This window comes from Hyperoodon ampullatus (genome assembly GCF_949752795.1).
Source record: "Hyperoodon ampullatus genome assembly, chromosome: 3".
Lineage (NCBI taxonomy): Eukaryota > Metazoa > Chordata > Mammalia > Artiodactyla > Ziphiidae > Hyperoodon > Hyperoodon ampullatus.
The window spans coordinates 171,668,905-171,740,251 of NC_136916.1; the positions used below are offsets into that span (position 1 = coordinate 171,668,905).

The 71,347-nt window shown below is 50.1% G+C and overlaps 1 protein-coding gene across 3 annotated transcripts; it reads left to right on the forward strand.

Moving 5' to 3' along the window:
* Positions 1-11,887: 11,887 nt before the first annotated feature.
* Positions 11,888-52,408, forward strand: LOC307050346 (uncharacterized protein C14orf132; the record flags this gene model as incomplete). 3 transcript variants are annotated; one of them, XR_013810789.1, is made up of 3 exons in its annotated part: positions 11,888-12,079; positions 12,768-12,931; positions 13,381-13,616. XR_013810789.1 is itself a non-coding variant. In XM_079700314.1 (2 exons), exons 1-2 carry the CDS (start codon positions 12,053-12,055, stop codon positions 52,406-52,408), a joined length of 252 nt encoding a protein of 83 aa, XP_079556440.1. In that variant the 5' UTR covers positions 11,888-12,052. The 3 variants fall into 3 exon arrangements, 1 of the variants encoding a protein (XP_079556440.1); XR_013810790.1 differs by lacking the exon at positions 12,768-12,931; XM_079700314.1 differs by lacking the exons at positions 12,768-12,931; positions 13,381-13,616 and adding an exon at positions 52,184-52,408.
* Positions 52,409-71,347: the final 18,939 nt, after the last annotated feature.

The following is a 71,347-nucleotide window of genomic DNA, read 5'->3' on the forward strand; positions in this document are numbered from 1 at the left end:
AGCTTCCCTCATTGCTCCATGCCATTCACCATTCGACTGACCCTTCATTTTAGGTTCTGCCACAACACCCCATTTCTGCTGCTAATTTCAATATTGAGTCAGATATTTTGGCTTCAGGAGATAGAACTCCAATTTATTTCCCCCAGTGACTGAACAGTCCAGAGGTAGATGTGCCTACAGGCACCATTGGATCCAGGTGCTCATATGATGGTATTGGGTACTTTCTTTCTTTGTCTCTAGGCTCTGCTTCCCTGTGGGTTAACTTTGGTAGGAAGATGGCTACTAGCAACTCCAGATTTACGTTCTACCAGTTTAGCAACTTCACAGACTGACAGCTTCCCTTTCCAGTTAAAATTCCAGGGCTAACTCTCACTGAACCAACCTGGGATTACATGTCCTTTCCCGAATCAAATTCCTTGGTAGTGGGAGGTAGGAACAGACCCAGCTGAGCCACATGGACAGAGAGCTGAGACTGGGGTTTGTCCAAGGAAAATTGGGGCACTGTCACTGGAAGAAAGAGAAGGAATGCTGGCAAGGCACAAAGAACGCACATGCACTGTAAGTTTCCAGAATTAAATGGCAGCTATTCCTGGAGAGTACAAAGAAAAAGGGAATGAACAATTCTGGAATACCTACTGTGTGTCTTTTATCTGCTTAGTTTTTCAACATAATTTTTTTTTTTTTTTTTTTTTGCAGTATGCAGGCCTCTCACTGTTGTGGCCTCTCCCGTTGCGGAGCACAGGCTCCGGACGTGCAGGCTCAGCAGCCATGGCTCACGGGCCCAGCTGCTCTGCCGCATGTGGGATCCTCCCGGACCGGGGCACGAACCCGTGTCCCCTGCATCGGCAGGCGGACTCTCAACCACTGCGCCACCAGGGAAGCCCTCAACATAAATTTTTGAACACCTATTATGATAAATAATAACAGCTAATTCTTATATAGCATCTATTGTTTACTAGGGTTCACAATTCATTTAAACCTCACAGCTCTGCAAGGTAAGTACTGTAATTATATCCCCATTTTACAAGAAACTGAAGCAGAGAGCAAATTATTTAGTTAGTTGTAGAGCTGGGCATCTGTATTAGTTTCCTAGGTCTACTGTCACGATGAACCCCAAACTGGGTGGCTTAACACAACAGAAATGTATTGTTAGTTCTAGCTGCTAGAAGTCTGAAATCAAGGTGTCAGGAGGGCCCTGCTCCCTTGAGACTCTGGAGGGAATCCTTCCTTGTTTCTTCCTGGCTTCTGGTGTGGTCGGTAATCCTTGGCTTTCCTTGGCTTGAAGCTGCATCCCTTCCATCTTTGCCGCCATTATCACATGACCATTCTCTTCCCATGTGTTTTTCTTTTGTCTCTTCGCTTCTTCTTATAAGGACACCAATCTTATTGGACTAGGGCCCATTGACTTTATTTTAATTTAATTACATCTGTGAGACTCTACTTTCAAGTAAGGTCACATCACTGGTATTGGGGGTTAGGACCTCAACGTATCTTTGGAAGGGACACCATTCAACCCACAACAACATCCAAGCCAGGCCTGGCTCCAGAATCCCTGCTTGCCTCTAGCCTCAAGTCTAGGACACAGCTCCTGGGGTCACAGCAGCGGGAAAGCCGAGTGTGTACCTCCCAGGGGCATTTGCACTCTAAGGAGACATTGTGTAGCAAGCAATGAAGGTGCTGATGAGGGTGGTCACGGAAACTGACACTACTCTGTCCGGGGCAGGTTCCCAGAGGGTGGGGGGGTTGGGGATGACTGCCTGGGGCCGTGAGGGATGAGGAGAATGCAAGCAGGAGGGCTGGGATGGGAGGGGAGGGGTGTGTTCCAGGCAGAAGGAAATCATGGGCAGAGGCTCATGGGAGAGGGAATGGGGCTTGCTTGGATCTGTCCAAAGAGTTCAGCATGGCCGGGGCAGAGAGGTCAAGGAGGGAAGTTGGAAGAGGAAGTTGAAGAGGCCGGTGGGAGCAGACTGGGAGGGTGGGTGGGTCACGCTGAGGAACCCACACCCTGTCCTGGACATCACCAGGAGCCGTGCAAGGACGAGCACGGGGTTCCAATGGACGGGCTGATTTTAACTGAATCCTCACTGTCCTGTGAAGTCGGTCACATGAAGCCCATTTTACACAACATAGAAATTGAGACTCCCAGAGATCAAGTGGGCTAGTTAGAGGCGGAGGCAGAATGTGGCCAAGCTCTGAGGATCCTCTTACTCCTGGGACTTGGGATATGAGGTGGTGACAGTGGACAGATCACCAGAGTGCTGAGCTCAAGTCCTGCCCTTCTGCTCATTAGCTCAGGACTTTAGGGAAGTTGCTTCTCTCTGCACAGTGACTCTGACATGCAGACACTTCCTCCTGGCAGGGCTGCTATCAGCCGTGACCGAAAGGACCTGGGAAATCCACATGCAGGAAAACAGGAGCAGCCTGGCAACCACAAGATGACTCTCTTCATCGTTATTCTGGTTGTTGTTGTTCCCGGCAGATGCGTGAATGTGGCTGCCTTGGGCAGGCAGAGCTGCAGGAAGAAGCCTCTTCCTGCCCACAGCCCTGCTGCCCTCCCCAGCAGACCCACACATCCCCAACCCTTTCCTCCCAACGCAATCAGAGCTTTAATTAAAATGAGTTCATCAGGGCTTCCCTGGTGGCGCAGTGGTTGAGAGTCCGCCTGCCGATGCAGGGGACGCGGGTTCGTGCCCTGGTCCGGGAAGATCCCACATGCCACGGAGCGGCTGGGCCCGTGAGCCACGGCCGCTGAGCCTGCGCATCCGGAGCCTGTGCTCCGCAACGGGAGAGGCCACAGCAGTGAGAGGCCCGCGTACCGCAAAAAAAAAAAAAAAAAAAAATGAGTTCATCAGACTCTGGAGGCGCACCCAACAAAGGAAGCAAAAACGACAATTACCTCCTGGGGACGGTGCCTGGAGCTTTGGAAGTTTCCTACAGAGAGAAGCAAGTGTGAGTGGCGTGGAAGAATTCACGTGGGTGTTTGGGGAGAGGGAGACACCTTCCTCTCTGTATGGGAGACACAGGCAGATGTGTGTGGATTTCTGGGGGCGGGGCACGTGGGATTTCTGAGGCTGAGTCATCCACACCCCAGCTCCCTGTCAAAGTCCCTGGTCTGGGCCTGTGATGCCAGGGTGGAGCAGGCTGTTATCTTCTCCAATCATGAAATGCCTCTCTGTTTTTCTACTTGGGAAACAGGAGAATTATTTTAAATTGTCCCCGGGCTGGAGCACCTTGTCTGTCCCCCTTTCTGCTCACCTGCCCTAAACCAGCCCATCCCTGAAGGCCACAAAGCTGGTCCAGACCCCTCCGGCCCTCCTGTATCCCACCCCCTGCATCACAGATGAGCTTTTTTGCTCTGACTTGTCTCTGCCAGTGCTCTTCCATAGAAATAGAATGCAAGCCACATACAACTTAAAATTTAAAAAGCCACAATGCAAGCAACTTAAAATTTTCTAGTAGCACATGAAAAAAATCCAAAAGAAACAGATATAATTGATTTTAATAATATAGCCAATATAGCCACTATATTGTCATTTCAACATGTAATCAATGTCAAAAATCATTAGTCTTTTTATACTAAGTCCCCCCCAAATCCTGTATTTTATTCTTAAATCTCAATTCAGACTGGCCATATTTCAAATGCTCAATAGCCACAAGTGGTCCCTGGTTACTGTATTAGATAGTGCAGGTCTGTATTGTGTTGACATTGGGTGATGGCTTTGTCTCCATTTATCAACTTGGAACATTTCCCTCCCGTGGAACTATGGCCCAGTGAGGCTGTATTCACCCCTCCAGGGAGCCCTGCACAGGCCTGGCTCTTGCGAGGAACTTAGTAATCGTTTTGGAGTGAATGAATGATTGTAGGAGGGGGTCTCTCTGCCTTTGTATTAAGAAGGGATTCTAGGGGAATTCCTTGGCGGTCCAGTGGTTAGGACTCGACGAGGCCAAGCCTCGACGCCCCGGGTTCAATCTCCTGTCTGAGAACTAAGATCCCGCAAGGTGCGAAGCATGGCCAAAAAAAAAAAAATCTACAAGTGATGTTAGGAGATGTGGCTCTCTAGCTCTCCCTGGGCGTGGCAGTGGCCCAGGAATCCGGCTCCAGGTTTTCCTTCCCATGCTGTAGGAGCTCCACACCAACGAGGAAACAGAGGAGGGCTGGGCAGCTGAGCTTCTAGTATCTGGCGATCCCTCATTTTAAACATCAGACCTGATGTGTGTGCACAGGCAAAGGAGAGCAGGTAAGGGGCCAGAGGGAGACGTTTTACTTCCTGCATCCTCCTACTTGATTTCATCCCTTCATTTACTGAAGCATAAAATGCTTATTAACTCATTAGTTTGTTCATTCGGGAAACATTCCCAAAGCACTTTATTTAAGCCAGGCATTTGCTAGGTGCTGGTGTGTTTCATGGATAAGTAAGAAACCATCCTTCCTCTCGCTCTGTGATCCCCTGGAAGACCTGTTCTAGCAGAACATGTGTTTAACTAGAATAAACATAAGCAAACGAGCAATCTCTGTATCCAACTAACACCCTCCCCCTCCCCATGGACTTCAATTTTCCTTCTCTCCTTCCATGGACATCGCACCTACTATGTGCAGGTTCAGTGCTAGGCACCCTTTCCATCATCTCACTCAATCCTCCACTTTTAGAGAAGAAAAAACTCTGGCTCAGAGAGGTTAAGTAGCTTGCCTAATGTCACCCAGCTAGCAAGTGGAATAGCCAAGATGCAAAGCCGATTCTTCAGCCTCCCCTCACAGGGAGCTTTGGACCCCTTGTCATTGCTGTTGAAGCTCGACACACCTCTCTCCACCCTTTCCAGACATGCAGTGCCCAGCACACAGGAGATGCTCAGGAAACACGTACTGAATGGATGGATGGAATACTTGTTGAATTAAAGAACTAATGAGTGGATGAATTCTTCCTCACTTTATAGTGATTTGGTTTTGCATTGGTCTAATATATAGGTTCCTTACGGGCAGGAACCATAGTGCAGAAGACATGTGGATTCTGTAATCAGAAGGATCTGGGTTCAAATCCTGGATCAGCACCTATTTGCTGACGGGTCAAAAGAAACGTCTCGCTGTGAGAATTGACAGGAGAGGGAGTATTGGGGCCTGACTTCAAAGGAGTTTCCTGGGCATTTTGCTGTCCCCACTGCTGCTTTCCATTTTCTCTGCCTGCTAAAAGGAGGGGTGGGTCTTGGGCCATCTCCACCCCTGTGATGTGCTGTAAATAATATATCAAGTGGCTTAGTGAGAAGCTCATGAATTCTTTTTTTTTTTTTTTTTAGCAGTACGCGGGCCTCTCACTGTTGTGGCCTCTCCCGTTGCAGAGCACAGGCTCTGGACGCGCAGGCTCAGCGGCCATGGCTCACTCTGAGTGAGCCCAGCCACTCTGTGGCATGTGGGATCTTCCCGGACCGGGACATGAACCCATGTACCCTGCATCGGCAGACAGACTCTCAACCACTGCGCCACCAGGGAAGCCCACTCATGAATTCTTAAACCATTTTTAAAGCACTCCCAGGAAGAGAGGGCATCTGCTCCACGGTCTCAGTGGCCCCCTGCCCTCTCCATCTGGGTCCCAGATGAGGTGAAATGACAGGGTCTACAGGGTCTACATAGCCTATAGGCCGAGAGCCTTTTAGGGAATGGAATTTTCCCCTTCACAGGATCCCAAGTTCTCTGCGCATGTGAATTATGCATCCGATACTTAGCAGAACAGCAGTCTGGAGACTGTCCCTGGAACCCAAATCCTCTACGTTTGCAGTGCAAAGACGCATTCCCTTGCCCTGTCCCCATGCCAAGCTGCCAGGACCGAGAACATGCAGGTGGCTTGAGGCCCAGGACACTCAGAGCGCATGGCAGATTGCCTCTCCCAACAAGTAAATGCATTCAAAAAGGGAGAGATGCTACAGAAAAATAAAATAAGCTGTTTTTATTTTTATTTTTTTTTATTTTTTTATTATTTTTTTTTTTTTGCGGTACGCGGGCCTCTCACTGTCGTGGCCTCTCCCGTTGCGGAGCACAGGCTCCGGATGCGCAGGCTCAGCGGCCATGGCTCACGGGCCCAGCCGCTCCGCGGCATATGGGATCCTCCCAGACCGGGGCACGAACCCGTATCCCCTGCATCGGCAGGCGGACTCTCAACCACTGCGCCACCAGGGAGGCCCAGCTGTTTTTATTTTAAGGACGGATTACTTAAGGTCGGAATGGCTTCCTAGAGGAGGTGGTTTTTGAAGTGAAACCTGAACCATCAAAAGAAAGATCTGGAGTAAAAGAGTTCCAAGCTGAAGGTATAGCAAAGTCTATGTCCCTGCAGGGAAATGTACTGGGTGTGGTGCTGAGACAGAAAAAAAAAAAAAAAAAAAAAAGCCTGTGTGGCCAGAGCATACTGAACGAGCGGGCTGGTGAGCTGAGAGTGGGGTGTAAGGGAGAGAGGACTGAAGGACGACTCCTGGGTCTACTGGGAGGCCCTTGGGAGAATTAGCAATTCCTTTGGACATACACGACTTTTAACTCACGTACCGGATTCCACAAGAGGAGCATGGCTGGATTTTAACCCCACCTGACTCCCTGCCAGGCACTCCTGTGCAGTGTGCAACATGCAGAACTGTACATGGAGGACCTGGGTAGAGCCACTATCTGCTTGTGATGCAGCAGGGTGGAAATCATAGCTCAGTGCTGGCTAGGTTAAATTCGAGATGCCATTAGCCACCCAGGAGAAGTTGCTGAATAGACAGTTGGACAGGCCTGTCTGGAGCTCAGGACAGAAGTCTGGGTGTCCTCACTAGATCATTACATGCCTGGATGCGGTCGCCCAGGGAGAGCTATAGAGTGATATTTCTAACATGCAGATCTGCCTGTGAAGTACTTAGTCAGCGGGTGAGGCCAACAAGGTGCCTAGGAATGAAAATTTAAGGAGGCACTCTCAAGGTCACACAAGTGCAAAGCTGGCACCTGAGAGTACATGCCATCTTAACTTTTGTGTCTTCTTAAATCTAGTCCTGGTCTAGGGTAATTCAATGGAGAAAGGATAGTCAGTGGTGCTGGCACAATTGAAAATTCATTTGGGAAAGAAAAAAAAAGAGCCTCAACCTTTATTTCGCACCATATATAAAAACAAAAACAGATCACAGACCTAAACACAGACGCTATAACTATAAAACTTTGGGGGAAAGAAAAACAGAGAAAATCTTCATGACCTTGAGATAGGCAAAGATTTCTTAAATAGGACACAAAAATCACGAACCATAAAAGAAAAGAAAGATCAAGTAGATTTTATCAAAACTAGGAACTTTCCTTTGAAAAACATCATTAAGAAAATTTAACAAACCACAGACTGAGAGAAAATATGTGCAGTACATATAAGGAACACATAAGGAACTCTTACAACTCAGTAATAAAAAGACAATTGATCCAATTCTGTGTGTGTGTGTGTGTGTGTGTGTGTGTGGTACGCGGGCCTCTCACTGCTGTGGCCTCTCCCATTGCGGAGCGCAGGCTCCAGACGCGCAGGCTCAGCAGCCATGGCTCACGGGCGCAGCCGCTCCACGGCATGTGGGATCTTCCTGAACCGGGGCGCGAACCCATATCCCCTGCATCGGCAGGCGGACTCTCAACCACTGCGCCACCAGGGAAGCCCGATCCAATTCTTTTTAAATGGAGAAAGATTGGGATAGGCCCTTCACAAAAGAAAATATACCAATGGCCAATAATGAGCAAGTAAAAGAGAGGTTCAGAATCAACATTCATCAGGGAAGTGCAAATTTAAACCGTAATAAAATACCACTTTATAGCCGCTTGAACGGCTTAAATTAAAACCAATGAAAATACCAAGGACTGGTGAGAATATGAAGCAACTGGAATTCTCAAACACTGTTGTTGGGAATGTAAAATGTACAAACACTTTATAAAACAGTCTGGCAGTTTATTATAAACATACAACTAAGCAGTTCCACTCTTAGGTTTTTACCCAAGAAAATGAAAACAAAATGTCTATACAGAGACTTGCACACAAATGTTCACAGGTGCTTTATTCATAACAGCCCAAAACTTAGAGACAGACAAGTGCCCATCCACTGGAGAATGGACAAACAAACTGGGGTACATCCAGACATCAATGCTTTTCAGCAATAAAAATGGAACTACAGATACATGCACCAATATGGATGATTCTCAAAAATGCCATGCTAAAGGAAGCTGGACAAAGAAAAAAGTACAATCTGTATGATTCCATCTATAGAAAAATCTAGAAAAGACAAATGTAATCTGTAGTCATGGAAACATGATCAATGTTTGCCTGAGGCTGGGGGCTGGGGGTTGACTGCAAAGTGATAAAAGAGAACTTTTATGGGTGAGTGGAATGTTCTATACTTTGATTATAGTTTTGGTTACACAGGTGTCCATGTGTATCAAGACTCATCAACTTATGTAAAATGGGTACATTTATGTAAATTATGCATCAATAGAGTGACTTAAAAATACCTCAGTTCAGGCTTTAGCTGACAACCAGTCCTCTGGTCCTCCTTGTCACTCTGGGTGTGGTAATGTAAGAATGTTTTCTTTCTTCGGGACGTGATGACTAAATAGTTCTGTCCACCTGCAGGACATGGTGGGTGTTAAAAACTGGATTCAGGGGACTTCCCTGGTGGTTCAGCAGTTAAGACTCTGCTCCCAATGCAGGGGGCCCGGGTTCGATCCCTGGTCAGGGAACTAGATCCTGAATGCCAAAACTAAGAGCCCACGTGCCGCAACTAAAGATTCCACACGCTGCAATGAAGATCTCGCACGCAGCAATGCAGCAACGAAGATCCTGTGTGCCACAACTAAGACCCAGCACAGCCAAAATAAATAAAGTCATATACTTATTTAAAAAAAATGGACTCAAGATTGGTGGGTCGGGATTTCCCTGGTGGTGAAGTGGTTAAGAATCTGCCTGCCAATGCAGGGGACGTGGGTGCGATCTCTGGTCCGGGAAGATCCCACATGCCGCGGAGCAACTAAGCCCATGACCCACAACTACTGAGCCTGTGAGCCACAACTACTGAGTCTGTGCACGGCAACTACTGAGCTTGTGTGCTACAACTACTGAAGCCCTCACGCCTACAGCCCGTTCTCCACAACAAGAGAAGCCACCGTAATGTGAAGCCCGCACACCGCAACAAAGAGTGGCCCCCACTCAACACAACTAGAGAAAGCCTGCATGCAGCAAGGAAGACTCAACACAGCCAAAGGGAAAAAAAAAAAGATTGGCGGGGGTCCATGCCTGCCCCTTTATTTAGAGATGAGGGAACTGGTGCTCAGAGAGCAGAAGAGACTCATCCAAGGACACACGGTGTTACATAGGTTTTGACTACAAGGTGTCGCTTGGGGACGTTTGGGTTTAAAACATAAAAACAAAACAAGCCATCAGACAGTTTGCATTGGTCCCGTCTCTCTTTTTCTTCAGAGCCGAGTTCTGGGAGAGGTCTGGATTCCCCTGAGGAAGGCCAGGTCTACAGGCTGGTAACTGCACAAACCTTGTCTGCAGAGCATCTTCTTCTCTGCTCTTCTGCAGAGAAGAGCCACCCGATCCGAGAACACCGTCATCATGAAGCAGTGGGGGTACAGGACCGTGGGCCCTGCTTTTCAGCTGACACCACCTCGTGCTGGTCTCTCCACCTTCATCATTGCCCTCCCTGCCTCCCAGGGTCCACGTGGGAACATGAAAACATGCATGCCTGCCCCCAGCACTCTTACTGAACCTAGTCGTCTGGTCACTGCGATAAGGCAAAGCAAGGATGTAATGAAAAAACAGATCAGAAAGGAATAAATAAAATGGTCCCTCTTTGCAGATGACATGATTTCCCACATAGAAAATCCCAAGGAATCTACCAAAAAATTCCAAGAACTAATAAGTTCTAGGTCATAGAATGCAAGACAAACATACAAAATCAATGATATTTTTATATATTAGTAATGAACACATGGACATCAAAATTAAAAGTGTAATACCTAAAAATTTATAGTCACTAAAAAAAAAAAAAAAGGAAAGGAAAAGAAAGAAATGTTTAGGTGAGCATTTAACAAACATGTCCAGGCCTTGTATGCTGTAAACTACACAACACTGATTTAAAAAAAAAATCAAAAAAGATCTAAATAAATGGAGGAACATATTGTCTTCAGTATGTCTCTGAACATACTGGATTGGAAGACTCAACATAGTAAAGATGGAATTTCTCCCCAGTTTGATACAGAATGATGTTTAACCAGCTATCTGGGCATCCTGTGGCCCAGTCAACTTGACAGATAAAATTAACCACCATGGTAACTAAGTCAGAATAGCATTACTGTAGAAACAGAGGAACAATCAATGGACTAGAACAGACAACCCATCAACAGGCCCACACCTAGATTGAAACTTGACAGATTTGGTGTTGCTAATCAACACCAAACAAAAAGGGCTGGACTGGTCAATAAAAGGGATGGGATAATGGATTATTAATATGGAAAAGATGACATTTCTTCCTTAACCCGTACCAAAAAAATAATCAGTAAGAAAAGGGTTGAAATATGAAAAAATAAAATAAAAATTAAAAACTACAGGAGACTATCTCTATGGTCTCGAGTTGAGAAAGGATTTCTTCAACAATGGCTAAGTGTATAGTTAAATATTAATAAACTTTGACTCAATTAAAATGAACTTCTGTTCTGGCGTCTCTTCTTAAAAGGGCATTAATCCCCTTACCAGAGCTCCACCCTCATGACCTAGTGACCTAATTACTTCTCCAAGGTCCCACCTCCAAATACTATCAGACTGGTTTCAACATATGAATTTTGAGGGGACACAAACATTGTCAGTAAGGCACCGGTCCCATTTGCTGAGGTCAGTGCTCCCGCCACAGCGGGGTTCGGGGACGCCTGCGCGCTGCATGGCCTTCTCCCCGTCAGCTGTGCAGGCTGCTGGACCAGCAGCGGCAGCGAGGTTTCGAGCACAGGCAGCAGTAGGGACATATATGGATCTGTCCTTCATGGCCGCACAGGTAACGCACAACCCAGTCCCTACCAGTGAGCTCTTCAAGATGGACAAAGCTCCCACCTGCTCTCCTGGGGGCCAGTCACCAGGTCTCCGGTGTCACACACACACATGCACACATGGGAATAGGCTCCTTCCGGCATCTCTGCCATTGTCCTCACTTTAGCTATTGAAGCCTTAAGTTTGGGATCCTTGTTGGAGGTAGGGAAAGATTAAAACAGGGCCATAAGGCACCAGTTGTGCAAGTTGTGCACTGCGCAATTCTAGAAGGCACCATTCACAGTTTAGTCTCTGTTATTAGCCATGTTAGAGCTCACATTTATTGAAAACACTATGTACCAGATTCATGATCTCATTAAATTCTCTGGTTCTGTTTTCTTCATTTTACAGATGACAAAACCCAGGCTCAGAGAGCCACTACCTTGCCCAAGCCGCAAGAGCAGAGCTAGGATTTAAACCTTCTTCTGCCCAGTTCCAGGGCCCCGAGGACACCGGACTCTGGGCGCAGTGTCGGCGCAAAAAGCCTGTTAACCCTGACCCTGGCAGGCCAGCCCCACAAAAGCACCGCTGGCCCCCTAGGGAACTGGGCTCAACAGCACGGGGCAGGGCGCCACCAGCACTGGACTTGGGTTCTGGGATGGTTCTTGCACCCACCAGATAAGCGATCTCGTGTCTCAGCTCCTCCCTCCAGCACGCGAAGGGAAGCGACTGTGAGCCGTCCCGGGTTCCACCGAGCCCCGCCCTCGGGGGTGGGGCAGGGAGTGGTCACGTGAAGGGGCGCCTTGCCCCCTCCCCACCCCGAGCCCCGCCCCGCCCCGCCCCCAGGCTCCAAGCCCTCCATCCCGTGAGCGCAGAGGGAGCTGAGGGCGCCGCGCGGGCTCGGGAACTGCCGCCCCCTCTGGGTTGCCGAGGTCGGCGTTGCCGCTGCGGGGTTTCCGGGAGGCCTGCTCGCTGCGTGGCCTTCTCTCGCCAGCTGTGCGGGCGGCTGGACCAGCAGCAGCAGGGAGGACTCGAGCGCCAGCGGCAGCAGCGACACCATGGATCTGTCCTTTATGGCCGCACAGGTAATGGGGCTCCTTCCACGCGCGCCCCGGGCCGCCAAGTTTGGGCAGGTTCGGGGCCACGGTCTCGCCCTCCCCGCCGGGGCTGAGCGCACCGGGAGGGTTCAGGCCGGGTGGTGGCGGCCGCCGGCGATCCGAGCGCGGGTCCTTTGTCCGGAGCTGGCATCCCCACTGGGTGCGCGCGTCTGTGGCGGCGAGCATGGCTCCCGGGGGCGGGGCAGGCTGTGCGCCCAGTGTTCCCCGGATCGACCTGTGCGAGGGGCCTCGGCAGGGGTCCCCTCCCTGCCCATCCCCCACCTGCGGTCCTCCCTCCGTTGCCCCGCAGCCCTCCAAGGCGGGGCAGCCCGGATCCGTGCGTACCCGGGTGGGCAGGCAACCTCGCTCTTCCCCATTCTGTATCTTCCCGAGGCGCCGGGTAATCTGTCACTTGCTGCTGACCTCGGACGCCTCCCACCTCACTTTTCTCCCGTTTGGTGGAGACCACAGACTCTGTAGCCCGAGGAAGGCGGCGAGACCCGCTCTGTGACCAGCCAAGAGCCAGAGCACAGCAGTCGTTTTCTCCTTTTTCTGCTTTGTGCTGAGTCTGTAGCCATCAGTGCCCGGCGCGACCATAACTCTTCTCTCGACACAAAACAGGTTCCCAGTGGCAGACAAAACAGATGACCTCTCATCGCTTGCATTTTTTCTCCAGGGGAATCCCTGAAGCTCTGAGCGTGGAGTGATCTTTATGTTTGGTGCCTTAACTCTGGAGCCAGAACAAAGGCAAACGCCTGCTTTCCGGAGCTGGAGCTGTCTGTGGCCTTTTGGAGTTACAGTCTAGCTCCAGGGAAGGGCCACCGCATTTGGGCTAGGAGAGTAAGTCCCCACGTACCAAATTCAGACCTTGCACCTTCTATCGAGTTGGTTATGTTGGGAGCCCAGTGGTAGGAAGGCCCCCCAGGTTCCCTCTGTCCCCTGGGCATGTGGCAGGGGCTCCACTGGCTGCTGTTTACTTTTCCAGGGAATGGCGTTTCAGGGGACACTTTCCTTTTCCCCCAAACTTCACCATGGTGGAAATCTGTCTAAAAAGTAACAGCAAAATCTAGGCTGTAGGGACAGCGAGCTCCCAACGCAAGCACGAATGGGTGCAGAATCCCCAAGTTGGCTCAAGGGAACCCAGATTCCAGGTCTTGGCAGTCTCTTAACAGGTTTTCCGTAATGCTAATTGCTCCCATGAGCCATGCTGGTCTTTTGTTTTGCCTAATTTTCTGTCTCCTGTTCCTAAACCCATGTTTATAAAAACTGTCATATGGACATCATTTTAGATAGTGCTGACTGTAACTGCGTGATGACAGAGGAGGCTTCACCGGATTTATTTCTAGAGGGGAGAAGAGCTCACATGATATCTACCTCTGCCTCGCAGCTCTGGATCCCACCCAACAGCTGGCATTTCCATGGTTACAAGATAAATTGATTACTGCTAATCCTGGGGCTGGCTGGAGCATCAGGAGTTGCTATGGTAACTTGACAAAATAAATATAGGGCTTTTCAGTACCTATAGGCAGAGCCTGTGCAGAGATGGAGTTCTGTTTTTTTGTTTGTTTGTTTGTTTACAATTCAAGTTTAATGTGGTCAATTTATTACTGTGGACAAATGTTTGGGCATTGATTACACACTCAGTCCTGGGTTAGCTGCAGGGACAGAAACGTGAAGTGCCACCAAATGGGGAGAGAGGCTGACGTTTTGCTGAGCATCTGCTGTGTGCCAGACGCGGGCCCTTACACACTTGATTACAGTAAACACTTACATGTCTGTGACATTGGCACTGTTATCCCCATATTACAGATCAGGATACCAAACTTCAGCGAAATGAAATAATTTGCCCAGGACACACCATTAGCAAGGAGGAAAATGGGTTTCAAATCTGGGTCTGAGGATCTGCAAAGCTGCTGGGTTTCCACCTTATTGCTTCCCCCTAAGAAAGACACAAAATCAGGGACAGGAAGGACATATTTAAAGATGACTCGTCTCTCCTCCTCCCCCCAGGAAGTGCTCTCCTCGAGGTGCGTTGTGATCTAGTGGATTTCATTCTCGGGTTGCTCTGTCCGTCTTATCCCCACAAGGGCGGGAACTTTTACTGCTTTGTCTGTAGCACTTAGCAGTGCTTGGCTCAGTGAGTGCGCAGCATATGCTGTGGGTGTACAGTGCCTGCTGCACGTGACCAAGTCGATGTCCCCACCCGTCAGCAGACGGCAGTTTGATAGAGACATGTGAAGGCCTCCATCCACGTGTTCAGCTAATGTTGAGCGCCTGCCTAGTGCCAAGCTCTGTGTCAGGCACTGGGGCAGGGATGCTGGGGGACAAAGTTGAACGGGATGTAGATTTTCTTTCTGGATGCTTGGAGACTAGTGGAGAAATGATGGACCAAGCCATTCCTAGAAAGGGCGACCACAATGCCTGGTATAAAGTAGGCCCTCCACAAGCATCTGTTAGATGATTGGATGAGCGTAAGACAAGATGTATGTGCAGGAAAAGCCATTAACAGGAAAAGGTAGTGAGTTTGAGGTGTCACATGCCCCCACCCCAAACACCTGTTCATCTGTACTTGAGGCTGGGGGTTCTGATGGATGGGAACTAGAGGCAGATTTCCCCTAGCGGGCCTGGGAATAAGGGCATTCTAAGCAGAGAGGTATGGAACTTCCCTGGCGGTCCAGTGGTTGGGGCTTGGCGCTTTCACTGCCATGGCCCCGGGTTCAGTTCCTGGTCGGAGAGCTAAGATCTCGAAAGCCACGCGGAGCGGCCAAAAAAAATTTTAAAAAATCAGAGAGGCATGGAGGTAGGAAAGCCCAGAATATATTCACAGAATCCTTCAGGAAACTGGAGGGTAGGGAGCACAGGAGAACTGGGAGACAGAGGCCAGGGCCAGGTTGTAGAAGGTACTAACTGCCCAGTATGAGAAGTTCACATATAATCAGTAGACAGTGGGAGCCATTGTAGGTGACTGAGCAGGAATAGTTTATAATTGAAGCAGTGCCCTGGGAAAACCCCAGCCCCCCGCAGAGGCCAGAAGCCAGAGGGATGGATGGAGTCGGAAGTGCACACCTGTTTGATTCACTGATGGAGTAAAAGAAACCATATTCTTGTGGCTCCAAAACCCAAGTCTCTTCCGCTTCACCAAGCTGTGAAATATGATTCCTCTTCATGGCTTAAAAAGACCTGGAGGATATATGCCATTTTAGATAGATTTCTCTCTCAAAAACTAAGCATCAAAAAGACACTCTTGGGCTTCCCTGGTGACGCAGTGGTTGAGAGTCCGCCTGCCGATGCAGGGGACGCGGGTTCGTGCCCCGGTCCGGGAAGATCCCACATGCTGCGGAGCGGCTGGGCCCGTGAGCCACGGCCGCTGAGCCCGCGCGTCCGGAGCCTGTGCTCCGCAACGTGAGAGGCCGCAACAGTGAGAGGCCCGCGTACCGCAAAAAAAAAAAAAAGACACTCTTCTTGGATGTACAGAGTAGACATCAGTTATCCAAAAAATCCTCTTATGCAGATGTGCCCTCCCTGGTGCAGGGACACCGTGCTGTGGGTTTGGGCTTGGAAGAGGCTGTGGCTGCTGAAGATGTAAAGACTCAGCTCGACCCTGAGCCCTGGAGGCACTCAGCCTCTCTTTCCCCCACCCTGAAAACACCCCAGCCCCACTCTACACAGTCCCTGAGTCCCTGGAGATTCTGGAGGGTTGAATAGTAAACAGGGGCACGCACTTCCCTATCGCCAGAGCCGGCCAGGAGGGCAAGGCTACCCAGACCCCCTAGGAGCTGGAGGGGAGGGGAGAATCACAGATCTTGAAGACTGATACTCAAATCCCTTTGTTGTCGGTGGGGTAGCCTGTCTCCAAAGACGGCCCCATCCATTCCTTCCCTACCTACTGGAGGTACATGTTGGCCCCCCATGAGGGAGTTTAAGATCTGATTCCCCTCCCCTTAATGTGAGCTGGCCTTAGTGATTTTTCTGACCAAGATAATGCAGTGTGAGTGACATTCTGAGATTAGCTTGACATTCTGAGATTGGTTTGTAAGAAGCCTGCAGCTTCCACTTGGGACTTTTGGAGCTCTTGCTCTGGGGAAACCCAGCATCCTGCGTGAAATTCAGAGACCCTGAGACCTCGGGAAGGGAATGAACATTTAAGAGACCTACTGTGTGCTGGGCCAGCGCATGGAATGAACTAGAGGGACAAGGAGCCCTGTTTCCATGTTTCTAGGTTGTAACTCCCTGTAGAACAAGCATACCTATGGCATAAGAGCTCGCGCTTATTTTTGTCTTGCGTTGTCCTTACAGTGACTAGTTTAAACCCAGTAGTTCCCAAATGTTGCCGCCACTAGAATCACCTGGGACCTTTTAAGGGTCTTGCTGCCTAGGTCCTGCCCCAGACACTGCCATCTGAGTCTGGAGCTGGGAGCCAGCATCAGTGTTTTCTTTTCATCCCCTAATTGATTCCAGTGTGCGATCAAGGTTGAGACCCGGACCCTAAACCCACACTGTGGGGCTGTTCCCCTCCCCCCTCTTTGGATGGAGCAGGTTCTTAGTCCCTTTTAGGTCATAAAAAGTCATGTCGTCCCTGGAAGTCACTCCAATATCAATTCAGCAAATTAAAATATTCAGGCCCAAAATAATGTAACCTGGGAGCTTGCTCCAAAATTGAGGTTCTTGTTTGGGATTAGCAGATGCAAACTATATAATATATATATATATATATATATATATATATATATATATATATGTAATTTGGAATATATATAATATATAATATGGAATGGATAAACAACGAGGTCCTACTACATAATGCAGGGAACTATATTCAATATCTTGTGATAAGCCATAATGGAAAAGAATGTGAAAAAATATACGTGTGTGTGTGTGTGTGTATAACTGAATCACTTTGCTGTACACCAGAAACTAATGCAACATCGTAAATCAACTATATACATCAATAAAATAAATTTTAAAAAGAAGAAAGAAGATTGAGGTTCTCCCTTCCTCCCGACCACACCTGGCACAGGTGGGAAAACTAGAGTTGGAATGGGTGCCTATATTACTGTCATGCTACAGACAGGGAGGAAATGGAGAGCCCAGGTGGTTCGGCTGGCAGGCTGGGGAGCCATGAGTGGGGCTGACACAGGAGCATCCTTCACATCATCATACCACCTCCCAGAGCAGTCCAAGTGCTGGGGGACAGTGGGAGGACCCGGGACCCTTCCATGGATCAGCTTCAGGGAATCGTTGAGCCCCCGAGGTACACAAAGTAGCATGTTTATGTACATTTTGAAACAAGTTTTTAAAGAAATCTCTATTCATTTCCTACGGCTGCTGTAACAAATTACCAAAAACAGTGACTTAAAACAGCAGAAATGTAATCTCTCCCAGTTCTGGAGGCTCCAAGTCCAAAGTCGACAGGGCTGTGGTCTCTCTGAAGGCTCTGGGGAGGACAAGCCTGTGACTCTCTTAGCCTCATGGGTGTGGTCTGCAATCATTGGTGTTCCTAGCTTGTCTTTTCTTCTTATCCTATCAGGACACCAGTCATATTGGATTAGGGCCCACCCTATTGACCTCATCTTCTTTTGATGACATCTGCAGAGACCTTATTTTCAAATAAGGTCACATGCACAGGTACTGGGAATTAGAACTTCAGTATATCTTTTGGGGAGACACAGCTCAACCTATAATAGGGTCTGAAGATCCCTGAAGAATAAGGATCTTGGTTTTTGTGTTGGTGGCCACTGGTCTTTGAGAGTCAGTGGAGAGATCACTTCTCTAAACCTCAGTTTCATCATCTGTGAAATGGGGACAAATGGCCTACCTCGTGGAGCTGTTCATCTAGTCATTCAACAATCATTTCCTGTGTGCTAGGCCCTCCCTACGTGGAGCGCTGGGGGGCAGAGGATCACAGGCCCTGCCGTGTGATATATGACAGGGTGGAGGTAAACATAGGTGCCCTGGTACGGCAGAAGAGGCACCTCGCCCAGCTCTGGAGGCCGGGGAAGGCTTCCGGAGGTTTGAATTGAGCTGAGTTTGAAGGATGCATAGCTGTTATATAGACAAAGGAGGACACTCCAGGCGGGGGAATGACATGAAATGGCTTGAAATGGAAGGGGCTTGAATAGTGTCTCATTGGGAATGAAGGTTGCAAGTGACCATCTGGTTGGGCCCAGGGGCAGGTGGGAGGGAGCGGAGGTGAAGCTGGAGGGACCAGGGCCAGGCAGGTGGCCTTATGGAGTGGAGCAGGGTGGGGTGGGGGGCTGCGGTGACCCGGAGAGAGGGCTGTGGCCTGGAGGGGGCACAGACAGCGGCTCTGAGCTCCAGCAGCTTGCCCATGCTGTGCAAACTCACAGGCCCAGGGCTGCGGGTGCTTGTGGGTTTTTAAGAAAACTGAAAATTCTGATGCTTATAAGCAGTCTGGGTTTTCAAGTGTTGGCAACTAATTAAAAATTTTTAACTAACCGACCGACCATGACGTGGGCTGTTCTAATAATTGCTTATTGCTTACCATTTCAGTTACTCTGTGGTAGCAATAATTTATTTTGTGGGACCAGAATTTAGGAAGAAGTGGGCTAGGCAGTTTGTTTCTGCCCTGATGGCATCAGCTGGGGCCTCGGGGCTGGAGTCTCACAGCTTCACACGCGTGTCTGACACCTCTATGCAGCCTGACCCTTCTCTCCACTTGGTTTTTCATCCTCCAAATGTTTCTTTAGGCAAGTGGGGCTTCCTCCCAGCATGGTGGTATCAGGGTCATCAAACTTCTTGTGTAGCACTGCCTTCCCTCTCGAAGCAGCATTCCTAGGTGGACGCTGCGAAGCTTCTTATGAACCAGACTGGGAAGTCCCAGAATGTCACTAACTCCACATTCGTTTGGTCAAGAAAATCCGAAGGCCAGCCCAGATTTAAGGACAAGGGAACCAGATTCTACCTCTTGATGCAGGAAGCAGCATGCATGTCCAAGGGGGAGGGAAGGATGAATGGCAAACATCTTTGGAGACAGGCTACACCGTGTCCAAACAGAATAGGTATGTGGACTGGATTCATCCTGGGACTGCCATTGTGATAAGCATCTCTAGACTAGACAGATGTGTGTAGAGCTTGACAAAACCTTATAAAAAATTTCCAAGCCCAGGAGAGAAGTAAATCATTACTAAGGAGCTACACCATAACTTTACTAGACTGAACCCTATGAAGTTGCTGATGTTTGACCATTTTGACCTACAAAATGAAAATTTCATATAGTTCAGCCTAATAGGTACTAACTAGAAAGACGGTAGATTCCTTGAGTTATGGAGGGAAGAAGAGCTGTGGGACACGGGATGGAGTGAGGAGACGTGGGAAGGGGGATCCCTACCTGCTGGGGGGAGATCTGAGGAGGCTTCGTGGTTTGAGGATCAGGGCCCTCCCCTGACTTTCCCCCCTCAGCCCAGCTCTTAGAACCTTGGCCTTGCTGGTGGGAGGACACAGTCACACCTGGAACATTATGTCCCACTGAGTGGGTCTTTCTGGAAGATAAGATGCATGGTCTAATCATAGCTGAGATGCTGATAACATCCACTGCTAGTCCCCCTTCCCCCACCCTCCCTCCCCCTGGGCCTTGGGAGTCTCACAGTTAATTTGCATTTTAATCATTTTTCATGGAGGGGGAAAAACCACAAAAGACTTCTGGTCAGGTTGAAGAGGCGATTCTGTTATCTCTTGAAATGGTCGTAGCTATTCTCAAGGGCCAGTGGGAGCATTCCCAAAGATTTGCAAGAAACCAGCAGCAGATTTCCCTCCCCAGAGGAACACAGCATTTCCCAGAGAAATAGAATTCTAGGGAGTCTGGCAATCTGCTACTTAGAGAATGTTTTCCCCAGCCAGCAACTGCTCCTTTTTCTTTAAGCAAAATTATTAAAATACAAATTGTCTATTATCTCATATGTTTTCAACCAAAGGGCTTGTCTTGAACTTTGAATTCCGATTTTAAAGATGTAAATATTTTATCATTCTAATTAGACCTGCCTCGGGAGAGCATATAGTGCTGCATTTTTGCAGGGGTGTAATGAGAAGTTAAGAAGTAAAAATCTGTAGTACATTTCGTAGACCAAATTTCTAGATAGTGTTTTAAGGGTCAAGACATTCCATCTGACTTGAAGCAATTATGTCTCACAGAGCTAAGAGAACCAGGTCATCTGGAAGTGGATTACAAATCTCCAATTGAACACTTGAGTGTTTGTGGAGCACCTGCTGTGAACTCAGCCCAACTTTGGGGATCCAAACCCCAGCTTCTCTACTCTGAGATGGTGGAAACCTATCTCTGTTTACTCCCTCCCGGTTCTGTCCCCTCAAGATGTCCTTGTACCTTCCCATCATAGCTGCCTTTTATCAAATGTTTAGGAGGTACCAGGCAGGCCCTGGTTTGAATAATACATAAAATCTCACTTCTAAATCCTATGACACCCCCATGGAATAGGCAATTTTAAGATCCATTTTATAGATGAAAAAACTGAGGCTTAGAGAGGCAAAGTCACTTGCCCCAGGGCACACAGGCTGGGATTCAAACCCAGATCTCTGTGCCTCTTCAGCTTATTTTTTAAATCCAATTTTACAATCTCTGCCTTCTGACTAGAGTGTTTAAACCATTTACGTTTAATGTGTTTTTTTAATAGTTGGGTTTAAATCTACTATCTCGCTGTTTGTTTCCTATTGGTCCCACCTGTTCTTTGTTCCCCCTTTCTTCTTTTTCTGCCTTCTTTTGGATTCATTGAGAATTTTTTATTATCTCATGTTGTCTCCTCTCTTGGCTTATTGGCTATAACAGTTTTGTTATTTTAGTGGTTGCTTCAGGATTTATAGTGTATATCTTTAGCTTAGCACAGCCTATCTACAAGTGATATTATGCGACTTCACATTCAGTGTAAGAACCTTATAACAATACACTTCTATTTCTCCCCTCTAAACTTTTTTGCTGTTATTGTTGCACATTTCACTTCTATGTGTGTTTTAAACCTCACATTGTATTGTTATCATTTTTGTTAAAAGTTAATTACCTTTGAAAGAGATTTAAATAGTAAGGGAAAAACTTAAATATTTTCCCATATGGGTACTATTTCCAGCGCTCTTTATTCCTTTGTGTAGGTCCATATTTCTATGTGTTATCATTTTCTTTCTGTCTAAAGGACTTTAACATTTCTAGTAGTTCAAAAGTGCTGGTGATGAATTCTTTCAGTTTTTGTATGTCTGAGGAAAAAAAGTCTTTTTTTTTGGCTTTCATTTTTGAATGTTTATTTTTTACTTGGCATAGAATTCTAGATTGACTATTTTTCAATACTTTAAAGATATTATTCAACCATCTTCCTGCTTCCCTTGTTTCCACTGAGAAATCTGCTGCTGTCCTTATCTTGTTCCTTCGAACATAATGTGTGTTTTTTTTCCTTTGGCTGTGTTTACAGTTTTTTCCTTATTGATTTTTGAGCACTTTGATTATAATGTACCTTAGTGTAGTTTTCTTCCTGCTTCTTGTCCTTAGGGTTTGGGAGCTTCCTGTATCTGTGGGTTTATACTTTTCATCACATTTGGAAAATTCTCTGCCATTCTTTCTCCCCCCTCCAGTTTTATTGAGATATAGTTGACATATAACATTGTATAAGTATAAGGTGTACAACACAACGATTTCATACATATATATACTGCAAAAAAGATTACCACAATAAGTTTAGTTGACATCTGTCACCTCACATAGTTACAATTCTTTTTTTCTTGGGATGAGAACTTTTAAGACGTACTCTCATAGCAACTTTCATATATACAATACAGTATTTAGCTATGATCACCATGCTGTACATTATACCCCCAGAACTTATTTATCTTATAACTGGAGGTTATAAGATTGACTACTTTCACCCAGTTCCCCACCTCCTGCCTCTGGAAAACACCAATCTGGTCTGTTCCTATGAGTTTATTTTTTTTAGATTCCACGTATAAGTGAGAGTATCTTTCTCTGACTTATTTCACCTAGCATTACGCCCTCAAGGTCCATTCAGTATGTCTCAAATGACAAGATTTCCTTCTTTTTCATGTCAATCTTATAACCTCATCTACATGTATGTAGATATTAATATACCACATTTTCCTTAAGTATTCATCTGTTAATAGACACTTGGTTTGTTTCAGTGTCCTGGTGATTGTACTGTGTGTGTGGATGTCTCTTCAGGACAGTGATTTCATTTCCTTCAGATACATACCCAGAAGTGGAATTGCTGGATCATATGGTAGTTCTGTTTTTAATTATTTAATTTAATTTTTGAACCCCCATACTGTTTTCTATATTGGCTGCACCAGTTTACATTCCCATCAATAATGTATAAGGGATCCTTTTTCTCCACATCTTCTCCAACACTTGTTATCTCTGTCTTTTTGATAGTAGGCATTCTAACAGGCATGAGGTGATATCTCACTGTGGTTCTGATTTGTATTTTTTCCTGATGACTTGTGATGTTGAGCACCTTTTCATGTACCTGTTGGCCATTTGAATATCTTCTTTGGAAAAATGCCTATTCAGGTCCTCTGCCCATTTTTAATTAGATTATTTTTTATTGTTGAGTTCTATGAGTTTTCCATTATTTCTTTACAGATTCTCTCTTCCCCTGTCTCTCTCCACTCCTTTGGAGATTCTAGCACGTATATCAGGCTGCCTGACGTTGTCTCACAGCTTCCTGATGCTTGTTCATTTTTTTTGAGGCTTTTTTTTTCTGTTTGTGTTTCATTTTGGATAGTTATTATTGACATATCTTCAAGCTCAGCAATATTTTTTTGAATATCTAATCTCTGCTAATCCCATCCAATGTATTTTCAACCTCAGACATTGTAGTTTTCATATCTAGACGTTTAATGTGGGTCTTTCTTAAACTTTCAGTCCTCTTCTTAACATGTTCAGTGTTTCTCTAGCTTTTTAATATATGGAATACAGTTATAACAACTGTTCAGAAGTCCTCATATACTAATTCTAAATGTGCGTCAGCTCTGGGCTGGTTTTGATTCATTGCTTTTTCTCCTCATTGTGAATCATATTTTCCTGCTGCTTTGCATGCCTGATAATTTTTGATTGGATGCCAGACATTGTGAATTTTACCTTGTTGGATGTGAGATATTTCTGTGTTCTTATAAATAGTCTCAAGCCCTGTTCTGAGATGCAGTTATGTTACTTGGAAACAGTTTGATCCTTTTGGGTCTTGTTTTTAAGATCTGTTAGCCAGGACCAGAGCCATCTTTAGTCTAAGAGTAATATTTTCCCACTACCGAGGCAAGGCTGCTCTGAGTATTCTACCCAGGGCCCTGTGAATTATGAGATTTTTCAAAATGGCTGGTGGAAACTGGTACTATTTCTGGCCTGTATGGATGCCAGGTACTATTCCCTGTCATCCTTTAGGGTGATTCTTTGCTGCCTTGGGCGTTTTCCTCACCCACGTGTGCTCACCAGTCCTCTGCTAACTATTTGAGCGGTCCTTCTGCAGGTTTCTGTTTAGCTCTCTCCTCTGCATCCTCTCCCTCATGGTCTCCAGCTGCCTTGGTCTCCCCAGACTCTCAGTCCCATCTCCTCAACCCCAGAGTCCACTGGGCTCTATCTGGGTTCCCCTTTCCTGCTCCATAGCCTGGAAACTCTTCCCAGGCAGTAAACAGAGTCAATTCCTTGTTTCCCATCTCTCAAAGGTCACTGTCCCTCACTGCCTGATGTCCAATGTCTTGAAAACCATTTCCCTATGTTTTGTCCATTCTTTTATTGGTTCCATTGGGAGGGTAGATCCAGTCCTTGTTACTCCATCTTGGCTGGAAGCAGAATTTTCTTAACCCTGTGTTTTTAAGAAGTATGCTTCCACCTCTACTCGTTTCCTCCCGTTGTGGGAAGAGGACTATAACGTTAAGTCTGAACCTGGCCCACTGCCTCTCCCTCCCCTCTGGAACCTTGATCTGGCATTTCTCTGCCTCTTCTGAGTGTCATAAAATGTGGGTAATGCATGGAAGCTCACAGCTGAGTCTCTGATACCAGACTTAGAAAGCCAGACAGTGCACGGACTGCCCAAATTCCTTTTTGCGCTGCCATTGTCACTTGAGTTCCTTCAGAGAGTCTTGTGACAGGATGCTCCATGGGACATCGTGAGAGCCAGGGAGTGATCCGGGTGTCAGGTTTGGCAGCCAGACGTTGGGCAGCCTATTGAGCAGGGCTGGTTTCCTTGGGCCTCCATCCCAGGCACCTGGACTCGGGGGAGTCTCATTCCCCAGGAGGATGAAGGTGAGGGGGTGGGGAGCAGGTTGCTCCAGCCTCAGGCCCACCCAGGGCGGCAGCCAACAGCTGGGACCCCGTTTGTCCTTTCCAGACCCCATTACAGCCCCTCATCCAGCGCCTCAGCACGGAGCTCTGGGGGCTGATTAGAGATGTAGTAAGACTTGGCTTCCAGCGGCTTTGAGGGGACCTGAGGGAGGTGACGAATGCGCTCCCCGGGCCCCCTGCACCCTCGCCTCTCTCGGCTGAGCCGTGGCTGTGCTGCCTGCCTCTCCTGCCCGCTCTCTGACATCCCGCCAGCCTTTCTTCACTCCCACTGGAGATCCCACCCAGGCCCCGCTGTGTATCCCAGTAACCAAATCAGTCAGGCAGGGAGGGCCATGGAGTCCGCATGCCATGGGACGGCCCCTGTGCTGTGTTGGGGGATGTCAAGGGACCAGAAAGAAGCTATCACCAGCCTTCGTCATCTTTGTCACCCTCACCAACATCACGTGAGCACAAATTACATACAGAATATCAACCTCAAGCACACAGGTGAGGCAGGAGGCATCCTCGGGTGGAAGAAGAAGGGGGCGGATGGTGTAGGCGAACCCGAGCACCTGCCGAGGGGCAGGCTCTGTGCTGCACGACCTCCCCTGGGAGGGCAGTGCTCTCGCACGCCCATTTTAGAGAGGAGGATATCGAGGCTCGGAGACCCTGAGGGTCTGGCCCGAGGTCACCCAGGCAGGAAGGGGTAAGACAGGCTGGGTCTGAGCCCAGGGCCCGGACACCAATGCTGAGTAACAGCTGACAGATTGCAGAGCGTTGAAGTGGGAATGGAGGGGGGCCTGAGCCCCAAGCAGGCGTGATTCTGTGTCACGAACCTCCGCAGCCCAGCCCTCTGTTAGCCTGCGTCTTCCTCCCTGGGCCTGTGTGGGCAGAGTGGATTGTGGCTGAAGCAAGTTGTTCCAAAGCTCAGACAGGCTGTTGCCCGAGGCAAAGGCAGAGCCCACAGGAGGTTGCAAGAACCGGGGAGGGGTCTGGGGGAGCGGAAGCTTGCTCCCTCTGGAAGTGATTGGCCCTCCCTCCTCCTCCGAGCCCCTGTCGCTCCGTCCTGCTCTCTCTCAGAGCACCCCTGTGTCTGAGGTTCCCGGAAGGCAAAGGTTCATGTCTCATTTATGCCGGCATTGCTGCTGCCCAGTCCAGGGCCAGAGCTGGTAAACAATTAAAAAAGGAATCAAAGAGAGCAGGGAATCAGTAAAAGCATGGGAAAAGCTGGATAGAAAACCATGGGCTACGTCAGCTTGAAGGCCCTTCCTCCTTGGCCTGTATCGTAGCTTCCCCGAAGGCACCAGTTACACCGAGTCCTGCCAGCGCACCCCGCATCCTGTCCCTCAAACTCGCAGGCCCCAGCGCCCTCCCTTGCCCTCTGCAAGGTATCTGCCACATGTGGGACCCAGGACTAGGGCTTTCCATTCAGCACAAGACAGCCTGTCTTAGCCCTTCCTGCCTGGGTAACTTTGGGCCAGACCCTCAGGCTCTCTGAGCCTCACTTTCCTCCTCTGAAAAATGGGTGTGTAACAGCACCGCCCTCACAGGGGGGTCGTGCAGCACAGGGCCTGCCCCTCAGCAGGTGCTCAGGTTCGTCTACACCCTCTGCCTCCTTCTTCTACCACCTAAGGGTGGCTTCTGCCTCACCTGTGTGCATGTGAATTCTGACTCATGTGTTTGCATTGCTCTCGAACCCTGGCCACATCACCTGGGCAGATCTACCCTAAAATGCCAGAATCCCTCTCCAGCATTCCTGTGAAGGTTGAGTCACTCTCTATATCTTTACCGATGGGGAGCTCACACCACCTCGCAAGGCAGTGACTTCCACTAGAGGCAGGTAGCCTTGGGCTCAGACATGGCCCTGCCGCTGTGCATCCGGGGAAACCACTCCATCTCTCCAAGCCTCGGCGTTCGTACCTGTGCAATGGGATGATGGTCGTTGTGGTAACTTACGATAAGTCAGGATTTTGAGGCTTAAATGTGGTAACGTGGCACCTTGTAAGGGGTCAATAAATGGGAATTACTCATTCTGGGCTTCCTGTCTTGAGTCAAAAATCATCTTCCCTTTAACTCTGCCCATTGGTCCTCGGAAGCGAGTCTAATCCTGCTGGCATGTGGTAGCCTGTTCTGTAATTGCCTGGGGCAATTACAATCTCAGGTGCAGAGAGCACCTGAGATGGGGAAGCCGGATGCCCAAGTCCCAGGCCTGGCTCTCCCCCTCATGACTTGGAGCAAGATACTTAACTTTTTAGAGCCTCAGTTTCTCTGTCTGTTAAAATGGGAATAGTAACACCTAGCTCACAGCATGGGCAGGAGAATAAAATGAAACGATGGATGTAAAAGTACACACTGTACAGGACTGCACAAATGCCAGTAACAATATTACGTTTGAACCATCATTCTGCATCTTCCTGCATCATCCCTTTTTTTTGGATTGAATGTGGCCATTTCCTTCAACTATTTTTCCAAATGACTCTTCTCTCTGGAACCAGGCCAGGCTCTGGTCTGTCAGTCTTCTTATAAATCGGTTTTCTCAGAACAAGACATGATGCTCCAGAAGAACCTATCACCTCCTTGGATCTAGCCCTGATATACCCATTAATATGGCCGCTGGGAGCTGAATCTTGCCCTGGTAATGCCGTACCTTTGCCTCATGCTAATGCGAGGTCCCTCTTTCCTGAGTGCTGCTGTTCAACCAGTTCTCCCTTCCAGGACTGGGGCAGCTGATTCTTGTGAACCTTAGCACAGATATGTCAAGAACGGTGTGAAAGTTTACCTGCTTGCAAGCTAGCCTGCCATGACGTAAAAGATGCTGACCAAAGACCCTAGATGCTGACCAAAAGACCCTATGCCTTTTCGTTTCGGTAGCCTGAGACTCCTGAATGCAGTGTGGGGTTAAAGACAGGAGCTTGCTGCCTGGTGAGGAAAGTGGCCATTCTAGCTGCTCCCTGGAGGGAGCTGATTAGGAGAAGCAAAACAAAGAAGGCTGTGGGGTGTGACAGAGGGCTTTATTGCTCACAGCACGGTCAGCAGCATGAACTTCGTGTTCACATCAGTGCCCCTGACCCCGCAGGTCCCACGGGGACCAGGAAGAGCAGCCCAGGTGGATTCTGTGAGTGCAGTGGGTTTGTGTAACGGTGAGGAACCCCGCAGTTAGGAAACTCCGCTCCTTCAAAGGGAGCTGCTAGCAAACCTGCCCAGCCTTTGTCTCAGAGGGAGATATTATCTCAGAGGGAGATAATCATCCTGGTTGGGAAATAAATGGGCCGTCTGCCCCAGAGGGGATGCTGTCTCTTTCTTAGGAGACACAGTTTGCTGTACAAACATCACTGTTGTACAAAGATAGTCTGGAACAAGCGCTGTTATGCCTTTACTCAGAAGGCGTGCAGAACACAAAGACCCATGAAGGATTGTCTCCCAACAATATGTTTATACTTATCTTTCGAAACTGCACAGATCTGGGCTTGCATCTCCCTTGGCCATTCCAGAGCTGTGCCACCTTGGGCAAACTCCTAGCCTCTCTGATCCTCAGTTTCTACAGTCTGCCAAAGGCATAATTCCTACTTTCCCAAAGTGCTATAAGGAGTTCTTTGTAGTAGTGTCCTTGAAGCCCCCTCACTGTGTCTGGTATAGAGCAGACCACAGAGAAGGCAGCAGAACCGCAGTCACCGTGATCTGGAGCGCATCCTTCCGATACCTGATTCTCTCCCGTCTGTCTTCATCCCTCCCTGACCTGGTCCTCGTGGCTCCTGTCAGATGGAGTAGACTTGCCGTCCTGGCCCCGAGCCCACCAGCCAGTGGCGAGGACCTGGGAAGCGGGTGTCGGGAAGCCCAGAGCCGAGAGAGCGGAGCCTGGTTCATCAGGGCTCCGGGACCCGGAGGAGTTAGTTTCTGAGCCTCAGCTTCCTCATCTGTAACACAGAACCCACCTCCTAGGTTTTAAGGAAGAATGAAAGGAGATGCTAAACAGGGACTGTTTGGAACGCATGTGACAGATGCTCAGCAAAGCCATTATGATGCCTTTTATGCCTTTTCGTTTCGGTAGCCTGAGACTCCTGAATGCAGTGTGGGGTTAAAGACAGGAGCTTGCTGCCTGGTGAGGAAAGTGGCCATTCTAGCTGCTCCCTGGAGGGAGCTGATTAGGAAAAGCAAAACAAAGAAGGCTGTGGGGGTGTGAGCTTGTTTTGCAAGCTTCTTGCAGATCGCTTAGCATGCTGGCGGCACTCGGTAGCGGTTTATGGGCATTCGGATGGCAGGACCCTCTGTTCTGCCTCCTGCAGGGAACACAGATCGAACTGCCCAGGCCTCCTTCTTTGGGGTCCAGAGATGAGGAGCTTGGAACTCTGCAGATCTTCTTTCTGGCCTTGGCAATGGCTGTTTACTTATTATTTGACCTTGGAGGGGGGGCGGTGACTAAAATACCCTCTCCGGGCTTCATTTAAGGAACTCAGTGTAGCTTGATGGTTAAATGTGTGAGATGCAGAGTCAGACAGACCTGGCTTTGAATCCTGAGTTGGAAACCAGCTGGAAGACTCCAGCATGTCATACAGCTTCCTAAGCCTCCGTTTCCTCATCTCTCAAGTGGGATAATGACCTTTCCCGCCTCGAAGAGCTGTTGGGAGGATCAGACAAGGCCATGCGTGTGCAGAGCCTGCCCAGGAGATGGCGCCGACTGTGATGCTGCATTATTTTCTGTTTCTTGGTCTACAAAATGGAGTGGGAGGGTGGGAGCACAGAATCTCTTACTGCTTGGAGCAATGGAAGACTCCTGGAATCAAGGTCAAAGAATCCTGGTCCAAATTCTCTTTAGCCTCTTCCTGGTTGTCTGTGACCTGAACAAGTCGCTTTACGTCTCTGCACCGCATCATCCATGGGTCCAGCTCATCACGTCTCCTTTCACCATGTATGGTGAAAACACGGGTCACCATGCCTGGTCTGGGACCCTGGTCAGTACTCAGGGCCCCTCTCAGCTCTGAGCTTGTCAATCTGCAAGGCTGCCAGCTTCAGAGAGCACCCTGTGTATTCAGGGTGTACCGAGCAGGAAGGTAACACACGCGGGACAACGGCGGGGCAGGGGGGCCGGAGGAGCACACAGGGCTGTTAAAGTGGGCTACAGGCAGGCGCCAATGGCTGGAGCTGCCCGTTGCTCTGACCCTACCGAACGATTAGTCCTTGGGATGTTTTTGGGATGTTTTAGTCTCAGGCTACCGAAATGAAAAGGCATAAAAGGCATCATAATGGCTTTGCTGAGCATCTGTCACATGCGTTCCAAACAGTCCCTGTTTAGCATCTCCTTTCATTCTTCCTTAAACCCTAGGAGGTGGGTTCTGTGTTACAGATGAGGAAGCTGAGGCTCAGAAACTAACTCCTCCGGGTCCCGGAGCCCCGATGAACCAGGCTCTGCTCTCTCTGCTCTGGACTTCCCGACACCCGCTTCCCAGGTCCTCGCCACTGGAGTGGCTTAGGCTGATGGTCCCTGCAGCTCGTGGCACCCCAGTGGCAAGCAGGGTGGACCATCCCATGGGCAGATGGGGAGGAGCGGCATCTTCTGCAAAAGGAAAATCTGCTCAGCCTTCTGGCAAATGATGTTCCTGGGCTCTCAGGGAGTGAAGTCTATTTTTATACTTCTGGTCAGGAAAATTAATTGGCACTCATGGGTGTTCTGGCGGGAGGAGCATGCGGCTCCATTTCCCGGATCCATTGCAGAGAAGAGGCTCCTTCTGTCTCTCAGTTCACGTCACGTGGATTGGAGGAATGGACCTTCCAGGAGCTGGCGGTCCCTTGGGTCACTGTGACAGTGCCGACCACGATAACTCCCACCATTTGCTGGGTGCCAGGCTCTCTTCTGAGTGCTTTACCTGGATCAACACAGCCAAGCCTCACCACCACACTCTGAAGTAGAAATTCCAATTCTGCCCATTTTTCAGATGAAGCAACTGAGGCTCGAAGAGATGAAATAAGTAGCACGGTTGGGTTTTGAACCGGCCACCAGGCACCCACGGGCTCTTTCTCATGGCTTCCCCTCTGAACTCAGTGGCTCTGCAGTTGGGCTGCTTGGTTTTTCGACCTGAACTCAGGCTGAGCGGGGAATCGGAGAGTGGCAATAATTGGCTACCCTTACATTTCCACCGTGATTTGCAACACAGAGCTTTGAGTCCAGCGAGTCTGAGAGGGGAGCAGGGGTTACCACCTTCGTTTTCAAAGCAGAGACCAAGGTGCAGAGGGGAGAGATGGGCACTGTCTAGCCACGCGGGATGCCACCTCCATGCCAGGCTGGATCCCGGCCATTCCGAAGGGGGCAGACAGGGATAGAAAGGGAGGCAAGTGGGATGTGCAGGGAGCTGCTCCGTGGGAGCTGAGGAAACGGCTGGTGAGTGGCTCAGGGAGGTTCCTGAGCCGCATCTTCTGCAGAGAAGAGCCCTGCGGTGAAGGGGCAGCGGGGGCTGGTGGGAGAGAGCTGCACTGCTGGACAGAATGCAGGACACGTGCTGGATCCTTTGGCTTCGGGGCTCACTGGGGATGAGCCCCCCAGACCACAGCATGAGCCGACCGTGCCACTCAGGGCTTCCTGCCAATCCTTGTTTTCATTCCTTAAGCCACTTAATTCATTCAACAGTGGTCCCCTGGGCCCGGCTCTGTGCTGGGTATTGGAAGAAGAGGTGACAAGGACAGTCCCTGCCACCCAGGCGCCAGCCATCCGGAGGGATCGCAGAGGGGCCAAGAGAGCCGACGATACTCGGGGAGAAGGGTGGGGCTGGGCCACAGAGGGGGCGCCTCCAGCAGCGTGCAGGGGCAGGCTTTGTAGGAGGCCTTCCTGGAGGAGGTGTCCCCTCAAGCCTGCCATCACAGGGCTTCCTCTCCTGCTGCTCTGCTTCTGCACACTTGACCCCTCCTCATAGGTCGTGGCAGCTCTGGTGTGGCCAGGGCTCTGGAGGGAACAGGCTGGCAGGTCCCTGAGTTCTGTATTCTGGATTCCAGCCAGTCCAGGTTCTGTCTGGCTTGGGGCACCCAAATTTTGACATTGGGGCCCTGTGGGCCCCTCAGGAAGGAAGGCAGGCCGGGGCAGAAGTGAAGTCTGGGTTGTCTCTCCCATCTTCTCCCAGTGAGTGAGGCTCAGAAACCCTGCCTGTACCCCACTCCTCATTTCCCCCCTGTAATACACAAGGCCCACTGTCAGAGGCCAGCTTTGAGCTCAGGGGGCCCCATGCATGCCAGGTTCACTCTGGACTTGGCCTGGCTCCTCCCTGAGACCCCTGTGTGGATGCTTGGTCTCCGGGTGTCTGCCCTGGGGCTTTGGCCACCTGGGAACGTTGGTTCTTCATTCAGGCAGGAGACGCTACAAGGGAAAGCGAGTCGGGCTCAGACCGCCAGTCACACACTTGCATCCTGCCGCCCTTAGGAGGGCCTTGGCCTGAGGTGCTGGGGTCTGCGTCTGCACAGAGCGAGTGCAAGTCCTGCGTGCGACAGCATTGGTGGGGGTACAGGAATGAACCCGGGGCAAGGTCTGCACCCTGGGTTGGAGCTGGCCTCTAGAAGAGGTGCCCTCTTAGGCCACCTGCTCTTTGCTACCTTCCTTTCACCAGCTTTAGCAACTGTCCCATCCTCACAATCCCCTAGAAAGCCTCCTAGTTCGGGGAAACAAGCTGCTCACCTGTGACCCCTGCCCCAGCTGTGATTCTGCCTTTGGAGGAAGACATACCTGCCTTCACACTCCGTCATCCAGGCTGGTGCATGACTTGAGCCAGCCACCTGACGCTCTACAGCTGTTTCCTTGCCTGCAAAACCGAGAGAATGACCTTGGTCTGGAAGATTGGGCGAAGATGAGGAAGATCAGGCGTGCAGTGCCTGGCACAGGCCTGGCACTGAGCCTTATCTAGATGCAAGGAAGGGAGGCCCAGGGAGGGGAAAGGCTGAGTGCCATCACTGGTTCAAGGACACAAGCCCATGGCATTGGGGTTGCCTGTCGCCCACACTTGGGTGTGCTGACTGCCCTGTGCTCCCTCTGACCAGCCTGGCACCAGCTGGCGAAGGCTCCTCACTCAGGCCAGCCCCTTCTCCTAGGACTTTGTCTCAAATATGATCAGTTCCCATTTTTTGAGCTCCTTCTGCAGGTCGAAGGTGGTGCTGGGTGGTAGGGTAAGAATCGCATTGCATTTAAAAGCTCATCTGTTAGCCACGTTGTTTTACTTGCAAAACAATTGTGTGCAAGGAAGCAAAAAGCCTTGAGCTGTGATCCTGGTTTTTAAGAAAATTAGCGCCAGCACTATTGAGCTGATTCACATCAGTTTAGAGAATTGGCCATCATCAGGCTGCTTACAGCCAGGGTGGTGGAGAAAATCCTTCTGAAGCAAACAGTTCATAACCTCGGGTGGCCAAAGAGTTTTCTGCAGCAGATATTCTAACAAATGCTAACACACATTCATAGACTCAAGGTTATACGTCAGCAGCCCTTAGAATTGTTAAAACAAAGTAGTTGTTATTATAACAGCAAAGCTGGTGGCTTTTCTTGGCAAATAGAAAGAAGCTTGACCTTTTGAGGACAAGATGCAGAACTGGTACAGCTTTAACTTAAATGTTATGGTAACTTATGTAAATATTCAATAACCTTTTATCTGTTTAAACGATGATAAAAAGCCCAAGTGTGTCTCAAATTTCACACAGACATACTGTGGATTTTATTTTATTGTTTGTTTCTGGGTTTATTATTTTAATCAAAGGATAACTTACAGACAATACAGAGCACAAATCTTAAGCGCCCAGCCCAACAAATCTACATATTGTGCAGATAGTTTACATAACAAGCCTGGCTGCTATCCTGAAAAAGCCCTGTTTACAAGGTTGGCCTTTGGCTGGGGTCCCCTCTATCCTGACTGATAAGGATGGTTCTCTGTGCCTACACTGTTCATGCAAACAGTCCAGTTTATGTGGAGCACCTGCTTTCCTTCTGGGAGCCTGGGTTCGGGTATGTGCTGGGCAGGGGGTACCTACTGACCAGCCCCCAGTAAAAACCCTGAGTGCTGAGTAACCTGAGTTGGCTACATCTTAGACGTTGCATCACAACCTATTGCTGGGGAATTAAGTGCATCCTGTGTGACTCCACAGGGAGGGATCTTGGAAGCTTGTCCTTGGTGTCCTGTGGCCTCTTCACCCCACATGCCTTTTCCCTTTGCTGGTTTGGCTTTGTGTCCTGTGCTGTGGGAACCATGAGTCCTCCCAGAGAATCTCCGAACCTGGGGTGGCCTTGGGGACCCGAACATACATATGTAGACACCCCGATAACTACCACCCAGATCAAGAAGTGGAACATTTCCTTATGTCCTCCCCCAGCCAGTGTCCTCCAGGACTTGATCCTTGTCACCCACTGCTCTGAGCATCCCCCCATCCCTACCAGTAGTTCTTGGGGCACATCTTTTGTCCCCTGGAAATAGCTGTGCCCTGTCCCGTTATCCACTGGGAGAATGTTTCTTAAGGACATCATTTCTGCCTGCCTCTCCTCTGACCCCCAGCCCTTAACTCCCCCTTGTGACTTTTAAAAACCTTGTGAATATTGGTTTATTGAAAATGATGCACCTTATGAAAATGCCGTCAGGGGGTTTAAAAGTTTGCCTTCTTGCTTGAGGCTTCTTAGAAGGCTCTAATCCTTCACCTGCTCTGAGAACATTTTAAAGCAGAGCAGGATTTATCAGAACCGTTTTTAATTGAAGTTAACTTTGTGGTTTTTCCCACACAGCCAGACACTCAAGCACATTGCAGAGGTTTACGTGCGACACTGGGAAATGCCAAGTGAGTCTATTCTCTCAGGCAGAGAGCTTTGCGGGGTGAGGACCAACAACCACCTGGCTCATCCAGACACATGATGGATCAGACAGAATGGACATAAAACGGAGCCGGAAGGACCAGCCTTCCCAGAATTCTGGGCGCCTCTGGAATGCAGCTGCAGAGCTGCTAGCAGCACTCATCCTCCATGCGGAGTGGCCACAGATTGCTCAAGGAGCCCCAAGTCCACAGTCCCAGCTCAGCCACGATCCTTGGGTACCTGAGCAAGTTGAGTCCATTCATATGTCTGAAAACGGGCTGAGTACTACCTGCCATCCCACTTTATTCTGAACATTGATGCGCTAATGTATGCAAGCAGCTTTTCAGATATAACAGTGGTAGTAAGGATGCAGCCTGGCATTTACTGAGCACTTACTAAGTGCCCAATGCTACCCTAAGGCACTTTATATGTGTCCATCTTCACAACACCTTGGAGCAGGAAGGGCTTTTACCATCATTCCCATTCTGCAGGTGAGGAAACTGAGACTCAAAGGTTACATCGCTTGCCCAAGTCCTACAACGAATGAGTGGCAGAGGGGGTTTGAAGGTCTGCAGTTGGACTTCTTAGCTCTCAACCCCTGTGCCACCCTCACCTGTCAACTGCTGCATGACTTGTAGGATACTGTCTGCCTGGGGGCGGCCTCTGTTGAGGGGGTGCTAGCAGAGTGGGATATTTCCTGACATGGGAACGTTCATCCCCAAATTCCCATGAGGCTGCCGCAGCTCTTGGCCAAGCCTCCTGTCCTCCCGGGACCACTGCAGGTGCTTCTCAACTGATGGGCTGTGTCTGGTTCCTTCCTGATCCATTTTCCTTTCCTCACCCCTGCCGGAGGAGCTTTATCCTGCTAAGGTTCCTCAGTGACCCTCCCGACATCCCCCGGCCCATGGGATAACATCCCGATTCTTGGGCTGACCCTCCATCCCCGTGAGCAGACCCAGGCGTCCTCTCTAGACCTGGGGCCCCACGTGCACCTTCCTGGTCCCCGCTTCCGCCAGGTGCCGCCCGAATCCTCCGTGCTTTCCCCGGAATGTCCCCTGCCCCCCTTCAAGGCCAGGTTCAGAACCCCCGCTCTGGGAAGCCAGGTGCCTTATCTTAGACCCCTCATTCCAGGCAGTGCTCTTCTGTACCAGTATCTCGGCACTGGCCCCTCCCATCACTGGGCTGGCATTGGTGCAGACGGACATCAGGTGCAGGTCCTGTGGCCCAAACTGGGTCATTCTTCCCAGCTTCCCTCAGCGTGGAACATGGGGCTGTCATGAAGGCAGGTGGGGCTGGGTGGCAGGCCCAGGTCTGAGCTGGACCCCCATACTCGGTGCAGGACCTCAGGCAAGTCCTCACCCTCCAGAGCCACAGTCTCTTGGCCGGTATAGATGGATAGCGACCCTGTGTACACAGCGAGCGCTGAATGAGCAGGGCCAGTGGAGATGTGCTCTGTGGGGTGTAGAAGTTTCCAGCGTCGTGCATGTTTCTTGGGCCCGTGGATAAATGGTAGGTTGAGCTTATCCCAGCGGATGGTTTGTGTTCCCCACACTCTCTTTCCCTTGCTCTTAGCTGGGGACTCACCCTCCTTTTGCCTCAGCCACTCACTTGCTTTCCTCCTTGGCCAGGCGCCTCTTGCCTCTGCTCACCACCAGCCAATCAACAAACACATATCTGGGGCTTCCCTGGTGGTGCAGTGGTTGAGAATCCGCCTGCCGATGCAGGGGACACGGGTTCGTGCCCCGGTCCGGGAAGATCCCACATGCCGCGGAGCGGCTGGGCCCGTGAGCCATGGCCGCTGAGCCTGCGCGTCCGGAGCCTGTGCTCCGCAACGGGAGAGGCCACAACAGTGAGAGGCCCGCGTACCGCAAAAAAAAAAAAAAAACAAACATATCTGTCCAAAAAGGGATAAGCCCTACATCCCATCCATCCCACCAAACATCAGAGGGTCCAAGATGGCATCTGGGAAGGGGGTGGGCAGAGGATTCCCTGATCCCCCTACACACCCCTCCAGACCATTTCCCCAGCTCATTTTTTGCTACAGATTATTGAGTTGGAAGGAAAATGCTGAGCTCCTAATTCCAGAGTGTGAAAAGGTTCTCTTCAGAGATGCACCACCTTAAAGTAGTAAAAATAAAGTGGAAAGAACCACCAGCTACTACGGCTAATGATAATAGTAGTAGCACTGGTTACTAGAAATATGGTAGCTTATTAAGTGATTATCCATGCAGTGCCAGGCCCTGTGCTTAACACCCTGTTGCAAGCACTGAGCTCAGGTCTTTATATCTGTGGGCTTATGAAGTCCTCACAGCACCCCAAGGAGGGAAGTGCTCTCATTGGTCCCATTTTACAGGTGAGAAAAGTAAGGCTCAGAGAGGGTGAGGGATTCGTCCGTGGTCACACAGCTGCTTGGTAGCCAAATCAGATGTTGACATCAGATGGCCCAACTCCTTGTCCTGCGCTTTCTGTCTGTTGGAGTAGCTGGGGTTTGGTATAACTTGTTGCCGTTGGGCATGTGTATTTGTCACCCCAGATTTCAGTCCGTAAATTCACTCAAAGAGCTGCCTGTTTTTTGGTTAAAAGTGTTTGACAAGTAGCAAACAGGGCCACCAGGAGAGCCCAGAGTGGTTGCTGGCCTGGGTGTGATGAACATCCAAGCTACAGTAGCAGATATGATGTTTGTGGGTGTCTGTTTCATTAACTGTGTTTTCTTTTAAGTAGAACTTGTTAGCCACGGTAGAACCAGCATGTAACAGATGATGCCTGCGGGTGAGCAATATTTAAAGAAATAAACGCCTCAGCCTAATTCCCTAGCTTTCTCACTAGTTCTCAGTGAGATAATTCCTCTAATACTGAGTCTCTCTCTCGGTAACCACATTCCTCCTTAAGGAGTTAATCAAAATTCCTGATGACAAATCCTCTATCCAAGGGGATAGAGGACCTTCGGCATGTTTTGAAGTCAAAAACCCTCGCAGGCAGCTTTCTTATCTGCTGGCTGCTTTTCTCCAGCAAGTCGCTTCACTTATTGAGTGCCTGCTGTGTACACATCATCTCTAACTTCCTCACGGTCTGGAAGTCGGGGTGTTGCCCCACAGATCAGGTGAAGCAACTGAGCTTGGGGTGAAGTGGCATGCCTGTGGCCACACCATCCGTGGGAGGCAGAGCCTGAATTTGCACCCTGACCTGAACCCCATCCCTTCTTTCCACTTCACTTATGTTATGTGATGAGCATCATTCATGGTCTTTGATTGCTCCCAATTCATCAGGACAGAAAGCCAAAAGGACCAATGGATCTTTGTCTTACCCTTATCATTTATCTGCTCTTCTTTCTTTTTTTTTTTTTTTTCCCGGTACGCGGGCCTCTCGCCGCTGTGGCCTCTCACGTTGCGGAGCACAGGCTCTGCACGCGCAGGCTCAGCGGCCATGGCTCACGGGCCCAGCCGCTCCGCGGCATGTGGGATCTTCCCGGACCAGGGCACGAACTTGTGTCCCCTCCATCAGCAGGCGGACTCTCAACCACTCTGCCACCAGGGAAACCCTGCTCTTCTTTCTTGCTTGCATGTTGCAAAAGCTGACATGGAGTTTACAGCCACCCACGTGTGTCTTTATATTAATTATTTGAAAAAACAGGACTTTTTCGATTGGAAAGGAGGCGTTTTCTGCCTCTTCTTAGAGCAAATTCCTCCTCCCCCATCCCCACCCTGTTCCCTCCAGCTGCTGGTAACAATCAGATACTCTTAACACCAATCCTCTGAGTGGCATCATTGTCAAACCCCTTAGGGAACAGGCCCAGATTCCTTTTCAGCTTAAACTGGACCAGGGTTTTTCCAGAGAGGATTGAAGTGCTTTCTTTGCTCTTGGCTGTCAAACACACCCTCTCTTGGGGTGCCCTGGGCCTCGTTTGTCCTCGAGTGTTTTTAAATACTCTTGGGAAGACTACAACCTTGTTTCTAAGATGATTTCTCTCCAACAGGCAGGTTTCCTATGGTGCATAATACAGATTTGATTTTGCCCAAACAAGCCAGTGAACATTTATTGAGTACCTGATGTGTTTCAAAACACTCAGCATCAAAAATAGCACAAGTGCCCCTGCCCTGAACCTCAAAACAAGAGGGTGTCAGTACACAGTAAACCCATGACTCATCACATAAAAAGAAAAATCTTTTCATCTGATGCGTGAAAAAACCCTGGGAGGTAGATGAGGCAGAGATGAGAAGGTGGGAGATGTTTGTTTGGTAAGCTGAGGCCAGAGAGGTTCTTAAGCAGCTGTTGATTGGCAGCTGCAGACAAGGTCTCAGCCCTCCTGGTCCCTGCAAGACTCCCGACAGTGGATGGTTACCCTCGGGGACAGAAGAAGGAGTGGCCATGCCAGCTGAAAGGGAATAACAGAAGTCACGGCCCGGTCTTTATTTGCTTTCCTGGCACACTGAGATGCCGTTCGGGCTGACTCGAACCACCCTGCTCTCTGGCAGAGATTACGTATATGGCACTGGCCTTCGGTCTCTTCTGTGCCCTGTTTTCTTCACAACACACTGGGCTCTCTTTCCCTCGCGTGCTCAGGCGGGGGCTTTTTTTTAAAATTAAGCTCTGACTCTTTTTTTTTTTTTTTTTTTCCGGTACGCGGGCCTCTCACTGCTGTGGCCTCTCCCGCTGCGGAGCACAGGCTCCGGACGCGCAGGCTCAGCGGCCATGGCTCACGGGCCCAGCCGCTCCGCGGCGTGTGGGATCTTCCCGGACCGGGGCACGAACCCGCCTCCCCTGCATCGGCAGGCGGATTCTCAACCACTGTGCCACCAGGGAAGCCCCAGGCGGGGGCTTTGACAGGGCTTCTCAGTGGGCGAAAACAGTCTTTCTTTGGATTCTGACCAGAAACACCTGTCAGCGCGGCTGTACGTGTCCTGAGTGGGGTTGTGTGAGCCAGAGCCAGCTTTCCAAGATGGTACCCAGCACAGCCAATGAAGGATGGGGCGAGATTGCCACTAACCAGGTCCCACCTCACACTATCAGAAGGAGTTGGACAGGCCAACCCCCTCTCTCTGCCCGACAGACTCCTTCCTGTCCATCTATCAAGACCCTTCTCAAGGGACAGCTCCTTGTCGACTTAAAAATATATCTCCACAACGTGAGAGTTGCGAGTTAAGTTTTCTGTGGGCAAAATGAGGACTGCAGCCCGAAGACAGCGTTTCAGATAACACTGAGGACCTGCTCCAAGGAGGCCAGGGGAGGAGGAGGATTTATAGGAGTTTTTGCAACAAAGGGCAGGTAGTCGGGATGTCACAAGATTATTGTTAATTAAAGAAAACCAGACATCTCAAGTTAAGGAATTTAGCGCTTTTCTGTGTGTGGGAGGATGCAAGCGTCTGGGCTCACTGAAATCATTCCTTTGCTGCACGCCTCAGCTCTCTGGGGCCAGTATCCTGACACATCCTGAGTTCCCTCAGGGCTCTCCGCAGGGCGTGGCTGCAGCCTCATGGCTGCTAGAGGGCAGGCACCCTTTTCAGCCCTGAGTTTCCCGGGCTCACTGGCTCACGTTGGAGGGCTGCAATCGTCGATGACTGTGACATCCTTTGTTTACTGATAGGGCAAGAAATAGTCCATTTCTCATCCTCATGGAAACCTGGAAGCTTCCTAGTCATACCCTGCCTCGTGCTGTGTCCGCCCGTTCTTCCTGCACACACGGGGGAGGAGGGGTGTGGCGACTCGCTGGGACCTTTATAGGCTGGAGAAGACTGGTGTCTTAAAAACGTCCCGTGGAGATCCCAGTGTCTCCTTCCAGTGTTGTTATTTGTTTCATGTCATGATTACTCCTGAAAATGATTTTGTCGTTTTGCCCTGTAGAGGCAGGGAGATTTTTAAAATGATGCAAAAGGATCCACTTGGGGGTAAAGATGCTGGGCGTGCTGTCACTCCATCCTGCCTTCTCTCTGGGATGCACACACTCGCAGATGTAAAACGCACTGTTTTCATTTTATTTCATTGGTAAATTCTGTCCCCACCCTCTCCCTTCCTCTCTCTCTCTCCCTCCTTCTCTCTCGTTCCCTTTCTCCTTCTCTCTTCCTCCAAAATAAAGATCACATGGCTTTTCTCTTTGCACCTCTGGCTTCCACACCGCCCTGCTCCGTCCCCCTCCCCACCCCAATGGAGTAGATGTCTGTTTAGCCAATGAGTGAACAGCGGAACAAATTTCCCACCATCACCCTAAGGCCATGGGTCCCCACAGGGGACACTCATTTGGTTACAGTGATGCTATTGAATCACTCCAAAGATGCTACTGAATTCATTGGGGCAGAATAGGTACTAATTTATGACAGCCTTTGCCAACTATTCCCTACGGGAGAACTTCAAAACTCCCCTTTGTTTTGTGTTTGCTCAACTGCAAATAGCCAGTGAAGGCGGCATCATCCCAAACTGGTCTTGGCCGTTTCTCCTTGAGGTTCTCAGCCTCAGTCCTCTAAAAACAAGTGATGGCCCCTGAATTCTCACTGCGGTCCATGTGGATGCCCTGTGAAGGATAGGGTCCTGGGAGCCCGGGACCACCACACTGATGTCTGGCCTTTCTCTCTCCAAGGCAAGTGTTCCCTTTATTCCTGGTAATCAAAGATGATGTGTTCTGACGAGACAGCATTTTCTCCTGCTGAGTTCCTATGGCAACGGTTTCAAAGATGGTGAATTTGATTTTTCCTCTTAATTCTGTAATGCTCTCAGGCTTTCCAAAAATATCCTTATCTTTCTGGGCCTTATGTGGGTCTAGAAATATTCTGCCACAGCAAGTAGGCCCACCTCATCCACCATGCAGATATTGTATCAAAGAGTGCAAGGTGCAGCAAGTAATTGAGAAAACATTTAAAATATCCATCTATATTTAGCCTCTACTTTGTGTGAGTTGATGTGCTAGGCATCAGGGATACAAAGAGAAATTAAACTCAGCTCTTGTCCTTAAAAAGCTCACAGCCCCTAAAAAAGATAAACAAGTACACAGCTAGCCATAATGCAATATAATATAATGTAACAACATAACATTATATACTCTAATGTAACACTAGTACATAGCAAACTATAATATAATGTAACGTGACATGATGTAATGTTAGTACATAGTGACCTATAATATGATGTAACAATATAATGCAGTATGATATAATAAATATAATGTGAGGTAACATAAGAAATATAATGTAATGTAACATAATATTTCATCAGTTGTAGGAATAAATTAGTGGAGAAAGCCGTTCAGCCTAGAGTGACAACAAGGGTTAGGAGCTGGCAGACATGAATGTTGGTTTCTGATCAGTTACTTGTAGCTGTGCAAGCTCAGGGAAATGACTGCCCCTCTCTGAGCCCCCTGTCATCCCCCTGGTGCTGGGCTGGTGTGAGGGTGAAATAGCACCCACCCAGCCCAGAGCAGCTCTTCCTTGGGACTTCCTGCTCATCCCTGCTGGGCCCCTGGGTGTTCAGGAGAGCCTCAGGAGAGGAACACAGGTGGAGGACCCACTGGCAGTAGAGGGGCAGGTGAACAGCCTGAACCGGGAGGTGGCTTTGTGAAAATGCCTGGCGAGTAGAGCCCAGGGGGAGGTAAGAAGGGCCGTGTGGCCCACGCAGGTGATGAGATCTGACCCGTCACCATCCCTGATCAGGAAGCTTTTTGAGAGTCACCGTTGCACGAGACTGATATCACAGTGCTTCCATGCTGCTGAGGGAGGTACCAAAGTAAACACAGGAGTTGTGCGAACAGTTCTCGGTGTGCACTCAGCACTGGTCCTGATGGCATTGCGCCTTGTCACATCTGGGGGTGCTGCAGGCGTGATCTCCACCTCTCTCTTTGAGGGAATGAAGCATCTCTCCTCTTGGTCCAGTGCAGCGTTGGCACACGAAGGCATCCACATATAGCAGCTCTGGAGACGGTTGTGGGGCGATGCCTCACCACACTCTCCCCCTCTCGGCACGTGCCTCCGTTTCCTCTCCCCACCTGTCCAACAACTGTGATGATGGTACCCAACCCGAGGGATCGTTCATGGCAAAATATGATCGTGCGCATAGGTGCCCAGTGCATACCTGGCGTAGAGCAGGCTCTCAGTAAATATTAGCTTTTATTTTTATTTCCTCCATTTTGTTTTTAATTAAAAACTCTTCAGCGTGTAAACACTAGCCAACAAGAGTGGCAGGTATTGACATTAGGAAGCAGATATTGCCATTAACTTCAGCCTCCGTGGAAGAAACACACAGCAAGGTGGGTAGCCGGCTGTGTGCTGTCAAGTTTGATAAAAGGGCAAAACTGTTTTTCTCCTTGTGCTTTTTCAACAAAATAGCCAAGTTTGGAGGCCAGTTCTCTGCCAGGATATCATCCCCAGGTATCATGTGACTTCATGAGAAGGCCTTCAGGATTGGTGGTCTGGAGGCCCGGAAGCCATTCTCTCTGTCTCTGTCTGTCTCTCTGTCTGTCTCTCTGTCTCTCTGTCTCTCTCTCACACACACACACACACACACACACACACACACACACACACACACTTCTGACTCTTGCGTCTTGCTAGCTAAGGGACCGACCTCAGGCAAACTCCTTAATCCTTTCCAGAGGCAGTTTCTGCATCTGTTTTTGTTGAAGGCCTTAATAAAAGTGACCCACGCCAGGCCCGTTAGCAGTTTGAAGATCCAGACTGAAGGCGTGCGGGGAAGTGGCCACCCACCCCACACCCGGCTCTAGCCTCTGCCCTCAGGATTCCCCTGTGTCATCTTGGTCTCTCCATCGGCCCGCAGGTCCCTAGCAGGCAACCAAATGGGTGTGGGTGAATGACTGCCATCCTGCGATGCTCTTTGCCTGCAGTTTGCAGGGACAGGAGAGCTCATTCTGAGCGTCCTCTGATCTGTTGAGAAAGGGAAACCACATCCCATGAAGTGTGAATTGTCTGAATAGAGGCTCCATCTCCAAAGTCATTTGAATCAAATTCAAGATTCGTGTACAAACTTCACTCTTCCCACCTTCTTAAAGGACAACTTTTGAAGTAAGATAGACATGCAGGAAAGTGGACAGCTTGCTGCATCTCCTCCAAGTGAGCACGCCCACGTGACCAGCACCCAGATCAGAACACAGCCAGCCCTCACCCCCCACCCCAGGAGCAATTCTCACTCTGACACAGGATATTAGTTTTGCCTGTTTTTGACCTTTATAAAAACCACAATTTCCCAGCCTGGACACATTGACGTTTAGGGCTGGATGATTCTATGTTGTCAGGGGCTGTCCTGTGCACTGTAGGGTATGGAGCAGCATCCCTGCCCACAATCCACTAGATGCCAGTAGCACCGCCCCCCCTCCGCCAGCTGTGACAATCAAAAATGTCTGTAGACATCACCAAAAGTCCCCTAAGGGACAGAATCACTCCCAGTTGAGAACCACTGATAGAAATGCAATCACATTGTGTGTTCTTATTTGTGTCTGGGTATTTTGTTTTGTTTTTGTCATCATTGTGTTTGTGAGATGCATCCATGCTGCTGTGTATAATTGTGGTTCATAATCATTGCTGTGTAGAATTCCATTGTGTAAACATTGCCACATTTTATGTATCCTTCTACTGTTGATGGGCACTTGGATTATTTCCATCTTGGGGCTGTTCTGGATGGTGTCGCTATGGACACTTGGGTACAGGTGTTGAGCACGTGTACACCTTTCTGTTAGGTGTATAGTCTGTTTTGTGATGTCTTTTTGCCTCTCCTGCCAGCCCCCATGTGGCTTCCATGCCTCCATCACAAGGGAACTTCCTCATATGGTGAAATGCCCTGGCTAAACCCCTGCCGCCTTCAGCCTTCTCCTGGACCTGGTGGCATAAACTCCAGTGTTCTGATTGCCATCACAGCCGGTGCATCACTCCAGTTAAGCCACTAAGACTCACCGCACCGCCCAGCAGCGACCCCCAGCCTCTGGCCCACTTATCACCACAACTGGGTGCTCTCTCCTGATGGGGTCTGGGGGAAGCCTGTTGACCAGCCCTGTAGCCCCAGGGGATGGGACCACTCAACCTTGGGATCCTGTACTCCAAGATGGGCCCTGGGGGGGAGGTGACGGGCAGCAGTTCCCATTCTGATGACTTTTCACATGATTGTCACTTTCCTTGATCAGAATGTTCTTCTGACCCATGTTACGTGCTGACCAAGGTGGCAGGATTTGGATGTTAACTTGCCAGCCCTCGCATCAAAGTCTATGTTTCCTTCCTCCCTCCCTCCCTTCCTTCCTTCCTTCCTCCATCCCTCCCTCCCTCCCCTCTTTCCTGTGTGCCAGATCATGTACATATTTTGTTAGATTTATGGTAGTGTTCTGTTTTGGGGTACTCTTGTAAATGAAACTTCTAAAATTTTCTATTCCAATTGTTCATTGCTTGAATATAGAGATATAATTAATTTTTAATATTCACCTTGTATTCTGTGACCTTGTTAAACTCACTTATGAGTTATATGATCGTTTTGTAAATTCTCTGGGATTTTCGATGTAGACAATCATGTCATCTGCAATTAGAGACAACTTTATTTCTTCATTTCCCGTCTATGTCCCTTTGATTTCTTTTCCTTGCTTTCCTGCACTGCCTAGAACTTCCAGTACGACCTCCTTGTGTATTCCTTAGATCTTAGAGGGAAAGCATTCAGTTTCTCACCATTAAGTATGATATTCGAATTTAGAGATGAGAGACATTATCTTTATGATGTTTGTAGTCTGGCTGGAGGCGTCCCTGGAATTTTCCGATGAACTAGGTCACACAGGAGGCTGGGCCGCAGATGGCAGGCTTCTGCAGAGACAGAACCGAGGGGATGGTTCCTTGTAAAAATTCTGAAATTGCAGCTCTTTCTCAGATTGCATGGAGGCGCCAGATTTAGCCAATAAAAACACAAGACAGAGGCCCAATTAAATTTGAATGTCAGATAACTTTTTAATACAAATATAAATTTTTGCTGTAAGTATGTCCAATGCAATATTTGGGATACACTTATATAAAATTACTTTACTATTATTATACTAAAAATTATTTTGTTGTTTATCTGAAATTCAGATTTAACTGGGTGCCCTGTATTTTATCTGAGGATTTTTAAAAAAATTTTTATTGTGTTAGTTTCAGGTGTACAGCAAAGTGAATCAGTTATACATATACATATATCCACTCTTTTTTAGATTCTTTTCCTGTATAGGCCATTACAGAGTACATAGTAGAGTTCCCTGTGCTGTACAGTAGGTCCTTATTAGTTCTGAGGATTTTATCTAAGGGCTTATCTGGCAGTCCTCACCACTCAGGCTCCCACTTTAGGGCCATTTATAACTGACTCTGGTCTTCTTAGTATCTGGCAAGACTTCTGAGCACTGGGGTTGACCTCGGCGGTCACTCATCTGAGCTGCTCCCTGGTAAGTAAGGCTCAGAGAGGGAGGCAGGGCTCCAGCAGGGCCAGAACCCAACTCTCCTGGCCCCAAAGGGACAGAACAATACGAATGTTTTTACTGCGGTACAACTTTGAAATCCACAGCCCAGGAGCAGTGAATGTAGCTGTGGCTCGGCCAGGATCCTGCAGTGCCAAGGACCTGAGGACGGCCTTCTAGGGAAAAGAGTCTGGTGGAGCCCAGGGTACAGCCAACAAGTGCTCCTTCACAGAGCCGCCACCAACAAGTGCCCATTCTCTCTCATTTCCCCTCCTCTGAAAGGTGCCCATTATTCAGGAAAGTGTCTGGCTGGGCCACCTCTGGTGACCGTGCTCTGAAGATTTCCTTTTGAAAGCATCTTCTGTTCCTTTCCCCGCAGGGGCCCAGCTTAGAGGAGATTTATGTAACCTCCGTCTCCTCAGTGGGACCAGATGGGGACCTGGAGGGCCCACCTCCACGGAGCTGCGCTTCTGTGGGGGGCAGGGTGGGCACCCTGGAGGATGGTGCCGCAGTGTCCATGACAGCCATGCCCTCCTGGAGCCCCTCCACATCGCGCTTGGCCACACATGCCATGCGGTGACCCCAACACTGAAGGATGGGGACCCGGAGCTCTGGGTGCCATCTTTGCTTCCGAGAGCGGCTGGTCCTACCGTCTCGTGTGTGATGCTCTCCAGTGTTCAGAGAATTGCTCTTAATGTTATAAAGTTTAAAACACCAAAAAGTGACAGACGTCCATATGCCCACTAACCAGAATAGATCACTTTTTAATATTTTATCATGTTTATTCATCTTTTCTTATAATAAAATATTACAAACAAAGTCAGTCTCTTTCCCCCCACCTCCCCCTTTCTCAGAGGCAGCTGCTGTTGTAAGTCTGGCTGATGTATTTACAATCCATGTCTGTACGTTTACATAGATGTGGATCCATGCAGAATATATAATATGACTGTTAGGCGTGTTTTTAATTTCAGGGATGGCAACTGAGTTTATTTTGTGACTCGCCTTTCTCCCCAGAAAGCGTTTTTTATGTAGTATAAGGGTCTCCCAGCATCTCCCTTCTTCTCTGAAGCAGTCTATATTATTTTCCCCATTTTTAAATGAAAAACCTGAGCCTCAGATTAAGAAATGGGTCTCGGTCCCACAGAAAGGAAATGTTGGCTCCTGGCCCAAATCTCAGCTTGCCCTCAGGATTCTTGGCCGATGGTCCAAGAATTCATTCATTCACCAAGTATGTTTTGAGTGTTGGCTCTCTTCTAGGCTCGAGGATACTGTGGGAAAGAGGGAAGGTCCCTGCCTTCCTGGCAGCTATAGTCAGGAGGCCTGTATAGGTAACATTGACCTTGAACACTGGCCATGGACCTTGACCCTCTGTCCTGGTATCCCCTCTTCAACAAGCCAACCAGAGTTTTTCTGATCTTGACAAGATCATCTCTGGTGAGGAGACGAGTCCCCCACCCTGTGACCTTCTGATTGTTCGTGTCTAACTGAGCCAGAGGAGACTTCTTCTCTTGTTCCGCCTCTCGGGTCACACTCTTTTCTGCATGGTGGACCTCCGAGTGTTTGAAGTTAGGAATCGTCACCCTCACATCTCCTCTGAGCCCTAACCTCATCCAAGCCACTCATCCCCATCCTCAGGGGTCCAGTGACTACACCTGCCCACGGGGTTGAGAAGGCCCAGTTGCTCATCTCAGTAAGGGCGTGACACCCAGAGGTCATTTCCAAAAATGGCTTAAAATTAGACCTGGCCGGCGGGAGGGCCTTTGGGAAAGACCTTCCAGAGGCTTCTGCCATCACCTGCTTCTGGAGTGACTTCAGCCATCATTGCTTCGTTCTTACCATGAGTCAGTTTCTGATCAAACCTTCCCAACTTCCAAATGGCAGAGTTGAGGCTGACCTTTATTGGTTTTCTATTCGTGGGATTTTGCTCTGTAAAGTTATTTTCATGTGTAACCCGGCACTGTGAAGTAGAATCTGTTTTACAAAGGAAAAAACATCAAAACCAACAAACCTGAGGAGTTGGATTGAGCAACAGTGCTGGCTGAACTCAACAGAACTGCCGCCTGTATGCAGGTGAGTATCCGATTAATTGATGGCACAAAAGTACACAACCGGAAATGCCAGGTTCCCGATTCCCTCACCTTAGCTTAAGCAATTGGATAAGAGATGCATGTCTCTCGGTTTTGAATTACTACACGAACAAGAGGAAAGAACATTAGGAATGACTGAGCCACAGGTGCCACGTTTTATTTATCATATACGATCTGATTCCCTCCTTGCGAGAATCCTGCTGGCTCCACTGTATCGTCTTCATGACTTACAGGGAAAGAAACGGAAGCAGGGTGGTTCAACGATTCGCTTGGCTGTACTATCGGTAATGAAGCAGGATTCACCCCCGAGTCTTTCGGACACTAGAACCCACTCCATCCCTCACACTCTGAGGCAGCAGAATCAGACGCCACCGGCTGTGACCTCTGGCAGTGCTGAGCTGTCCGTCAGTGAGGTGCAGGGCAGAGAGGGGCTCAGCGTGGAGAATGAGCTGTCTCATCGCCGGGGAGCTCTGAGAGCGGGTGTATGAAGTGCAGCCGAAGGGGGGGCTGTCTGCTGATTTCAAGTTCATTAATTCCACACGGTTGTACTTGTCACTCTTTCTGTGTTACAAATGGGGTTGAGGGAGCACGAGATGAGTGGGCCATGGCTTTGCCTTCAAGAGTTCCCTGTGTGGTGGGAGACCTACCTCCAGTTAACCGAGCCTGTGGTTGTCACCTTACGTGGCCAGAGACCTTGCAGACGTGATGAAGGTGTAGGATCTTGAGATGGGAGACGATCCAAGTGAGCCCAATATAATGAGCGCAGTCAGACTTCTGACCTCCAGATCGGTAAGATAACAAATGTGTGTCATTTTAAGCCACTGAGTCTGTGGCAATTTATTATAGCAGCCATAGGAAACTAACACAGGCCATTACCTACCCACAGGGAAGCAGAGAACAGGAGGGGGGCGCAGGGGGAGGGCAGCTGCCCCTGTGCAGGTTGGCAGCAGGGCTGTGTCAGCCTGGGGGCTGCTCTCTCCTCCCCCCACCAAAGGCTCGGTCCAGTGCTCCCTTTTTCTCCCCCCACTGAATTGGATAAAAATGCTCCTCGAGCCCACACATGTCCCGAAGAGAGGAGAGGGAGGCTGCGCAGGCTCACGTCCAGAGATCTCAACAGGATGGAGAGCGGAGTCGAGGCGGGGGCATCTGTCCAAAACCCCAGTGCCCTGGGGGAGGGAGGAGAGGCTGAGGCGGGCCGCTGGGCAGAGGACAACGGGCATGGGATTAATTCCGGGGAGGGGGAGTGCAGCACGGGCGCCAGGGGAGGGGGCTGTGGAACCAGCAAGGGAGGGAGAAGGACAGCTTCCTGTCTGGCCTGGTCCCCACTCTCTGGCAGATAGCCTCCATGAGCTCACCTGAGTGATGCTTTCGCCATGGGTGGGTCAGATGAAGATTCTGCCGATTTCCCCTAGAGAAGGGTGGTGCTGTCTCAGGGCAGCAGGCGGAAAGGGTACCCGCCAGGTAGGGGTGGGGTCCGCGGGGGGCTGCTGGAGAGGCAGAATCAGCCAACAGTGTTGTTGGTCCAAGTTGAGGGTGGGTGTCATGCATCCATCACTCAACAGGGGTTCATCAGGCACGACTGTGCTCCCGACCTGGGCAAGGCTCTAGGAGTTCCACGGTGAGAATAAACTCATCTGCTTTCCCCTCAGAGCTCCAGGCCACTGGGGGACGCAGATGGGAACTGCATCTTGGGGTGGGTGTCCCCAAGGAAAGGATGTGGTCTTGGGGGTACTTGGGAGGGAAGGCTATAGTGGACAGGACCATTGGCTGGGATTCGAAGGATGAGTCGTTTTAATGGCAAAGCTCGGGCCCCTCCCTGCAGGCCAGAGCAGCGCTGCCTCTGCTGCCCCCTTAGGACAGATGTGCCTGATTCAGCTGTAACCCGTCTCATCTGCATCACCACCAGCTGGGGGACAAAAGGAGGTCACAGTTCTCCTATTTCAACTTTCAGTTGTATTTTTAATAGAATATATGTTCATTGTCATTCTCATTTGTGTTCGTCATCATATCTCTTTAATCTAAACATGTTCATATACTGTTTACTATAAGAAACATATAAGAAGGACGCATATATAAATGCAGCCCTGGATGAAGTCTCACAAAGTGAGCTCACCCCTGTAACCAGCAGCCCCATCGAGGATCTGCACGTGGCCTATCCTCAGCGCCCCCTGTTGGCCTCTTCCTGTTACTACAGCCCCAGATTGACAACTGCCGGGTCCTCACCGAACTAAAGGACCAAGCTGTGTTACTGATGAAATGCCAAGCTCCTCTCAGCACGAGTCTGTCAAAGGCTGCTCTTCTCAGCCCGAGCAGGTGCTCGGAAGCACCCACTGACACAGTCATGGGCAACCTTTAAAAAGAGGCTATTGAGATTCAGAGCAGGCCACACATGGAGCTGCCTGAAAGTAGCCTCTCTGTGTGCATTCTCTGATGGTTCGTGTTCCCTTCAGATATTCTTTCTTTCTTACTCCTTCCTTCCCTCCCTCCCCTCTTTCTCTCTCCTTCTCCTTCCTTGCTCTCATCCCCACCTGGAGCGTGACCCTCACCTGTCTGCAGAGTCTAGGACTGAGGCCCCTAATTAATCCTCCCTAATACAAGTCAGACGGGTGACTGCGTGAGGCGGACCCCGCTCTGCTGCCGCCACCCCCGGGGCAGTGCACATGTGCCCGGCTGGAGCATGGCCCCTGGGGGTAGTGACTGGTACATCTCTGGGGCCCAGTACTGAGTCTGACCTGGGAGTCGGAGAGGCTGTGGGCAGAACAGGAAGCACCCTGGCTCCACAGTCGGACACACCCGACTCTCAGCCCTGACCCCAGCACAGACGAGTACAGTGGCCTTGACCTTTGCTTACCCATCTGAAATTGGGGTACCGTGGTATGCTCCAGCAGGATAGTTGAATGATTAAATGAGACTGTTTTAAAATCTCTCGCACATTCCATGACCACAGCTGGGCCTCCAGGCTGGTAGTAGTAGTAGTAGCTCAAGAAATGTGTATTGAAGGAAGGCTTAACTGTTTAGCGCTCATTCGTTCATGTACCACTCAAAAAACACGTTTATTATGGGCCTCATACCTGCCAGAGCCAACCCTGGGGCTTAAGTCGTGTCAGCCTCTGGACAGGTCTGGAAGGGCCTGGACGGCCTGGACATTGGTCTTCTGGACTGTATCCAGGTCCAGGCCCTCCCTTTGAGCAGCCCAACTCGCCCCTACCCACGCACCTGAGTCTCAGGAATAAGGGGCTTTACAAACGCAAAGAGGAAGCCCTGATCCCTGGAGTGCAAACCAGCCGCTTCTTGTGCAGCAAAGCAAGGCCTTGGGAATTAGTCAATCTTCTGGGGAGTTTGTCCTTGTGCATTAGAAGCTCTGAAGCATCATACCCGCTAACTGGGAAGTTCTGTATCTGGGTGTGCCTAATAAATAAAAATGCACATGAAGGGCTTCCCTGGTGGCGCAGTGGTTAAGAATCCGCCTGCCAATGCAGGAGACACGGGTTCGAGCCCTGGTCCAGGAAGATCCCACATGCCATGGAGCAACTAAGCCCGTGCGCCACAACTGTTGAACCCATGTGCCACAACTACTGAAGCCCGTGCGCCTAGAGCCCGTGCTCCGCAACAAGAGAAGCCACCGCAATGAGAAGCCTGCACACCGCAAAGAAGAGTAGCCCCCGCTCGCCACAACCAGAGAAAGCCCGCGTGCAGCAACGAAGACCCAACACAGCCAAAAATAAAATAAATAAAATAAATAAAATAATAAAAAAATAAATAAAATAAAGATAAGCAACTGATATTTTAAAAAATGCACGTGCAAGCATGTATGCATACCCAAATGTATGTACAAGGATGTTTACCAGTACATTATTTATAATAGGAAAGCATCAAAATTCCTAAATCTCCAATTCTAGAGAAACAGTTAAATTATGGCTTGTATTTATGATAGAATATTATACAACTGTAAAACAGTATCTTGATAGGCTTTTAAATACAGGAATATAAAGCCACATGTTTAAAACTTCTCTCTCTCTCTCATACACACACACACACACACACACACAGAAAAAGATTAGAAAGGAAGATGTGAACAGTGATTATCCCAAAGTCGTGAGATTATGATTCTCTTTCTTTTCCTCCTCTTTTGTATTTTCTTAATGCTCTATGCTGCGCCGATATTACTTTTACAATTAGAAGAATAAAGACATTTGAGGATGTGTGCTGTTACGGAGGCCCTGGCATTTAGAGAGGGAGGGTCTGTAAGTCCCAGTGAGTTGCCAGCTAGCCTTGAGATAGTCTGCTGAGCTGCTCGGGGCTTTAACCTCTTCATCTGCAAAGTGGGCATGAGTGTCTGCCTCAAAAGGTTGCTGTGAAGGCTAATTCTTCTAGATGAAAATATGCACTGTCATTTATTTAAAAGACCCAAAGCAAAGCCCAGTTCGGTGCTGTATCTTCGAGGGGCCTGCTTGACCAGGCAGTTGCCCCTCTGCGGGCAGCCTCCCAGCTCCCGAGGGCTCTGGTTAATTCTCTCTCTCCTTCTTCTCAGCTGCCCATGATGGGAGGCGCCTTCATGGACTCGCCCAACGAGGACTTCAGCACCGAGTACTCTCTCTTTAACTCCTCCACCAATGTGCACGCAGCCTCCAACGGCCAAGGTCAGCCAGAGGAACCGCCAAGGTCCTCCAACGATGCCGTCTTGCTCTGGATCGCCATCATAGCGACGCTGGGGAACATTGTCGTGGTGGGGGTGGTGTATGCCTTCACCTTCTGAGCCGCGGGAGCTCCGGGACGGCCCAGCCCTGTGCTGGGCTCACCGCGGGGCGCTGTCGCTGTTGGCCTTTGGCTGCGCCCGCGTTCTAGAACCAGGAGTTCTGACCAGGTGCGCGGTCTCTCCAAGAGGAGCCACCATGCGTCTGGGATTTCCCCAAGCGGCTCTGATTTCAGATACTCCAGGCTGTGGTCCAGCTGATCCAGAAAAATATGGGAGCCTGGGCTTCCAGCCCCCAGAGGCACGCCGGGGCAGAGCCTTCGAGGAGTAGATTGGGGAATTCTTGAAACTGCATTCCACGAACATGAGACCAGAGGGAACAGCCAGTCAGTTGAAAATACAGACATGGTTGGATGATCCTTTGCTGGCACTAAATAATCACTTCTGTGTCTTGTTTTTCTGCCAGCTTACCTGAGGGCAACGGCAGCCCTCAGAACTTGAGGGTTCCCACCCCAATCTGGTTTCCCAGTCAGCCCCTCGGGATATGGGTGGTGGTCACTTGAAGGGTCATAGAACGTTCCTCCTTTGACTTGGAAATGGCATCTTTGTTACCAGACACCTGGCTCCTTATGAAACCCAAGGATGGGGGATTCCTGGTGATGTGGATTTCAGGGGTGGTAGTGATGGTGGTTTTTATCTGCTGGATGGACTTTCTCTTCTTTGTGAAAAGAGGAGAAGGTGCCTTTAAAAATTAGGTCTGCCAGGCAGTTAACTCTTTAGATCACCCACGGAAGATGCTCTTTCCTCTCTGAGAAATCATGGAATTTTAGGGATGAGGTGTGTGTACCTCATCGATTGGCGGGTGGGAGGGAGAGGGACGTGATTTGCCTGTGGTCCCAGGGCGTGTAAAGGCAGGGGTCAGAGCAGGAGGGACATTTCCTGACCATCAGTTCTGGGCTGTCTCTGCCCCAACTAAGCACTGTCTTGAGCAGATTCCTGCCTTCTCAGCTGCCCTGGGTAGAATATCCAGAGGGTCTCGAAGCTGTGTGCAGGGTGGGCAGGGAGTTAAGACACCCACACTGTAAACGGTTTGGCTACCATGCACTCTTGCAGGTGTAAATATGCTCTGCCTGAGTCAGTTTCCTTACAAGCTTAAAAGGCAGCGGCTGGGGGGCTGGCAAACCTGGGAGCCCCTCATCAGGACCAGAGCGCTGTTGGCCTTTGGGTGCACCCACGTGCTGGGGGGATCAGTATAGGAAAGGGCTCACTTTTCTTCATGGCGCAGTGCCCCCCTTCCTGAAACAGCTCTCCCTGTGCCCCCAAGAGTGGGACGAGCTCAGACACGGGCTTGCTTGCCTACAAGCCAGGAGTGGCTTTCTTCTTGCTTCCTCCCTGCACTGTACAAAAGAAAATAGATGGCATAAACTCCTCCTCTGTGGTTGAGAGACTTAAAAGACTGGTGCAGAAGCCCTCATGCATATTTGGGGACAATTGCAAAAAGGCTGAACTTGTCACTGTGGTCTCAGGAGAAATGAGTGTTTTTGATAAGCAAAGCAGCATCTGAATCGTCCAGAGGCAGCCACTCATCTGTGGGAGGTTGGCACCGAGCTGCCACGACAACAGGATTACCAGCCCACGCTGCAGACAGCGCCGGCCGCCAGCTCGTATTGGCCGCATCTGTCACTGCCGCCTGGCGTCCATCCACATGTGCTTCAGTTCAAGTGGAGGTCATGAGCACAGACAGCCGGCGTGACCTTTGCAGAGCGGGAGAATGGCTGTGGTACCTTTTGCCTGGACTCCTGGAATCGCTGACCGGGCCCTGCTGTCTGTAGGCAGGACCAGCCTGGAGGCGGGGCTGGATGGTGGCCATTGTGAGCACATCATTCCAGCTGCTTCTCCAGCAAACTCCTCTCCGTCAAGGCCTGGCATCTGCCCCGTGAGCAAGGTTTTTCTTAGACACGCGGCTTTATGAGGGAACCCAAGGGGGGAACTCCAGAGCCAGGGTGGGGAGACAAGGTGTCTTCATGGGGGCCATCCAACCCAAATACCCTGATTCTTTGCCTTCTGACCCCACATCCCCAGGGAGCCTGCAGCCCTGTAAGAGGCAGGTGGCAGCTCTCCGTTCTCAGAAGGCCTGTGGAGATGGCTGTGGGAAAGAAGGTTCTATGTTTGATAACAGCGGGAGGAGTGGGGAAGAGAGAAAAGGTTGGCTTCTAGCTCTAAGGAGACTGCCAGCCTCCCAGGGCAGCCCTGGTGGGCCCTGTGTTCTCTGGGTATTTCTGGGCACAAAGGTCTCCCCTATGAAGGTTTTTTTTTTTTTTTTCCCCCTGACATGAAAACTGACATGTTGTCAGTTAACTTTAACTTTCAATTCTTTCTTTTCAGTGTCAGGGCCATAGATGGTCAAGAGCTTTAAGGAGCTTCTTGTCTAAACCGTGCATCATCCGGATCACAGTGACTTGCCCAGGGTCACCCCATCTCCATCTCCTGTTAATTTTCCACCTTCACTCAGATGAAGACAGGGATCGATGCGCATGTAAGATTTCTAGCCAGAGTGCACTGCCCTTTCCCTCCTGTTGCAGTTGGGGTTCTGTTTTTGATGTTAAGTAAAGGCCAAGAGATCTGACATCATCGCTTGAGTCTTGTGTCCAAGCATTGTGCCAGATTCATAGGCACAGATTTAACCCCTACGGTTACCTTAGCGCATCATTGCTCCAACACACAGATAAGGGACCAGAAGCTCCGAGGAGTGGAATGACTTGCCCGAGGCCACACAGCAGGAAAGTGAGGATCAGGCTGAACTTGAACCATCTGGCTTAAAGCCAGGCTCTTTCTGGAACACCACGCTGCCTTCAGTGGCTGGCTGGCACCTCCAGGGCACATTTAAACCAGGCCCTGAGTCTCCAGAGGCCGTTTCCCGAGCTCCCACATCATGACCTGGCCTGAGCCGGCTCTGGCATCTGCAGGTTGAAGTCTCTGACCATCCTTGGAATGGGGCCTGCTCATCCTCCCCCCTCTGCCTAGGCTTTGGGGGTGGTGGTCCCTGTTGCCTGCCCCCCGCCTCTTTAAGTTGAACTCAAGTCTCTCTGCATGGCCAGAGAAGTTTCCAGAGACCAGCTTTCTCGGGACCCATGAAGAAGGCCCTGGCCCAGACCCGGAGCCCCACAGAGGCACCCACATGAGGAGTGAGGCTCACGCAGCCAGAATTGATAAAGAGAGTCATGGGATGGTCTATGCAGCAGGCTGGGCCCCAGCCCAGACTCGGGTCTTCCGCTGAGCCCCAGGGTTCTCCCGGGCAGCTGGGGATGGCTGCTTCTCTCTCAGACACCAGCCTGGGGCTCCCGTTCTGGCTTCTCCCACGTGAGGCTGGCCCCTGAGCCCACCCTGGCTTGATGGGTCCGTGCTGAGGAAGGAGAGGCTGCCTCTTCAGTAGCTGTTCCTCAGAGAAGGGGTCCTACCATTGCTGGAATGCCCGCCTGCCTGCTCCTGCATTTCCCCTCTGCCAGCCGTGGGTGTCGCACACCTGTGTGTGTTTGCGCTTCACTGCACAGAGCAGCGCTTGCTTCATGAGGTCATGAGGTGCAGTCCTTGGAGCTTTGGAGGAGAGGCCAGGCCAGGGGACACTTTAGCCGGGCATGTCCTAAGGGGATTCCGCCTCTTAGAGGCCTTGGGAGAGTCGACCACTCTGCCGGCCCCTGCTCTGTCTTTGCAGCCCTTTCCATGGGATCGAGAGGCAAAAGAGACTCCCTTGACCCCGTCTACCCACCAGAGAAAGATGCTCATATTTCCTTTCAGGGGTCCCCCGGAATCCGAGGGAGAAAAGCAGGGAGGACAGGCTAGTACCACTGGCCTCGAGAGACAGCAGGCCATTTTCCAGCTTGTTCTGAACGGAAAGACTCGCTGCCCGCCAGCCCACTGGCATCTGTCGGAATCCCTGCCTGGAGACTGGAGACACTTGGCTGCCATCTACACGGCCGCTCGATTCCTCCCGGACAAATGGTCCTCTCCTTCTGCAGGAACTTGACCTTCCCTCTTTATTAGTAGTGGTATTGTTAACAATGATTATTGCTGTCATTACACACCTTCCTTGTGCTGTGTGCTGTATGTAACTCATTTACTTCTCAAATCACCCCTCGGGGGCAGGAGTGAGGGTACAGAGAGGTGCACAGTAATTATTGTCACATTCTTCTGTTGAGAAAGCGGAGGCCAGGCTGTGTGCCCGAGAATCCATAGCCGAGGAGCTGTGATTCGGACCCAGGTCTGCTGGCTCTGCAGGCTGGGTGGTTACCTTGCGTCTCTGTCTCCCTGCACCCGCACCCTCCATGATGAGCCCTCTGGGATGGACCAACCCAGGATGGGCCTCTGAGGCTAGGCTGTTCTGGTCCTGGAGAAGGGATTTTGAGTGTACGTCCTAGAAAGGGGCGGGCAGCACTGCCCAGGTATTTATCAGTTGCAGAACCTCACGGCAGCAAGAGGCTTTAGACAGCATCTGATCAGGACCTTAACTTTCGGGAGGTCAGCTGGGGCCACATCATAAATTGGTGGAGAGCTGACAGATCCCCGGATGGATGCGTGGAGAGCTGACAGATCCCCGGTTGGATGCGTGGAGAGCTGACAGATCCCCGGTTGGATGCGTGGAGAGCTGACAGATCCCCGGATGGATGCGTGGAGAGCTGACAGATCCCCGGTTGGATGCGTGGAGAGCTGACAGATCCCCGGATGGATGCGTGGAGAGCTGACAGATCCCCGGTTGGATGCGTGGAGAGCTGACAGATCCCCGGATGGATGCGTGGAGAGCTGACAGATCCCCGGATGGATGCGTGGAGAGCTGACAGATCCCCGGATGGATGCGTGGAGAGCTGACAGATCCCCGGATGGATGCGTGGAGAGCTGACAGATCCCCGGATGGATGCGTGGAGAGCTGACAGATCCCCGGATGGATGCGTGGAGAGCTGACAGATCCCCGGATGGACGCGTGGCCCAGGGCGCTGTGCATTCACTGGGGAACACAGGGGGGCCCTGGATTGCCAGTCCCAGCCTTGGGACAGGCACCATGTTCTCTGCCAGTTGTCATCTGGCCCCCTTCACCCCTTTGTCCCCAGAGCAAGTCCTGGGTGGGCTGGGCTTCCAGGATGGAGACGCCCAAGGAGCTGTGCTTCTGGCCCAAGGGAGCAGTTGGAACCTGAAGGTCCCGTGTTTGCCGGGCCCACCTCTCCTGCCTCACCTGCTCAACAGGGCCCTGACCTCAGTCATGTGGTGAGAGGGTCACGATAGGGATGGAGGGGAGGCTGGGTGGCTGAGCGCTGAGAGCCCACAGGGGTGGAGTCTGTAATCTCCAAGCGGAAAAAGAAGCCACTCCAAGAAACCCAGGTAATCAGAATTCAGTGGTGGCCAGGTGTCCCCAGCAAGTCACTTCTGAGATCAGACCTTGAGCATTTTCTTTCCTTCTTTTTTTTTTTCGATGGGAGGCTGGGGGTGGACAGGGGACAAAACAGTACAAACCATGGTGATTAAAGGTAGGAAAGTTCCCCCCAGAGTGAGAAAACAGCAACTATCAGGAGTGCAACGGAATTGTCAAAAGTACCTTAAAAGGACTATATAAATTTTGGAAAAGTCTGCATGGCTTGTTCTGAGTCTTGGTTAAAAAGTCATACTTTTTTTTTGTCAAGATAGAGAATAAAAGCAGAGAAAGCCCTTGGAGGGGTTGGTTGGGCTGCACAGTTCCCGGGATGTGCTGGGCACCTGCCTTTTGACCATCGTGCACACTTGCACCTGCCCAGACCTCTCCAACCAGCTGTTTGATGAGGTCCATCTTCTGCTCCTGGGTCCTTTTGCAAGCTGACTTCCTGCATTCCCAGGAGGAGGTTTGAGACCCGTGCTGCCTTGGGAATAAATCCTGACAGATGTACGAGTCACCTTTGCAGGAATTTGTGTGCCACAGCTACTGGGGGAATCCAGAACCTTCCCTCCCCACCGAACCCTCTCCACGTGGTTGAGCAGCCACCAGTGGCCCCAGCATCGGTCTCATCAGCTGTCTTTCCCCCAGTGTCTTAATGAACCAGAGAATCACTGCATTTATAGTTCAAAGCATTGTCCCAGCAACCCAGATGGTTCTGACCTAGGCTCTGTAAGCTGGCAGGAAGGGAGCTTCCAGACTTTTACACTTTCCTCAAGGAAACTGAGGCTCCAAGAGTTTCGGGAGAGTTGCCAGGTCCTGTTTGGGTGAGCAGAAGGGCGGGGTCTTGAGCCCAGGGCATCTATCAATGAAGTTTCTGAACCACTAGGACTGTGGTTCTCAACTGGGGGCGATTTTGTCCCCCAGGGCACCTTTGGCAATGTCTGAAGACAGTTTTGGTTTTCATGAACTGGATGGATGTGTTCTGCTGTCATCTAGTAGATAGAAGCCAGGGATGCTGCTGAAGACCCCCCAGGACAAAGAATCACCCATCCCCCAAATGCCAGTAGTGCCGAGGTTGGGAAACCCAGGTTTAGGCCGTGCTATCTCTGACTCCAAAACTATGGGTATCTTCCAAATCTCCACCTTTCCCCATTTGTGAGTCACTGAATAAATCAAAAGTCTCCTGAACGACAGAAGTGAACACGGTTGCTGCCTCAAGTTCAAATAATTCCAGCCAAGGGCAGTGATCTGGGATCTAGCAAGTTGTTTGGAGATCCAAGTCCTCTCCCTTTCCATTGCCTTGGGCTTTCATGGGGAGTCACCCTGGATGGAGAACCGTACAAAGTGGATGTGACAGTGGGGATGAACTTGGCCCACGTCCTCCCACCCAGTAACTATGGGTCTCTGGGACCTTGAGGGACCTGGCTTCTCACCAATATATCTGAGAGATGCTTCTTGGGGAAAATCTTAGATAGGGTGGAGGTAGGGGAGCTGGTTCACAGCCTTTGGGCAAATCTACATCCTCTCTTGTTCTGACCTTTTCCTACCCTATTTCTCCCAGTTGAAAGCATACTAACACGCTTTCTACTATTTAAACTTTCTACTATTTAAAGTTTTAAACCTTATTCTTGTAACTAGCCACAGTCCAGATGCCAATTCTTCATGCAGAGAGAATCGGAAATGTTTCTGTGTCTTACTAATGTTTGCATATTCAACTTGTAAGTGTAAGTAGTTTACTTAATAAAAAGGTATTGGGGCTTCCCTGGTGGCGCAGTGGTTGGGAGTCCGCCTGCCGATGCAGGGGACGCGGGTTCGTGCCCCGGTCTGGGAGGATCCCGCATGCCGCGGAGTGGCTGGGCCCGTGAGCCGTGGCCGCTGGGCCTGCGCGTCCGGAGCCTGTGCTCCGCAACGGGAGAGGCCGCAACAGTGAGAGGCCCGCATACCGCAAAAAAAAAAAAAAAAAAAAAAAAAAAAAAAAAAAAAAAAAAAAAAAAATAAAAAGGTATTTTAACTATTCTTGTAGTCCTTTGCTACTGAAGCCCCCAGCTTTCGCGATGAGGTCACTAACTTTTACTACAGTGAAAAGGCTATTTCTTTTTTTTTTTTAACATCTTTATTGGAGTATAATTGCTTTACAATGGTGTGTTAGTTTCTGCTTTATAACAAAGTGAATCCGTTATACATATACATATGTTCCCATATCTCTTCCCTCTTGCATCTCCCTCCCTCCCACCCTCCCTATCCCACCCTTCTAGCTGGTCACAAAGCACCGAGCTGATCTCCCTGTGCTATGCGGCTGCTTCCCACTAGCTATCTATTTTACGTTTGGTAGTGTATATATGTCCATGCCACTCTCTCACTTTGTCACAGCTTACCCTTCCCCCTCCCTGCATCCTCAAGTCCATTCTCTAGTAGGTCTGTGTCTTTATTCCCTTCTTACCCCTAGGTTCTTCATGACCTTTTTTTTTTTTTTTCTTAGATTCCATATATATGTGTTAGCATATGGTATTTGTTTTTCTCTTTCTGACTGACTTCACTCTGTATGACAGACTCTAGGTCCATCCACCTCACTACAAATAACTCAATTTCGTTTCTTTTTATGGCTGAGTAATATTCCATTGTATATATGTGCCACATCTTCTTTATCCATTCATCTGTCGATGGAGACTTAGGTTGCTTCCATGTCCTGGCTATTGTAGATAGAGCTGCAGTGAACATATTGGTACATGACTCTTTTTGAATTATGGTTTGCTCGGGGCATATGCCTAGTAGTGGGATTGCTGGGTCGTATGGTAGTTCTATTTGTAGTTTTTTAAGGAACATCCATACTGTTCTCCACAGTGGCTGTATCAATTTACATTCCCACCGACAGTGCAAGAGGGTTCCCTTTTCTCCACACCCTCTCCAGCATTTCTTGTTTCTAGATTTTTTGAGGATGGCCCTTCTGACCGGTGTGAGATGATATCTCATTGTAGTTTTGATTTGCATTTCTCTAATGATTAATGATGTTGAGCATTCTTTCATGTGTTTGTTGGCCATCTGTATATCTTCTTTGGAGAAGTGTCTATCTAGGTCTTCTGCCCGTTTTTGGATTGGGTTGTTGTTTTGTTATTGAGCTGCATGACGCTATTTCTTAATGTAGGGTTTCAATGTGCTCTTTCGATTCAAAATCTCTAACCTTAATGGATGTAAAAATGTGGCCGTGTGGAATCATGCCCCTTTGACTCATGGCACTGTTGCTGTTGTCGTCATTTTCTATTATGATAATTAAAAAAAGAAAAGAAAATGTTAACTCCTTTGTGTCTGAATCCAAGCTGTGCTTTGTCTAAAGGTTGCTGTCGACTCACCTTGGTGAGGCTTGGTGCCAGCGTTACCTCCATTCTTGTGCTCCTTCTGATAGGGATAGAGTAAAGGGACAAAGTAGGTGATTAAATAGTTAATCCCACTAAAGGATCATAAGTAAAGGAACAAGTATGGGAGACCCCTGTAAGTTAATGATCGCTCAAGACAGCAGGTTTGCTTAACCACAAAACCAAGCAGGCTTGCTTAGCAACAAAACCATGCAACAGAAGCATGAGACTTGCTGAGAACAATAAAATAATGGTGGCAGGAGACCCACATCCTGCCCAGGGAGGTCAGTAAGTTAATGCTTCTTAGGACACGCTTCTCTGTGCACACTAAAAATAAAAATATAAGGAAAAGGTGACATTATACTGAAACCGTATGATTTACTGTATTTTAGTATACATTACCGCCTTTTTGCTCATTTCCATTGTGCCACGACAGTCCCAGTTTGACCATATAGGGGCCTAGAAAACTCCCCCGCCCAACGTGGAGGAGGAACTGATCATGGAAGCGTGATGTCTGCTCAAGAACGAGGAAGAAGGGCTTCCCTGGTGGCGCAGTGGTTGGGAGTCCGCCTGCTGATGCAGGGGACACGGGTTCGTGCCCCGGTCCGGGAAGATCCCACATGCTGCAGAGCAGCTAGGCCCGTGAGCCATGGCTGCTGAGCCTGCATGTCCGGAGCCTGTGCTCCGCAACGGGAGAGGCCACAACAGTGAGAGGCCCGCGTACCGCAAAAAAAAAAAAAAAAGAAAAATATGAGGACGAAGGTGGTCTTATCCTTCTCCCCACTTTTCCTTCGATTATAAAACTGTAGCCCACAAAGTTCTCAACGCAGCACTCCCTTGCCTGCCCGCTTGTAAACCTCACAAGCGTCCTGTTCTAATTAATCTCTTCTTACGTATCACTTTGCCTCTAGCTAACTTCTTTCTGTGCTGAGACAAAGAACCGGAGCTCCTTGGAGCACCTCCTCCCCCAGACGCGTTTCTGCAGTGTCACTTCTGCCCCACCTCTCCCCGGCAGAACAGGTCCCCTCCCCGCTGTGCCCCTCACGCACCTCCCCATCAGCACGCTGCCTGCAGCAAATCACAGAAGCTACACTCACTTACCCATCAGTTTTCCCCACCCTCTGAGTCATCTCTGAGCAAAACTTATCTTACTCAATGTTGTATCCCCTGCACCTAGCACAGTGCCAGGCTCATGGCAAACACAAAACAGACATTCAGGGAATGAATGGAATGAATGGTATCTGAAGGACCAGCCCAGTGAATTTCAACGTTACATGGTACAGTGAGTGTGCAGTTATAGCTTTATTCAGTCACTCACTGCTAACAGCAGACATGGCACTGACTAGGTGTTCAGGGCACTTCTGAGCTCTTTACATGTATATTAATTCACTTGATCTCCACAGCGGTTGTATAAAGTAGGTGCTATTGTTACCTTGTCGACTAAGCAAAAATGCACAACCTAAAAGTTGAGAATTATGTTTTATTTGGCAGACAAAACTGTGAGGACTCAAGCCTGGAAGACAGCCTTTCAGATAGCTCTGAGGGACTGCTCCAAAGAGATAAGGGAGAAGCCAGGATATACAGGAGTTTTTGTAACAAAAAACAGGTAGTCGGGGCTTCCCTGGTGGCACAGTGGTTGAGAGTCCGCCTGCCGATGCAGGGGACACGGGTTCGTGCCCTGGTCCGGGAAGATCCCACATGCCGCGGAGCGGCTGGGCCCGTGAGCCATGGCCTCTGAGCCTGCGCATCTGGAGCCTGTGCGTCCGGAGCCTGTGCTCCGCAACGGGAGAGGCCACAACAGTGAGAGGCCCGCGTACCGCAAAAAAAAAAGACACACACAAAAAACAGGTAGTCGGATATCAAAAGATTACTGTTAATTAGAGAAAACCAAACATCTCAAGTTAATGAATTTAGAGCTTTTCTATGGACAGCAAGATGCAAGTGTCTGGTCTCACTGAAGTCACTCCTTTGATATGCACCGTAACTATCTAGGGTCAGTATCTTGGGTTTTTTCCCTCATGATTCCCCTTGGGGTGCACAGTTGGGAGGACCTGCAGTGGCTGCCAGCTTGATGGCTGCAGTACCCTTTGTCTTCTGATACGGCAGGCAGTATTTTTCATCCATACTCACTGAAGCGTGGAACAGTTTCTTGCCCAAGGCTGTGTGGCTGGTGAGTGCAAAACCAGGACTGGAACCCAGAACTGACTCACGGTCCATATTCTAAAGGCTATAAAATGCCTCTCAATGTTTGCTGAGCATCGATTGTGTTCGAAGCCCTGTGCCAGGGGGCAGGGATGCTGCCCTGGAACACATTTTTGAGGGGGAGAGAAGCACAAATAATGTCACTGTCAGGTATCACATACTGGAATGCTAGGGGACCGAGTGTTGGGTTCTGCACTAGGGTCCCTTATGAGGGGTCCATTATGAGGCCCTAAAGGAGGCCCGCCATGATGGCCAGGACCGCAGCGAAGCAAGGGATTGATCGGATCAGTGGCTTATAGAATAGTTAACAGCTAATGGGAGATTGGACCCAAAGCTCTGGGTTCCAACTGAGAACCTGGTCATCCTAAAAGGTGGGAGGGGTCTACCCATGGGGCAGGTGCAGGAGGGGGCAGGCCAGTCAGAAGATTCATGGGTTGAGTGCCAGGCTTTTATGACCAGGAAGCCTTGGGCTGCGAAGGTTTTCCCCTCCCCCAACTATAGGCTTGGACTGGTTCCAGCTCTTCTAGTCCCTGTCAGGCAGGAAGATTCAGCTGCTCAGGGCTCCTAGAGCAGGGTCATTCTGGGCTGGGCAGATAACCAACATCTGCCACTCTCAGGTCCAGCTACCTAATTTGCAGGTCCCACTGTAGAATGAAAATGCAGGGCTCTTGTTCAGAATTATAAAGAATTTCAAGATGGTGACCACAGGGCATTAAAGCAAGTGTGCAGCCCTCTGAGCACGGGGCCCCGTGTGACTGCCCAGGTTACCTGCTCACTAAGCTAGCCCTGGCCGCCACTGCTCTGAGCCGTGCAGCCAGGGGAAGAAAGGGGAAGATTAACTCACTCCACACCACACCATGCAATTTGCTCCCCTAGGCTGCTCTTCAGGGAAGTCCACGTTGACTGTGGGAGAGGTAGAAATGGCCAGAAAATATTCCCATATTTACATGCAAGTTCCTTTCCCAATGTGACTTTGCAGCTCCATCATCCAGAGGGGGAGCCTGTCTCCCCAGAATCTGACTCTATGGACTGGCTTTGTAACATGCGTCCACATAGAGGGATTACTAGGACCGACGATGGGCCAGTCCTGGGTGTTGGGAGGGCTTGCAGCTTCCTCTGTTGATGACCTTGGAACCCTGTGGAGCCGAGGCTAGCCGGCCCGAGGAGGGGAGCCCAGGGCCTGACTGCCCGTCCGTCACAAGCCCACAGCCTGCCAACTGCCCCAGAGGTGAGTGAGCCAAGGCAAAGAAGGTTTTCCACAATGTAAGTGCTTCACAGGGCTCCTGAGGCACCAAGTAAAGCTAAAGAAATCATGGAAGGCTGCCTGGAGGAGGCAAAATTCAGCCCTGTATAAAATCTGGAGAAGCAGGTGCACAGCAGAGGGGTGCATGGGCGCTGGGTGGTGGGAAGCCAGGCTGGAGCCCGGAGGTCAAGGCAGTGATGGGGATAAGGCTGCTAAGCCGATCAAGCCAGCTTGAAGCAGTCCCGAAGGACAGGGTGAGGGTCATGGTAGGTAGTGGGTTGCCATCAGCAGCACCCAAGCAGGGCTGGTCCTCAGAGGGAGGAGCACAGTGTCTGGAGCAGGGAGGCAGCAAGGAAGCTAGGAAGTGACTCCTGACTTTGCCTCTCAAACCTGCCCCTCTGGTCATCTTCCCGGCAATGCCCCTGCCCCCGCCCCCAGCTTGGACCAATAGTCTTGGGTCTTCCTCCCCATGATACAGCATGAGAAGATGGCAGAGGCAGTCACACAGCCCAACAGACTAAGTTCTCAAGACTGATGTGCATCATTTTGAAATAACAAAGAAAGCAGGTGGCAAGATTTTTCAAGCGAAGGAGACAGCTGCAGTCCAAGCTGCTATATTTCCATTTTAAGAGGCTGCAGCCAGGTAAGCCCTTACCCAAAAATGCCCCCACTGCCCCCCTCCCTGCTAGCACTTATACTAAATTGTTGGTTTTACAAATTTGGTTTGTAAATACATACGTTCACATTCTATTTGCCTGCTACGGATCATCGTTGATATTTTAATGGTCTGAAATGGGTTTCCTGGGGCAGAATATCCAGAGGCAACATTGGGCCCGTAAAAAAAATAATCATTCAAACAACCACAACTCTTCACTTTTGTCCAAGAGCCGTGTGCTTTGGAGGGGGGTGGTCGTGCCCCAGTCTCCTGGACAAGCATGCCTCCCCCATTAGCTGTGCAGCCCGGGAGGGCAAAGGCTCCTTTGGGCTCCCCCAGTGTCCCCACAATGCCCAGTGGGGACAGTGTTGTGCTTCCACACAAGTGGGCGGATAAAGACTGAAGCTGGGCAGCGGCACTTCGGTGCCTGGTGGGCTGACCGCTCCCCGCATCACCTCTGGAGCCATCCGAGCCTTGAGGATGGGGGAAAAGGAGGGGAGGAGAGGGAAGGTGATGGGCCCCCTCGTGATTCTGGGAGCCCAGCCTGTTTACAGAGCTCCAGAGCCCACCCTCCGGGGGCACCTTTCCCTTTGGCCCAGCCAGGCCCTTGTTGGTTCAGGGTCCTGCACAGAGCACTGGTCTGACTAGGGCGGCAGAAATGGTCCCATGATTAATATTTATACCAGCCAGGTTGCTGGGGCCGTTTCTGCAAACTAAACAAATAATACTAACTACCACGGCAACCAGCACTGGTGGAGGTGCTGCCTTCAGGGTTTGCAATACACTTTCCAATCCAGCTTCGAGCCTCTGGACAGGCGTCTCCCAACCAACGCATACCTGGCCCCTGCCACACCACCTGTCTGGGCTGGAACAAGGCAAGGCCCCTATTCTTTTTTTTTTTTTTTTTTTTTGCGGTACGCGGGCCTCTCACTGTTGCAGCCTCTCCCGTTGCAGAGCACAGGCTCCGGACGCGCAGGCTCAGCGGCCATGGCTCACGGGCCCAGCCGCTCCGCGGCATGTGGGATCTTCCCGGACCCGGGCACGAACCCGCGTCGCCTGCACAGGCAGGCGGACTCTCAACCATTGCGCCACCAGGGAAGCCCAGGGTCCCTATTCTTTGTCTTGGGAGGACGGATATACAAAGGATCAGCTGAAGACAACAGTGTGTAAGTGTGGACAGTGGGAAGCCTGGGGCGGCCAGAGGAGGGGCTCCCCACGAGGCTGGCAGCCCAGGCCAGAGGCCGAGGCTCCAGTTTTTAGAAAGGAAAGCTGAAGTTCATGTACTTGTTCATTCAATAATTAATGATTGAGCACCTACTCTGTTCCTCTCATGGTGATGGGAGATAAGAAGCAAATAAAGAGATAGTTAAATAATAGAGCTGTGACATCATAAGAAATATTTATATCACAGTGTCTGTTGCTAACAATACTGCACTGTATACTTAAAATTTGCTAACAGGGTAGATCTTACATTAACTGTTCTAACAGTAACAACAACAAGAATAAAGGGGGATGGAGGAAACTTTGGGAGGTATGGATTTGTCTGCATCATTGATGGTGGTCATGGTTTCCCTAAATGATGGGGATGGTGACACTTATCCCCAAACTCATCGAGTTTTGTACCTTAAAGGTGTACAGCTTTTTACATATCAATCATACCTCAATAAAGTTTTTTTTTTAAAGGCAATATATATTTGGTCTCTGACACAGGATTCCTAAGACCCTTGTCCTTTCCTGAGAGATGAGAGCATCTCACAGAGAGCTCCTAAATCCCTTGGGACTGCCTGGGTGACAGGAGTATCTTTTGTTCTAATGAGGTGACTGTTAGTGGGCTCCTGGATGGGGGCTGGTCACCAGAAAGACCAGGTCATGCTCAGAAGCTTGGAACTTTCAGCCGCCTCCCTCATCCTCTGGGGAGGTGTGCGCGCTGAAGACTGGGCTCGTTATCCATCCTGCCTATGCGATGAAGGCTCCATAAACATCCCCAAACTGTGATGTCAGGAGAACTTCCTGGGCGATAGACACATCCACGTGCCAGGAGGGGAGCACACCCCAGACTCCACCGGGACCGAAGCTCCTGTACTTGGGACCCTTCCAGGCCTTACTCTATGTTCCTCTTCATCCAGCTGTTCATCTGTATCCTTTATAATACGATAAACCGGTAAATGTAAATCAAGTGTTTCCCTGAATTCTGTGAGCTCTTCTAGCAAAGTATCAAACCCGAGGAAGGGATGGTGGGAACCCCCAGTTGATAGCCAGTCAGACAGAAGTGTAGGGACCCTGGGGACCCGGTACTTGTGACTGGCGTCTGCAGTGGGGGCAGTCTTTGGGACTGAGCCGTTAAACCTGGCGTCTGATGCTAACTCCAGGTAATTAGTGTCAGAATTGAATTAATTACAAGACTGGACACCCAGTAGGTGTCCAAGGGTCGGTTCCTGTGGAGAAAATGGCCCCTCATCTTTGGAGTCAGAAGTATTGTAAGTAGAAGAACAGTTTCCTTTTAATACCAAATGGTGCTAAGTGTTACGGGAACAAAAATAAAGCTCATGATGGGCTAGGATGAAGAGTCACGCTGTTCGGAGAGGGTTGACAGGAAAATGACAAAGACAACGCGGGCAGGAGTTGAAGTAGTGAGAACAGAGCTTATTCAGTAACAACGGACAGCTGATTTGTGCAGAGATGACAGCTTCTAAAGTGAGGATGAGGGAGGGAAGAGAGGCGAGGGGCGAAGTGCGGGGAGCTCAGGGAAGTGAAAAATCACAAAGGATGGGTCCGTGTGAATGCACTTAGGCCAGCTGTGTCTGCTAGCTGGCAATTCTATAAATAGTCTTTTCCCCACCACCCAGGAGACTGGGAGACAGAGGCCCCCTCCTTCCCGAGGATCACAGTTCAAAGCAATGGCTTTCAGGTCCTTGAGAAAGACCCTCCTGAGCTGTAGGAGATCCCTAGATGTCTCAAAGGGACAGATTCACAATTGTTAACCACTTTTTAGTCAATAATCTTAAGAAAAGGCGGTCAGGGGCCTGTGTCGGGTTAGCTAGAAAAATGGTAAATTCTTCTGACAGCCGGGAGATTTTCCAGACAGGAACTCACTCGAACAGGGCTGTGTCATGCCAGGGACACAGCCTCAGGCTGCTAGAAGCCTGCTAGGGTTGGTCAGGTGTCTTACAGTCGGGGTTTGGACAGAGCTGGCAGATGCGAAGAGAGCCCTTTGCAGTTCTCAAAACTTCTGCTCCAGGGTAGAAGTGGCAGTGCTGGCCAAGCCCAGGATGACAGCTCAAAGCGATGATCCAGCCACCCCGAGGAGGTGGGTGGAGAGGAGAGTTTTGTACCCAGTTCTTACAAAGTGTTGTCTTGTCCCAAAACTGCCTTTGGAAATAGCATCATTCATTCATTCATTCATTCAACCAACAAGCATTCACTGAGCTTCCACTCTGAGCTGGACAGACAAGAATACAGCCTGGTTCCTGCTCCTGAGGGGGCCACTGTCTAGGCTTGAAGTCCCACCCAGAGATGATCCCATGACATGATCCAGCTCTCCCCTGAGGTGAAGCCTCTGAGGGCATCTTATTCCCAGCAGGAATCTACATGTGGGTGAGACACCAGCAGGGGACTCTGTCCTTGGGGCATGCCCAGGGGGTGCCCTTTATCTTGTTGGTCCCTTTTTCTAAGTGGAAAGCGCACCTCTGCAGGTGCCCTCTGGGATCCAGCACCTCTAGCAGTCAGGGTTCACTTCTGGCTCTGAGGCTGATGTGTGTTGGTCTTGGGCTACCCAGCACACATTGTCCCCCCTTTTGCTACAGCATCCATCTTCTATTGGCGAGCCACACCCCTCAGTTATGTACTCGGTCCATCCCAGGCTCAGTGGTCACAGTGATATGTGCAGGGTAGGCACGTGGCCCTAGCCCAGCCACCTCTGATATCCCATCCCCCTGGCACCAGTGATGGGGCCAGGGATGATTGATTACATGACCAAGTGGGTGCAGACAAAATGATCCCCTGACTTGTACAGGAGCACCTCGAAGAGACGCTTTCTGTTTGATGTGAGCCTGCAGTGGCCAAATGCCATGTTGCCCCTGTGAGAGAGGAACAGCCTAAGAATGGAGCCACAGAGGAAGCAGAGCCCAGGGGTGGGGAGAAAAAGATTGCTTCTTGATGGGGCTGACTGGACTCCTGGATCAAGCCACACCTGAAGGCCTACCCATGGGATTCTCAGCTATCTGAGCTAATAAATTCTCTACATCTGAACCAGTTAGAGTTCGGTTTCTTCCCCTTGTAACAGAGAACCTTGATTGACACGCCCTCCATGCACTCTGACATTAACCTCTATGAGAACTGGCCCAGTGGGAGCTCCAGGGGCCCTGTCTCATGCATCATCAACCAACCCGGGCTCTTTACCTGGCTGCCACCTTAGTCTGTTCCTGCTCCCACTCCAGCGCCCCCTGCCCCCAGCATCTTGTCCTCTGAGTCTGACCACAGGTTCAGCTTTTCTGGCTTGTTACGTAGCCCCTGCTCCTGGCCTTTTTTTTTGGCCTCTGACGGCCCCAGGTACGGCCCAGCCCCAATACAGACCTGTGTAATTTTTGTTGCTTTGGGGAGCCTAATATAACCAACACATGCATGGCACTTTATATTTTACAAAGTTCTTTCACTTATGTTTTCTAACCTGATCTGGTCGCAGCCCCTGCAGGGCTCTGCCACAGTCCCTCCGAGGACTTGCACATCTCCGCTTGCCCCACCACAGCTGCAGCGTGCTTTTGCCTCCAGCTATGACACCGCGAACTGCCCTGCGGCTGTGGGAGCGGCAGCTTTGCCCACGTGGCAGGAACAGCCAGAAATGCCTAGGTTTGCTCCTCACTTCCCACCTCTGGGGTGGCCCTTAACCAGTGACCGACAGGTGCCCCTCCTTTGCCCTCAAAGGGATGCAGTGTACACTCCAGAGCTCCCTGCGGGATCAGGCTGAGGCTGCCCTCTGCAGGACGTTTCCTGAAACTGCTCCCCCTGCGTTGCTCCTGCCCCTGCCTCCTCTGTTCCCCGATATCTCCCAATAACACCAGAAGCACTTCCTTAATAAGCCACTTACTTGCACATGAACCTGGTCTCAGGCCTGTTTCTGAGGAACACAGCTCAAACAATCATCCTAACTGCCCTGAGAGCTAGACACCTTCATCTCCATTTTACAGATGGGGAAGCTAAAGCTCAGAGAGGTTAGGTGACTTGTCCGATGTCACACAGCCAGTGAATGACAGGGTAGGCTTCAAATCCAGCTCTCCTAGACCTCACAACCCAAGCTGCCCCCTCCTCTGCTGATTGGTTAGCTACCCAAGGTTGCCACCAGCCATGAGGCTACCTGAGCCAGGCTTCAGCATGCTCTCTCCTCTCACACCGTGGCGTGTGCTGCTTTGGACCTGCAGGCACTGGCTGACCTCCAGCGTCATGGTCAGGACCTTAGGGAGCTCTCTGCAGCCTGGAGTCCTCGTTCAATGTGGCCATGCAGCCACAGACCTGAGTCTGGTCCCTCTCTCACCTTAACCGTGTCCATCCTCTTTCATGCTTTGTGAGTCAACAGTGTCGATCCTAGGATGGAAGCCATCACCTGGCCACCCCTAGTAGCCCTGAAGGTGATCAATATGGAGAAGTTCCTACAAGATCCAAACACAGCTGTGACTGCTTTCCAGTCAGAAAGATGCTTGCTACAAACGTCAGTCCTGAAACCTAATCTGTAGCTACCATCTTGTAGGCATGAATGAAAGTTCACCAAGCACGTGTTTTGTTGTGCTGTACACTGCAACTGAAAGCCAAGGAGTCGAGCTTCCCTGGTGGCGCAGTGGTTGGGAGTCCGCCTGCTGATGCAGGGAACACGGGATAGTGCCCCGGTCCGGAAGGATCCTGCATGCCGTGGAGCTGGGCCCGTGAGCCATGGCCGCTGAGCCTGCGCGTCCGGAGCCTGTGCTCCGCAACGAGAGAGGCCACAGCAGTGAGAGGCCCGCGTACCGCAAGAAAAAAAAAAAAAAAAAGCCAAGGAGTCAACGTATATTAGGTGCGTGAGCTATTTCCCAAAACCACAAACTAAAAATAATAAATTGTCAATGTACTTTAGAATTTGCTAATTTTATTACACTCTTTTGTTGTGTATAAGAAGGGAAGTCAAGGG